Source organism: Calypte anna, chromosome 15 (genome assembly GCF_003957555.1).
Source record: "Calypte anna isolate BGI_N300 chromosome 15, bCalAnn1_v1.p, whole genome shotgun sequence".
In the NCBI taxonomy this organism is placed as follows: domain Eukaryota; kingdom Metazoa; phylum Chordata; class Aves; order Apodiformes; family Trochilidae; genus Calypte; species Calypte anna.
Window position 1 is genome coordinate 331,628 of NC_044261.1, and position 70,251 is coordinate 401,878.

General features: G+C 49.3%; 1 protein-coding gene across 1 annotated transcript; it reads left to right on the forward strand.

Annotated features, from left to right (window-relative positions):
• Positions 1 to 325: 325 nt before the first annotated feature.
• On the forward strand, positions 326 to 35,947 carry MN1 (MN1 proto-oncogene, transcriptional regulator). The gene is made up of 2 exons (XM_030460313.1): positions 326 to 3,807; positions 30,872 to 35,947. The coding sequence occupies exons 1-2, from the start codon at positions 384 to 386 to the stop codon at positions 31,048 to 31,050; spliced, it is 3,603 nt and encodes a 1,200-aa protein (XP_030316173.1). The 5' UTR covers positions 326 to 383; the 3' UTR covers positions 31,051 to 35,947.
• The last annotated feature ends 34,304 nt before the right edge of the window (positions 35,948 to 70,251 follow it).

A 70,251-nucleotide genomic window follows, 5' to 3' on the forward strand; every position in this document is an offset into this window, starting at 1 on the left:
TTGTTGCTGCTCCGCCAGCGCCGGGTGAGAGCGAGGGAGCGCGCAGGGGAGCGCGGCGCAGCCCTCCCAACGCCCGCAGGCAGCGCCGGCCCCGCCGCCCGCCCGGCCCCGGTCCTGGCCCGCCGCACCGGAGCCCTGCCAGCCGCTGGCAGCACACGGCGGGCCGGCGATGCGGCGCGCAGCTCCCGGGCATCGGAGCCTATGAGCGACGTCGCGCCGCCCCGTCGGCTGTCGGGCAGCGAGCGGCGAGCGGGCGGGTGAGCGCGGGCGGGCGGCCGGAGCCGCGGCGCGGCGGGATGTGAGCAGGGCGGCCGCGGGGGCCGGCGCGGCGGGAGCGGCACGGCGGAGCGGAGCGGCCATGCCCTTCTGAGGAGCCGCGCAGCATGTTCGGGCTGGAGCAGTTCGAGCCGCAGAGCAACAGCCGGAGCGGCGGGCAGGCGGAGCGGGGCTTCGGCCAGCCCGGACTGAGCATGAGCGCGCACTTCAAGGCGCCGGCCTTCCCCGGCGGCGGCCCGGCGGCGGCGGCCGTGGACCCGGCCCTGGGAGCGCTGGGCGAGCCGCCCCTCCTAGGCATGAACATGAGCCTGGCCGGGGACGCCTACGGCTTTCCGGGCCGCGGCCCCTCCGAGCTGCACGGCGGCGGCATGCAGCCACCGGTGCACGGCTTCTTCGGCGGGCAGCAGCCGCACGGCGGCCACGGCGGCGCCCACCACCCCCACCAGCACCCCCCGCACTTCGGCGGCAACTTCGGGCCCGACCCTGGCGCCTCCTGCGTGCACGGCGGCCGGCTCCTGGGCTACAGCGGGGCGCTGGGCGGGCAGACGGCGTTCGCCGACGGCTACGAGCACATGGCCGAGAGCCAGGGCGGCGAGGGCTTCGGGCAGCAGCGCCCCGGGAACCTGCCCGATTTCCAGCACCATAGCGCCGGCGGCTCTAGCCACGCCGTGCCGGCGCCCTGCCTGCCCCTCGACCAGTCCCCCAGCCGCGCCGCCTCCTTCCACGGACTGCCGGCGGCCGGCTCTTCCGAGCCCCACGGCCTGGAGCAGCGGCGGCTGCCCGCGCAGGGCGGCGTGGACTCGCTGGAATACAATTACCCCGGCGACGGCCCCGCCGGCCACTTCGAGCTGCCCGTCTTCTCCCCGTCGGAGCCCGAGGGGCAGCTGCCGCATTACGGCGGCGGAAGGCAGGTGCCGACGGGCGGCAGCTTCGCCGGGGCGCCCGCCCTGCCCCGGGCACCGGGCATGGCCGTAGCCAAGGCGCACCCGCCGCAGCAGCACGGCGTCTTCTTCGAGCGCTTCGGGGGAGCGCGGAAGATGTCAGCCAGCCTGGAGCCGGGGGCCAGCGCCAGGCACCCGCTGATCCAGCAGCAGCCGCCGCAGCCCCCGCAGCAGCCGCCGGGCTTGTTGGCCAGACAGAACTCCTGCCCGCCAGCCATCCCTAGGCAACAGCAAACAGAAGCCAACGCTCCCAACCCCAACCTGCAGGACAATGGGCCCATAATGCAGAACCAGCATGCACAGTTTGAATACCCTATTCACAGACTGGAGAACAGGAATATGCATCCCTACACCGACCCCGTGTTTAATATGCAGCACCCTCCTCCGCAACAGCCACCAAATCAAAGACTGCAGCACTTCGATGCCCCCTACGTGAGCGTCGCCAAGAGGCCGCGGTTCGACTACCCCGGCAACCCCGGCGTCGAGCGCTGCGCCTCCTGGGGCAGCGGCATGCACGGCCCCGCCATGGAGAGCCACCTCTCCCCGACGGCCTACCCCGGCCTGCCGGGCGAGTTCACCCCGCCGGCACCCGAGGCCTTCGGGGGGCCGCTGCCGCACGGTGGCCCCGAGCACCCGGCGCTGGCGCAACGCCAGAACGCGGCCCTGGTGATGAAGCAGATGGCCTCGCGCAGCCAGCAGCGCCTGCGGCCGCCCAGCCTGCAGCAGCTGGGGCACCACGGCGAGGTGGGCCCGCCCGGCGGCCTGCCCCCACCCGCCTTCGAGCGGGAGGCCGGCGGCGGCCGCGGCTTCGACCCCCCGGCACCGCACCTGGCCCCCGACAGCGCTTGGTTCGCGGGGCCACCGCCGCCGCCCGGGGAGCTGCTGCAGCGGCGCATGGCGGCACCGGGGCTGCCGGCCGAGGCGGCGCCCCACGAGCTGGGCCTGCAGCCCGGCGGTGCTGCCGTGCTGTTCCGGCCGGGAGCCGGCGGACTGGGGCTGCAGGAGCCGCTGCGGATGGCGGGCGAGGGGCCGGCACAGGCCCTGCCCTCGCCCGGTGTCCACCCGCCCTTCGCACCCGCCATGGGTGGCCTCTCGCAGCTGCAGTCTCCGGGCGGCGGCGTGGCCCTGCCCAGCGCACCCGCCGAGCGTCGAGGCCCCACCGACTTTGCCGCCCAGCCCGGCTTCCCCTTCGCGGCAGCAGCGCGGCAGCCCGCGTCCCACGGGCCCACGCCTGCCCTCAGCGCCTCGCCGGGTGCCTACCCGCCGCCCCCGCCCGAGTTCCCCCCGCCGCCGCCCCCGCGTCCTGCCGCCAGCAAGCTGGGTGCCCTCTCGCTGGGCTCCTTCAGCAAGCCGGCCAGCAAGGACAACGTCTTTGGGCAGAGCTGCCTGGCCGCTCTCTCCACTGCCTGCCAGAACATGATCGCCAGCCTGGGTGCCCCCAACCTCAACGTCACCTTCAACAAGAAGAGCCCGGCCGAGGCCAAGCGCAAGCTCAGCCAGGCCGAGCCCGACCCGCCGCCGCCCGCCGCCCCGGACTACTTCCCGGCGGGGCCACCGTCGGGCACAGCGGGCGCTGGCAAGGTGTCGGGCCCTGCCCCGCTGATACCAGCCGAGAGCAGCCTCTCGCCCGGCTACGCGCTGGAGCCGGCGGCCGGTGGTGAGGGGAAGGCGGGCGGCGGGCGGGGGCGGGGGCGGCGGAAACGGGACAGCGGGCATGTAAGCCCCGGCACCTTCTTTGAGAAGTTCTCGGCTGCAGAGGGCGGCGGGGCCGGTGTCAGCCCGGGGCAGCCGGCAGTCCCAGCTGCAGCCGGGGGGCCCCCGGGGCCTGCGGAACGTGGTGGGGGAACCCCCCATGACAAGCCTCTGACCTCGCCCACCTGGGGCAAGGGCGGCGAGCTGCTGCTGGGGGAGCAGCCTGACCTGATGTCCTCCCTGGACAGTGGCATCCAGAGCGTGACCAAGTCGGACGGCAGCTCCCCACACGTGGACTTTCCCGACGAGGTTAGCACCAGCTATGGCAATGAGGATGAGGTGTCCTCCAGCTCCGACAATGCCGCCTCCAAGCCCACCCGCAGCCCGCTGCTGGGCGGCTCGCCCAAGCTGCCCCGCGGGGAGCACACGCTTCTCAATGGACAGAAGCCCCTGGCCCTCGGCCTCCTCAGTACGTCTACCTCGACCCCCGACAGCTACGGGCTAAGCACCACAGCGGGTGCCCACCCTGGCACGCCGAGCATGGAGCAGGTGCGGACCCCGACAAGCACCTCGGCCCAGGATGAAATCCACCCCCTGGAGATCCTGCAGGCGCAGATCCAGCTCCAGCGGCAGCAGTTCAGCATCTCGGAAGACCAGCCCTTGGGGCTGAAGAGCAAGAAGGGGGAGTGTGCGGGGCAGAACGGGGACAGTGACCTGGGCAGCTGCTGCTCAGAAGGCGTCAAAGGTGCCATGAGCACCATCGACCTGGACTCCCTGATGGCGGAGCATAACTCCACCTGGTACCTGCCCGGTGAGAAGACCCTGATGGAGGGACAGGAGGAGGACAAGCCCATGGCACCCTGGGAGAAGCCCAAGCCCCCAAACCCCAGCAAAGAAGGTATTGGTTGTCTTGTGCGGGTGCTGGTCCATGGTGGGGGGCAATGGTGGGCTTACTGGGGAAGGGGATGTGAGGGGGCTGCAGCCCCGGGACACTGAGTATGCCCCAACCCCAGATCTGACCCATGCTTGGTGGGCATTTGTGGGGTTCTGGGGACCTTCCTGCCCCAGAATGGGGCTGTGGGATGCCAGGTGGCTGCTGGGGTGGGCAACAGCAGGGACAAAGTGCCTGCTTCTTGCCGGCCCTGCGGTGGTCGCTGCCGCCAGCCCAGGGACCAGGCAGAACTTCCTGGAGAAGGGGCACCACGCGGAACCCCAGCCCTGCTCCTGGGCTTGGGGTGTCATGGAGAGGGTTCCTGCAGAGCCCCCCTGGATGTGGGGTGCCATAAAGGGGGCTCCTGCAGAGCCCCCTGCCTCCTGGCCTTCCATACATTCCCCCTGAACAGTTACGGAGATTTTCCTAAATCCTGAGAACATGCATTTGTTTGTGGTACTGTCCCTCCGCTTCCAGGTATTTCCCTGCTTGCATTAGGAGCCTTTCAGCAGTACCATACTGAACTGAAAGGCTCTTCATGTGTTTGTGTTGTTTGGTGGTTTTTTTTAATTTTTGTCTTCAACAGAGAGGCAATTTAAAATAAGTCTCTGGGTCCGCTGGTATGAAACTTGCTTAGTTGACAGATGCTTAATTCCGACATTAGTTGTCATTTTTGATCCTTCCCTGTGTCCAGAGGGCATCGTAATTCCCCAAGCTCAGGAAAAAAAAATATTTTAATGGAAAGCCCTCTATTATAAAAGCTGTTTAAGATAAGGATGATTATAGATTAAATTTTTTTCTATTTTATCTTATCAAAGCCATATCTCCCAAATTGCCTGATTGTGTGTCTGAATATTACAATAGATGCACGTGCAGGTACCTGCTGTAGGAATGCACGCATGCAATTTTCTGATGTGCTGTAAGTACACGTGCATAACTTAGGCAATATAAACTCATTATTTGTGCTTAGGAAAGTTGATGTTTGGGAACTGCTACCATAGTTTGAAATTGTTTCCATTACATCTGGTGGTACTGACTGACTGACTTACCACAGTCCTCTGCGTTTACTAATTTCTCTAAGAAAGGTGTTGGGAAAATCAAAAAGGAGCTGGTTTGAAAACAGAGCAATTTCCTACCCCCAGTTCTGGTTGGCTTTCCAGCTTTGGCTTTCTGAAGCGTGAATCCTAGCCCCCACGGTTTCTCTCTTTGTTCATGTTTAATGCCCAGCACAGGGGACTCTCATTCCAAGCGGGAGTGTTTAGCATGCACAGCAGACTCTAGGAAGCCCATCAGCATTCTCCGTGCTTCACCCAGGCAAGGACATAAATTGGTTTGTTTGGGGCCCTTCTTTTCCATTTTTAAATGGAGTTGCACACAGCATCCTTCCTGGCCCCTTCTCTTTTATTGTTTCTTGTACACAACATCTAGATCTGACTGGATCAATAGCTAGTTAGCACAAATCACAGTTCCTGTCACTTCTACCTTGGCAGACTCGAACACATATATGTGTTCTCCCACAACACACGCACCCCGGTTTATGTGTGCACTCACACACACGCGTGTGCATATGGATAGGCAGATCTACACACCCTGCTGTATTTAGGAATAGATTTTAGAAGAGTAACTTACTCGGTCGATCTTAATTTCATGTATTAAAAAGAAAAAAACAAAAACAAAACAAACAAACAAAAAAAAGCCAAAAACGGGCAGTGATTTAATCTTGAACAGCACATTTATTAAAAATGTAGTTTGGCTTAAAACGATGTATATTTTGTGTATGTGTGTCATATGGAGCGATGCTGTCTTTAACATCTTTAACAGCACTCCTACTCTCACTTTGATCATCGCTATTCTTAGTAACATCTATGAAATAAGTAATTGCTTTCTGGTCGCGATAACCACAATGTTGCTGTTAAAACAGTTCATCACTTGGAAGGAAAACCATTTAATCAGTGTTCCTATATAAGGATATGTTTTGGTATTTCAGAGGCTTAACATGAAATAGCAAACCAGTTTTACAACAATACAGAGAGGCACTCATTTTGTTTCACACTGTAGTCACTTGAAGGATTTGAATGGGCTGGTTCTTCGGTTGAGGAAATTCATATAGACCAGCAGAGAATTTACTTTAACTGTTGTTGGAAGTGATAAAGATACAATAGGTGAGACAAAACAGGCTGTTCTCCTCGGTCAGTAGAAAGAATTTAACTTTACATTGCCATACCCCTGAGCCTTTGAAACTGTGTTTAGGAAAAAGCTTTATTTATCTGGTGACTGGGAATTTAAACCCTTTCAGTCAGCTGGGGTTTGCACCGTGGTGTCTGCTCCAGCAGTCCTGGTGTGTGTGTGCAGGGTGGATGGGGGCTGCAGGCAGCGCTCCTCCCAGCCCCAGCAGCTCCTCACTGTGCCCCGCACGGTGCTGGGAGTGCTCAGTGTTCCTTCCATGGTGCTGTGCAGTGTTATTGAAAACGAGATTAGACCCAGGTCCCCTCACCAGCACAGAGGCATTTCTGGTGGGCTCTTGATTACACCTGCGGTGATGGGAGGGAAGGCGATGGTTGATGTATTCCCATTGTGGTCTGGCTGGGATCCGCTCGGCAGGCACGGGGCAGGGAAGGTGCTGGTCTGGGGACAGGTTCCCCTGGGCAGAGCACTGGGCTCCAGCTTTACTGCCACTCTCAAGGGGCAGCTTGGGAATAGAGGGGCTCCCCAAAACACAGTGGGGTCAGGAACATCTCAAATCCTCTGTTAATGCCTGGATTACCATGGGATAAGTAAGTGATCCACAAGTGAGTGGATTACTCACTTGTTTGAGTTGGTCAGATTCCTTATAGCACGCCTGTCTCATTTTTAATCATTATAATGATTTGCTGATATCTTCAGATTGTGTGAGCTGTGAGTTTGAAGGCAGATGGGACTGAGGATGTTACTTCAGACACGTGTGCTGTGGGTTCCATGTGCACACCTACAACCTTCTGTGATAGCCTCAGTTCTCTGCGTGTGTTCACGTTTTGTCTCTGAATTTAACGTTATTAATGCTGGCTGGACTGTGCTTGTCACTAAAACACAGTTTTCCATAAGGAGTTTCTCTGATACGTTGTTTCTTGTACAAACCTGTTTTATGTAGTGTGTCTGGTAGTTGGGTTTGTTTGTTGGTATCATTTGTTTGTTTGTTTGTTTTTCCCCAAATGCTCTCTGGAATTTCATGTTTTTCTCTGCTGTGCAGCTAGAGCTGCGAGATATAATAATCCTGAGTCTAGAGAGGTTGTGTTGACTTCACCACCGCAGCTCCAGCTAACAAAGAATAACCAGAGCAAAATCACTTAAAAACCCAAGGCAGGTTTGACTGAACCAAAACAGTTTCCCCTTTAGTGAAATCTTGATTTGTATTATCTAGAGACCCAGTAGTAATGTGCTGGTGGGGTTTTTATTTTTAGCTTTCAATTGAAATTTTGAAGGTCCCATACTGCAGATGCCAGGTGAAGGTGTCAACATGTAACCTAGAGCCATGCAGGTGTTGCTTGAGAAAAATGAGAATTATTCAGTTGCTGGGTGGCTGCTGGGCTCGTCCGCCTGCGCTGCTGGGCACGTGCGGTGCACCACGGCCAGGTCTCCTCTGCAAGTTTTCCTTAGCATTTCATCCTAACATCAAACCTAGCATTTGAATGAGCCAGCAGGCCAGAACTCTTGATGAAGCATAATGCAATGTCTGTAAGTTACTACCAAATACATCATCAAAGGTCAGATTTTGTCCAGATGTGTCTGGGAGCCTTTGTTTTCTTTCTCTTTCCAGTATGTTCAGCTGCCTGCTTTTATTTTAGGTATTGCTAAATTCTTTTAGAGGCTTTACCAAGGGACTAGGTTTGTTTACTGAGGCTGTTTTTGTCAGACCCCTCGTGATGTATTTCACACACTTAAATATCATTGAGGGCAAGATGTGATTTGGAACGGGTTTGCAGTGTAGTGAGGGTTGTTGGAAATGAGTTCGCTGATGGGGCTCGGCGCGCTTCACAGCGATGGTCTGTGATTCCTGGTGCTGCTTTGTTTGCTTGAAAAGGTTGTTTAAACTTAAAGATGGAATTTTAACAGTTAGCAAAAAAATGCTGTTGCCTTTGCCAAGAAATTGTGATGTGCTCCATATATATGAAGTACACATCTTTAATCAACGATCTGGATTAGCATGCCGATTTCTGAGGAAAGAATACTCCCATTGCCTATCATAGGAGAGAGTTCCATGTGCATTATATTTAGGTTTAATATATGATCTTTTAAACTTTCTTGACCTGTAAAAAAAAAAAACAACAAAAAAACCAAAAATGAAGAGGTTGCCCCTGCTTGGCCTGGCTTCATGTGAGTGACAGTGACACTATTGTGTACTTTGACTGACTCTCATTTTTTTCTTTTCTACTAGAAAATGGTCCTGTTTAGAAATGGTTTCCTTTGTTTTATGAACATTCTGCAGCAGTGTATTTATAGACCTTTATGGCAAATATTAGAGAAGGCAAGGGGCAGGGTTTCAGTAGTATTTACTATTGCTGCTGTAACGCACTAAAATATTTAATGCGGAAACTGTACGAATTTATTGGCATTTCAGTATCTGACAGAGCTGCTCTGCTTGCCTTCACACCCGTCCATCTAGCTGTCTGTCAATTAATATTTAGTCTTTAGATTTACCTGCTCTGCTTGTTTTTGTGGATAGTCTAGCTGTATTTGAATTAATGCAGATCACAAATTTGCTTTATGTCACCGTGCTTTCTTTTACCAAAGCTGCTATTTTACAGTGGTGTGTCTAGTTGTGAGGTTAGTTTTAATTGGGTTGTTTTGTGCACATAGTGCGAGAGAGTGCGTGAGCCAGAGTTTGAGGGATGTATTTCTTGAAATTGATGTGTGAATGTGCTTCATATCTTTACATATGATGTAAAAAGATATGAATTAGACTTAATATTTACATATGAGCTTAGATGACAGTATAGATTTATTCTGTTCTATGATGTATTACACCATGTCTGCTATTAATTTTTAATGTGTGATACCTGTGGGTTTTTTTAACCAATGACCTCATGGTATTCTCTGCCATAAAACTGCAAATAATTTTTTACTTAAAAAATGTTATTAATCAGTAATACCTACAGGTGCAGTTTCTTGTTGCTTATATAGAGTGAAGTATACGGCATTAAATCAAAGTCTAACCTGTAAGTACATAGGCTGCTTTTATTTGTAACAGCTGACTCCCAGCTTCTGCAATGTTCTGCACCAGGGAGAGGTTCTGGTACAGCAAATTGTCTTTATGTGGCCATATAAAATTTTAGTACTAGACAAATTACTGTACATTTTTGGTCTGTGGTTTCTTGTGTATTTCTGTTAATTACAAGTGTGATTACAGTACCCACAGAAAGTGTAAAGCCAGCTCTAAAATTAATCTTCAGATGGCCTAACGTGCTTTTTCAATGCTTACTGAAATATCATAAACAGTTTAATCGCATAATTCTTACAACACACGGAGAATATCAAAAGGGAACAGTCAAACTGGGCAGTGGGATCTTCCCTGTTTTGCCCCAGCCATGACACTGTTGGTCCATCAGTGGTTGGGCTGGAGCTCATCGGGTGCCGGCGGCGCAGAGATCCCCGCCCGCTGCAGCTCTGGGGCTTCCACTGGGAAACCTCAGCCCTCCAAAAGAAATGTGTTTGCACCTGGCAACACTTGCGTACAGCTTCTGGGATGTTTTTAAGGTTGATGTGGTATTTATTTATTTGTTTGCTTATTTATTTTAAAATATGGAACTAATTTCACGGTTTTAGGGGCATTTTTAGAAGACAGAGCTTCCATTAAGAGGTACAGTTAGAGCACGGCTTGCTTGTGCCCTTCCTCAGCATCAGCTCTTGGGTAGGGCATGCAGGGCAGGAAACACTGTGCAGATCACATAGGTGAAGCTGCGGAGTCTTCCAAGAAATTCAAGGTCCACCCTGACTTTCCTGATCTTGGTTAGATTTTTCAGCTTTTAAAATTCTGTAGATAGAAAATCAGTTTGCACATACTTATTACATGACTGGTTTGTGTAAAAATGCTGGTATTCTTTGTAGTTAGCTGCTTTTCATTTGCAAAATATACTTGTAGGTGCAGTCAAAATCTTATGAATTATTAGTGACCTTTTCTGAAGCAAAGATTTTTTAAAAAAACAAATTTAAATATATTTTATGGATTATGTTCCAGTGTTCCGAAGTCAAATACCTTTTAAATTTAAACCTGAGAACTGAACAGCTGGAGGTCTAATCCATTAATTTTTACAAGCTGACTTTCTTAACACTTCAAAGAGAACATCTTGGATGATATTACTTTGCATCTCCCCTCCTCAGCACCATTTCTCTTCTCCTCCCTCAGCGCCTTCTCCTCTAAGTCTTCACGCCCTGCTCATCCCCTGGCAAATGACAAAGACATACGTGTGCTAGGAGTAATGCATTTTCTTTAGCTGTTTTAAGGAATTGTAAGACTTGACAATCTCGAAATGTACCCACTTAGAGCTGCAAATATACTGCTGAAAATATGCCGTGGTTACTGCTTTTCTGGCAGAGCTTTTGGCCAGTTTGGGGCTATGTTCTGTAGCAGTGCGAGTGTCACCGTGGGAGTGTTTGTGCTCAGCTGTCTCTGGCTCTGGGCTCGGTGGACACCCCTGCCACAAACCCAGAGTGCACCCATCCTGCAGGACTGGGACTGATCCACTCTGGGCAATTCCCAGTCAAGTGTTTCTGTCTTGCCCCGTCAGACAATGGCTGTGCCGGCACATCTTGTGCTGCCCTCCGGATTGCACGGTACCTGTCAGCCACGGGAAGCTCCTGGGAACAAACATTTCTGCTCTGCAACCCCATCTTCTGCTGGGAGCCTTTAGTTGTGCAATTTATGTCTGTTTGTTTTCAATTTTTGGAAATCTATTTGTGTCTGTTTAGTGTTTTAACATAAAAATGCAGTGCATGACATTGCCTGTCTATATTTTTATTAGCTTTTAAGATTTGTCTAAAGCAGCTTTTTTCTGTTTGGTAAGCAGAAATCTGGTTGCATTTAACTGCTGCTTTGATTATTTTTTTTTCTTTTTGTGTGAGTTTTTTTGCTGTTGTTGTTTTTTGGGTTTTTTACATTAAAATAAATACAACGCATCTGAGTTTAAAGATAGACAGCACATGTGAGTTGCAGCCTCTGGGGCTGCTGCTCCTGTGGCCAGTTTGGGTGAACTTTGGGATGTTTATCTTTTCTTTTCTCCTCCTTCTGTTAGGAGCGTTTACAAAGCGAGGTGAGGAAACTGTTGCTACCTTTTTTTGTTGTAACTCTCTCACCCTCAGTTCTGACCACGGGGCCTTTAAGACTTGATACTCCCGATTACAGGGAAGCCTGTAATCAGTCAGTAGCTGAGAGAAAGCTGTTTTTTGTGGTAACATATATGTTTTCAGAGTTAAGTCTGCATTTCATTAATTTTGTGAATTAGTATTCACAAAATATTAGAAAGCATTTGTATTGCTAATAGAAAGATCATCCTGAGGCTGAGGAAGCACAGTTAATTGAAAAAGCAGCCATTTGTAAAGTGAAGAAAATTTAAAAACATTTCATACCCTAATTAAGAATATACTTCTGATTTAAAATTGAGAATATTAATTCACTGTGTGAAGCAAGTACACTAAAAGACCCTGGAAACAGTCATATTCTTCTTCTTCTTAATCCTCTTGAAAATGCAGTTTAAGAAGAAAGGCATGACTTTTTTTTTCTTAAATGTAGCCTGAAACCGTTTTGCTAGAAAGATATAAATTGATGTATTACCATAAGAAATGAAAGCTAGGCTGGGATTATTATTGAGTCAGAATTTTAGGATCTCTTACCTGGATAAATGTACTGATTCTTTTTTTGGGAGGGACTGCGTAGACTTTTCCCATATAATGACATTTTAAAGTCTTTTAAATGGTGGTGGGTGAGAGGTGCCGCAGGGAGCAGGGGATGCTGGAGCTGCTGAGGGGTGTCTGGGAGGAATAGATGCAGATGCATCACAAGCAGGGCTGGGTCCCGGGGGTGGGCTCAGTGTTCCTGTGCTCCAGTGCAGGGGGTGATGCTCTGGTGGTCTGCGGGGTGAGGGCAGGCAGGGGGGGAGCATCTGCCCCTCACCTGGCCCCAGGTCACAGCTGGCTGGGTCATTGCCACTGCACTGATGGACACTTGGGTTGCTGGTTGACTGGTTGCAGGTCCCACTTTGTTATTGGTTTTATTATTTAAGATATTTATTGCACCATGAATTGATGTGATGCTCTAGAAACGTGGGAGATGTGCTCACTGCTCAAGGTTTGCAGTCCCAGTGAGGCAGAACGGGCGCTGTTTGGCTGCAGGTCCTGCCGGCCCCATCGAAGCGGCAGCTGAGTGAGCTCTGAGCATGTGGTTGCTGGTGGGACATGGTGCAGCCTGGTGCAGGCAGAGCTGGGGGGACCCTGATGTCAAGTCTGGACACTTGGGTGCCCAAAGAGGGCTGGCACGGCAGGACCAAAGGGTGCCAGGATGGATTGTGTGAGCGGGGGTCTGGCTGCAGTGTGCTGAGGTCTGCGTATGAGAGGGACTGAGGGGCAGAGGGGCAGAGTCCTGCTCAGAAATCTCATTTCTGTGTCCACTTCTTTCTCTGGTGTGTTTGGTGGGGATGGTGCAGTGGTACTGTCCTCCCCAGTGCAGCATTTCTCCTCTCCTGGAAAAACAAAAAAACCCCCAAGAGTCACGGCACTCTGATCCAGTGTGTGAGTGGATTTCTAAATTAATTTTTCAGTCTGAGCAGCAGGAAAAGAAATGGAAATTATGTGGAAGTAGTTTGATGTGAGGTGGGTTTTCACTTTACCACAGGTGGGCTTGTCTGCTGCTTGGGTGAAGGGACAAGGGTGTTGCCCCAGCAGAGCCTGGCCTAGGTCTGGTACCTCACAAGACCCTGGTGTAGCTCAAACCCGGGGTGGTGCTGGTGTAGGGTTGTATTCCTTAGGTGTGTAGGGCAGGCTGATAACTTTCTGTATCTAATATCACTGGCTATTTTGCTCTGACTCGCTTGCTGTGTTAATTTTTATTAGTGCCAAAATCTTGGGCTGAAAAGGTTTTATTGCTGAGTCCGAAGAATAGCCCAAATTTCATCCAAAATGCAGTTTTATAAAGAAGAAAATAATAAATTTGTCTATTGTTTGTATTTAAAAAAAAAAAAAAGGAATTCCCCAGTATTTGTAATAAAAATTACCACAATCTATGAGACAATAATTCTGAACACTTTACAAATAGTATTTAGTATTATAATTCAAAGTGCAAAGCAGCTGGTATTTTATGATGGAACAGATTTTATTGTTGCTGGATATAGGGTCAAACACTAGCAACACATTCTTGATTTAAACAAACCAAAAACACAAGTGCTTTTCTGAAGATAAAATTGGTATTTATTTTTTTTTCCTGGATGCTGAAGTTCCATTCTCTATCTCTAAATATAGGCACATGCTGTTCTTTTTGTGCTGGGGAAGCAGCGAGCATCCCAGCTCCCTCTGCTCTCTGCCATGCCGTCATTCTAGAGGCAGAGGCAAAAATAGGACTGCTGCAAGTGCAATCACAATTCCTGACTCGCTATTTCGAGATAGGCAGATCATCAACAAAATCCAGAATAGCAAAAGATTTCTTCATCCTGGTTCTTTTTTGCTGCTATTATTTGCTGTCAGTGGGGAGTTGGATGCCCTCACCTGTTTGTTGGTTGTACTGGCTGCAGAATGGGGCCAGGGGGCTGTACCCAGGGTGTTGGGGCCATCAGCGTGGGGAAAGGAGCTCGGCAGTCGCCTCAGTTATTTATTTATCTTCACTTTTAAACTTTGTGCATGCAAAGTAGTATTATATATATATATATATATATATATATTACATGCTGAAGTGATTCATCCTGCAGATGGATCAGGTTAGTACACTTCACCCTGCTCGTGCTTCCCGTAGCTGAGGTGCTCAGGGGGGCTGCAGGGATGAGTTTGCTGCGTGTGTCCATGGGGCTCCGGGGTCCCCCTGTCCCCACCACCTGCCCTGCCTGTAGTCTGAAAGCACTGCTGTGAGAATGAGGGTTTTGACACAGCAGTGAAGTTTTACTCCAGATAATTACCCAAATGCTCCTATATTTTGTGTATCTTTTTTGAGAGTGGTTTGTAGCAATGGTGCTGAAATATTTCGGTTGCAGATAAGAATAGAGTCAAAATCTCTTCCTTGCATCAGACAAGTGTGAGCTTCAGGAACTGGAGGAACATGCAGTTGGAGAGATTGTGATACAATTACGTTTTTATGTCTACCTATTAAGCATAATGAAGGGTTGGTTGCTGGCCTTAAATTTGGAAAGAGCTTAAAACAGAAGTAGATGCCTGTAATTACTGCTTTGCAGTAAGGAGTACAGCTAGGTAAAGGGAATAAAAACTATTCATTGTCCAATTGTGTTTCCATAACTGCTGCACTTTTAAACATCTGTTTTGAAAGATAAAACTTTTTGTAGTACCAATTTTCAGAAGTAAGCTAATAAAAGTCAAAACAGGGTGTGTGTGTGTGTGTGTGTAAATGGTGAAGAGTGTAAAATGAGCAATGATTAGAAAATACACAGCTTTATCTCCTTTTGTGAGCCCCAGTACTTTATTTAGAGGATCAGTTGATTTGTTGATAAAAACCCCAAAGCTATTACAGTATCTTTTTTTTGTGTTTCCTTGAGTTTGAGATATTTGATGACAAAATTTAGAATTTTAAAAACTTGACTTTATTTGTACTAGATTACGCAAACATGGTAAGACATGGTTGAGTTGCTTCTGAGTCTGCTTTTTCTTGACTTTATGCTTATTGACTGATGTTGATTTATCAGGCAAACTTGGATCACAGTGTCAAGTGTTTACAATTATTGTTTAGTTTATATTCCCTTTCAAATTGCATGAGACTATCTGCAGTGAGAAAAGAGCATTTTTTTATTCATGATAAAAATAGTTTTTCATACCCTACATTTTTTTCACTGTATGTAATGGTAACTGCTATAGCTCAGAATATCCCTGTGCAGATTTTGAGTGGCACCATTTTGCTCTTTGTATGCATTTGGGACTGTACTACAGTGAAGAGGAGCTGTTTGTGCTTCGTGCAAGGAAAAGAAGGGAGGAGACCAAACCTCTTCTTGTCCCTTAGGGGAAAAAAAAACCCTAAAATGCATTAATTTTCCTCCCTCTCTCCAAAATTTGGCATACATCTTTTAAGTTAGAGAGTTTCCTTCCTTTCGTCTTCCTACCATATTATAAGATGTGCTGTACTTGCCTTTCTCATCTTTTTTTGCAAAGCTTCTCTTGGAATCTGTTTTAAGGGGTTACATTTGAATGCTACTGAAGGCTGCTCCTGCCTTCCACAGTGGTCTGGCCCAAATAGAAATGTGAAAAGTTCCCATTACTGAGCTGTAAAAGAATACTGTAAATGGGTTATGCAGAAAAAACCATTTAGATAAAAATGCAATTTTCCCTTCCACATACACTGCTAAGAATTAATAGCACATTCTTCCTAAATGGGTACTTCTATATTATATTTTCACCTTAATGAAATTCCTTCCAAAACAGGAGTGTTTAATTTAAAATTTTAGAACAAAATTGATCTGTCTTTATCCAGAGTGCTCCCACCCCCCTTTAGTTAAATCTGGCTGGAACAAGGACTGGGTGTTCTCTGGGTGCTTTATGGACAATGGATGTTGGGTGCCAGGTCTGTGTCAGTCTGACCACCCCCGTCCTGGGACACTTCTCACCCTCTGATGTCACATCTGGAGTTGTTCTCCCTGCTGGGGGTTTGAGGTGGGCATACACTGCTCCTGCTACCCGGCTGGCATGGCCATGGAGACATTACTGCTTTAAGCAGTTATTCACTGCTGAGTTGCAGTGGGAAAAATGCTTTTATTAAATAAATTGTTTGGTGTTTTCATCACTATTAAAATGGTTCCTACGTATAAGGAATACTCATACTGATAGAGATGTGGATGGGAGTCAGTGCAACTCTAAGTCTCCATTCAAAATAAAATTCAAATTTATTCAAAATAAAAATTACTTTGGCAGTAATGCTGAGCAGTTTTCTGCATCATTTTCATGACAGATTACTCTTTAAGGGACTCTGTGCTTGGGATATCCCTCAAAACATGAGATACAGGAAAAACGTTTAAGGCCTTATTTCCTCAAAGCAGTTCTGATGCCTGTAAAAGCACTCTGTAGCTCGTCTAATACTGACTGAAAATGTATTTTTTTTGACTTCTGAGTTGAAAGCAAGACCTGGTTGGGCTATTGCTGGCATCCTGCATTTTTCTGATTACTTCTTTACCCAGATGTTGCTTCCCTGCCTTTGTTCAAGGGCCTCCTCCAGCACAGTGCTTGCAAGGGAAAAAGCAGCTTCAGTGGATTCCCCCTCCCACGGCTTGCAGATTACTGGGAAATGATCACAAAGTTCTGCAATTCATTGTTCAAAAGATGTTTTCATGCTCCCTCAGCAAATGGTGATCAGCTCATGCATATTTGTGATGCTCCATTCATGTTGATACCTTACCTAAGAGATCTGGCATCTGTTTGTTTTCTTTCTGACTCTTACTCCTAACTTACAGTGAGCTTAATCCAATTTCTGTTTTTGGAAGGAGTATTTATAGTCAGTGAGGCTTTGACTACTTACAGTCATCTTCTGATAGTCTTCCAATCAAAGAACATAAAAATACTACATTCCTCATTAGATGGGCTGCATAATAGCTATTTATTCAGTCACAAATTTTCCCTTTTGTGATTCACTTTTTGTGAATCACAGTAGTTCAGTGAAGATCACAAATCATGACTTTTACAGCCAAACACGCCATTCCCTAGCAGCAAATGTCGACAATTTAAATATTTCAGTGGAGTTCTTTTGTAACGTGCAAGTTCTGTGTTAACGGGATGCTGGGTCTTCAGTTTTTGTATAAAATGAAATTTAAAAACACCCACAAAAATGTTTGCTCAAAGTGAGTCTGGAGTGCAAACATTTCTGAATAGTTAGTATGCTTTGTGGTGCCTGGCAGCCTCTTCCCTGCTCCTCAGGTGAGAAGATGCTGCTAAACCTGGTCTCCAGGTTCTGGGCAGCCATCTTATTGCTAGGAAGTGTGCAACCTGCTGTCTGAGAAGAAAGGCACAGTCCAAGTAGCCCAAGCTGTGGTACAGGTAGCCAAACAGTGGCTGCTCTCAGACCTCTGCCTCAGCTGCTCCAAGCCCTAGGACAAGTGTGCCCAGAGGTGGTTCCTACCCCCTGTGAGTGGCTGAGCATCAAAGGGAGCTGCTGGATTCCATTCCAGGTGTGGGTTTCTTATGTGTCACTGTTTTAATTTTCCATTTGCTGCTGCTGCTGCTCAGTGTGCCTGGCAGGCACGCTGCGTGCTAAGTTGTGCATTTAAGCATTGGTTGTTACAGTAAAAAATCTTGATGGCCATTGTTTCTATAAAAAAACCCCAAGCTTCTCATCTTCAAAGTCAGTGCTATTACAATAATTTTCTCTTTGAACATGTCAGGATTCTCTCTTTGATTATATACTGGATTGTCTCTTGTCATTGCATAATGATTTTTTTTTGGGGTAGACAGAGACATTTTTCAGTTTGTCACAGTTCATTCCCTATCCCAATACTACTTAAAAAAAAAAAAAAAAAGACTATGTTGAAAACAGGTATTTAAGAGTATAGATCTTCAAGAAAATAACTGGTTTTGACTTTTTATTTTCCTGGGAATTTTATAAAGCCAATGTCAAATATAGCTTTCTTTTACAATCTGAACTTAGACTTTAAAAATTTCCATTTTTCTCCCTCTTCTTTTTGCTTTTGATTGCACTAGAAATCATTATTTCAGATATTTTTTTCTGCTTATTCATTTGCTGTTTTGGAGCTTACTCCAACACAAAAAGAATAAATCTTTGTAATTCTAGCACTGGTTTATTCAGCTTTAGACAAGTTTTGAGGAAAAAAAAAAAGAGAGATTGGAAAAGAGGTTTTAGAAAATTCAATTATGCTTACTCTTTTACCAAAAAAAGAATGTGAAAAACTGGATTTTCTCATTTTGTGTGCTTCTATATTCTGAAGCTGGGGAAGGCTCTAGAATAAAGACATGTTGAAAAGACTATGGGGGGAGATAAGTGATTAATATAAGCACTAACATTTGTTTTTATGGTTACTGAGGAAAAGGAAGAGAGGAAAGGATGAACTCTGGTCAACTTCTGAAAAAACGTACATGAAAATTAAAAAACATTTGGAACATTTAAGTAGGCTGGTGCTGAGCTAGTGATGCTGTTCTGTTGGCTGGGTGGGAACAGAGGAGGCACCACAGCTGCCAGCACCTGCTGGGGGTAGAGGCCATCAGCTGCTTGGTTGGCTGGTTGGTTGGCTGGTTGGCTGGTTGGTTGGCTGGTTGGCTGGTTGGTTGGTTGGCTGGCTGGTTGGCTGGCTGGCTGGCTGGCTGGTTGGTTGGCTGGTTGGTTGGTTGGCTGGTTGGTTGGTTGGCTGGTTGGCTGGCTGGTTGGTTGGCTGGTTGGTTGGCTGGTTGGCTGGTTGGTTGGTTGGCTGGTTGGTTGGTTGGCTGCTTGGTTGGTTGGCTGCTTGGCTGCTTGGCTGCTTGGCTGCTTGGCTGCTTGGCTGCTTGGCTGCTTGGCTGGCTGGCTGGCTGGTTGGCTGGTTGGTTGGTTGGCTGGCTGGTTGGCTGGCTGGTTGGCTGGCTGGTTGGCTGGTTGGTTGGCTGGCTGGCTGGTTGGTTGGCTGGCTGGTTGGTTGGCTGGTTGGCTGGCTGGTTGGTTGGTTGGTTGGCTGGTTGGTTGGCTGGTTGGTTGGCTGGTTGGTTGGCTGGCTGGTTGGCTGGCTGGTTGGCTGGCTGGTTGGTTGGCTGGCTGGTTGGCTGGTTGGTTGGCTGGTTGGTTGGTTGGCTAGTTGGTTGGCTGGTTGGTTGGCTGGTTGGTTGGCTGGTTGGTTGGTTGGCTGGTTGGTTGGTTGGCTGGTTGGTTGGTTGGCTGGCTGGTTGGTTGGCTGGCTGGTTGGCTGGCTGGCTGGTTGGCTGGCTGGTTGGCTGGCTGGTTGGTTGGCTGGCTGGTTGGTTGGCTGGTTGGTTGGTTGGCTGGTTGGTTGGTTGGCTGGCTCAGGGTTTGGTGTGGAGAGATGTGCCAGCTTTGTGGCTACTTATGGCTGATGGCTTCAGCTGTAGTTCTTTGCATTAGTACAAAGTTCACCTCAAATCAAAGGGCAGGGACTTTCTGGAATGGAAGGTGTCTTGTAAGGTCCTCCCAAGCCTTCATGAGCAAAGTGAGAGTGCAGGGACAGGATCCTTTGCTATCATTTTGCTCTGTGTGTATGTGCAGTCTCTTCCATCACTGTCAATCTGTCAATCACCAGGGAAATGGGAAAACTGGATGAAAATGGGAGATGGTAGAGCTGCATCAAGCACCAGTAGGTTTATCCCTTGGAAAATGAGTATTGTGTAAAAATGGGAGGAGACTGCGTCCAAGTGAAACTTGCAGAGCTGGGTCTGGTTGTGAGTACAGGTGTGCATGCTTCCAGCATGTAAAAATGCATTACTTGATGGGTATATTGCTGCAGAGGGTTAAGTAGGACTAACTCCAGAGCCCTCCCACAGTGGGGTTTGCCTGTCTGGTCGTGTGTCTTTGCCAAGGAGTTTGTACATCCTGACTGTGGTTTCAAACGGGCGCTTTCTGCCCTGGTGTTTTGTAAGGAAAAAATTAAAAAAGGACTCGCTGTATCTTTAAACTTGTGGATCCTCAAAACCTCCCTGGGAAGTAGAGGGGGAAGGGACCCTTTCAGGATTAATTAAACAGAGATGTCTTGCTGTAGACTTCAGGGTTTACTGATAAACGCCAGCCCCTCACCCATGTCTGGCAGTAGCTGCTGGTATTTAATCAGAGCTATTACAAGGAATCTGAGAAATCTTCCCTTTCTCCTCCTCTGTCTTCCATTTATCTGCCCTCCCAACCTGTTTGTTTGTGTACAGTTAAGTTTTCCATGCCAGGGAGAAGCAGAGTGGAAATGTCAGGGGTCAGGCAGCAGGCAGGGCAGGCAGGGAGCAGGCAGCCCAGCTCCTGCAGCCTTTGACTTTCTGAGAAACCGGAGATGTGTTTGTTCCAGGAGGGATTAACTCTTTCAGCCCAGCTGCCTTCTGCTTGAGAAGACCTAGAGGACTGGAGGAAAGGTGGGTAAGCTGAGGCATTGGGTTCAGTCTCTGTTCATGCATGTGTCCCTGTGGTCCTGCCAGTGATGGGTGCTCTCATTTCACTCACCCTTATCTAAGCCCCGCAGGCCCAACGTTTCATCTGCCTTGGCAGCTGTGCAGCAGAGGATGAGGCTGCGTGGATCCAAACCTCTGGGAAGGACAGAGGATCACATAATTTGTTGCAGTGCTATTATGGATACCTGTATTGTGGATACCAGTGCTATTATGGATACCTCTTTCTCAGATCGTCTTCCAGCAAACAGAGCATTCATCCGCGAAGGGCGGGATGCTGCTGTTTGGAGACACACATCTGAGCAGAGGTGTGATTGGGGTTTGCCATTCAGAAGGTACCTGAAGACCAGACCCAGTGCCCTTGCCTTCAGAATTACCAGTTTTGACATTGGGCCAATTGGCTTGGTGTCTGACAGGTTTTAAGGTGTGTGCAGCAGCCCTGGCCGATGCCGAAGGGAGAGCTGGTGCTTGGTGACAGCTCTGGTTGTGTGACTCAAGCTGTACAATCTGCATCTTGCCTTGCCTCTGCAAATGGAAGGTGCGGTCCAGTGGTGCTGTGGAGGATTGGGTCGGTTTGGTGCCTCCTGTGTGTTTGTGTTACAATGGGGAGTGCTGAAATCGTGTGAGCATATGGCTAGAAAGGAAACAGAGTCCCATGTGTTGGTGTTGGGTTGGAAGTTGAGACTGTCCATCCTGTGTTGCACTGGCCCATCTTGTTGATTTACTGGCCTGTGAAACTTCAGAGTTAATTTTTTGGTGAAGCAGTGAAGGTTTTTCTAACTGTGGCTTTCTTGCTTGAACAACTGTTTGCTCCTGATTCGTTGCTATTCTGAGAATTTTGTGAAGATTCTCCACAGTGATGTGACAATTGGAAGAAAAAAATGAGCTTATATTTTTCTTATCCTAATAGTGGCACTTACAGATATACCCAAGAAAGCCATGTTTCTTTGTGAGGGTTTTTTTGGGTTTTATTTTTAAGGTTAATTTCTCTTGCTGCCATTTCTCCTTCACATGGTTGCATATTTCTTCTATCTGATGATTTTTTTGCTTTCTCTTTGGGTAAATTTAATTCTAAAATATGCCATTCAAACAAACCCTGATCTTGCATCAGATTTATGATTCCAGCTGAATCACCACACCTTTCCACTGCTTTATGGAATGTTTCTGAAAGTGCCAAATCCATTATATGGCAAGAAATCTCCATCTGTTTCTGTGCCAAAGTAAAGTGTGGGGTATGCCAGAATTGGGGATTTTTCTATAGCAGATGAGATCTAGTGAGAATTTACCCAGAAACTGCATTTTATGTTTATAGCATCAGAAATCAATCTGATTTGAAAGCACTTCAGTGTTTTCTGGCAGAGATTTTGACCCTTCTAAAACCAACTCAGGCTTCCTCACAATTGTGCTTTTTTAAGCTACTTTTCGTGTCCTCTTTGGAAATTGTCCATGAATGACTTGCAGACCATGACCCAAGAGCAGTTGTTGCTGGAGCATCCTGCTGAGTTCCTGGGCAGAATGGGCTGGGGGTCTTTGCTCTGCCTCTGCTTTGCCCTGGGCACTCTGCTCCTGCCTGAGATGTTCAGGGAGCTTTGTTCCTAGGATTTCCTCAGATAAACTCCTGCTTCTGAGACACCAAACTGCAGTTGTGGGTATCCTAAGTAGGAATGAAATGTTTTTCAAGGTAATGCTATGAGTAAAAGGGATAAAAGAGCTAAAAATCCGAATGCTGGTTCTTCTTGCTCACTGTTAGCCTTTGGTAAACTCTGGTTGCATCTTCACAAATATCCCTGAACTCCTGTGGTTTAACCCAGAGCATTAATGCTCTTGGTGTGCAAGAGCCTCAGATGTGTGAGGCCCCTGGGAGAGATTGACTTTGCCTGTGGCAGTTTTGCATTATGGCCTCGTAACTGTGAGTTATGGATGGGGCAGAGGCACCTCCAGGAGCTGCAGCAGAGCTGGGGAGGAGGTGGAGGGGCTGAGGGCAGCAGAGGACCCCCCAGCCCTGGCCATCAGGATGGGTGCAGGTCTGGCTTTGAGAGGAGAGGACATGGCTCCTCTGGGTTTCTTTCTTTGGATGCAAGGTGAGTAAACACATGCAAGTCTTTGGGCTTTGTGTCCAAGCCTTTGCCTCACAGGAGGCTGATAATATTTCAAGAGGCAAATTCCCCTTTTTACACTTGACTAGCAAGTTCTCATTTAATTTGCATCCAGAAACTAAGCAACCACAAACAAAGTTCTTTGAAGGGAATCTTCCTCTTTCATTCTGTTTTCACTTCATTTAAGGAAAATAGAGATTTCCATGTGTAATATGCAGGGCTTAAATATGCTATTTATTGTTGTCATTTCTATTTTCCCCCAGCAATTATGTAGAAGCTCTTGCACAAATCTGACGAGAGAAAGCTGGAATTTACATATTTCCTCCTTGGTTGCGCTCTGTGCATAATCACCATCTATTCATTGCCTTTACAAACTCCATTAGTACACCCACGTCCCTTGCCAGCGTGAGTGGGTACTTCCATGCTATTTTTGGAGGCCTCCTCTGTGCACTGAAACTCGCATGAGGCTGAAGGTGATGCTGGTAATTTTGACTTGTGTGTCCTCAGGAATAAATGAGCTGCAGCCAAACCTCCTAAAATGATACAGTGGACTACAGAGAGAATTGTTGGGTGAAGTAAATACTGCTCTTGTGGGCACTACCCCAAAATGGTTGATGGGGCAGTGGCAGAGTGGGGCTCAGGCTGGCTCGAGCCATTTTCCAGTATTTAATACATTTCAGTATTAAAAGCTTCTGTCATAATCAGGAAAAGCAGCTTGGAGATTGATGAACCTGGTAGCCCAGGACACTGTCTGAAGGCAGTGTGGGAGGCTGACAGTGAGCTCCTGGCAGTATGGGCCAGTGGTGGCCACTTCTGCAGTGCCCACAGGAGAGGGCAGGCAGTGGGCAATTCCTCACCCTGAACCTGCTCAGCTCCTTGTTAAACGTCAAGGTAGCAGTTGAATGCAGAACATCTAAATAGTGTCTTTTTTCAATTTTGGCTTGTCCTGAAATAATACTAGGCAGTGTCCAGGAGCTGGTTTTAGTTAAATGAGGGCATATTAAACAATTTCATGTGACTTCTTTGCAGGCAGAAAAATTCCACTTTGGATTTTGATGAAAAAGGGTTTATTTGCTTTTGCACTCTGGCTGTTGGGAGATGGATTTCACTTGGGCTGGAGCTGTGCACAAAGCTGCCACATGATAATTTGCGTGCATATGAAATAAATTTGAAAGTGCAAAACCCAGCATTTCCTTACTCACCACGGATGTGTGGGTTGTTACCCTTGGTGAAAATAGGCTGAGAGCATTTAGTTAGTGCAAGTGAGTGATGTATGCCAACAGCAGAGAAAACACAGGATCAGTCAGCCAATATTGTCTCCTACTGCGGAGCCCTCCTTTTGGTGTGATGTGCTGGATGCAGAGGTGAGGATGTGGCTGAGGCAGCTGCTGTCCACTGGAGGGAGGGAGGGTGAGGAGATGCTGTTTGTCCCAGTGCTAGGTCTGAGTGTGAATCTGATGGAGTTGGTGGGCAGGATAGGCAGTTGTCTTTTTCCAAGATGAGCAGAAATGCTCTTTTCTTTGTGGAGCAAGGGCTTGCCTTGAAAAATAATTGGGAGCTCCTGGAGGGTTCCCTGGTCCCAGACAGCAGCATGTGAACATTGGGAATATTGAGTCAGCTGGGCTGGGTTGCAGGTGCTGGCCTCTTGTCTGTTTTCTCTGGGAAGCATACCAAAACGGTTTGGCTGTTGGTGGCAGCTGGTTTGTTTTGGTTTTTAAAGCCTTGGGCAGGGTGATAGCTTCTCATACCCTACAGAGCTTTGGAGAGCATGGTGTTGGTGATTGCACAGGGGGGGTCTGACCAGCAGTTCAGAGCTGTGTTGTTGGGTTGGGTTAGACCATGGCTGAATGTTTGGCCATAAGTAGCTCAGCTTTCAGAGGCTGTTAAAGAAGAGCTGAGGTTTTTCTGCATGGGGAAGGCAGGACCCAGCTGGCAGAAAGCAGCCCTTACAGTGGTGATGGGACCTGGTTTAGAAGAGTGGCCTTTTCTTACGTGAGAACCAAAACCCTGACCTCAGCCTCTTCTTGGGGGAGGCAGAGCTTCCCTCTGCCCTTTGTGCATTTTGCAGTAAGACCAGCCTGAGCGTTACTGTGTTGAACCAAAAAGAGGAACTGGAGGTAGCCAAAAGAGAGGAAGGATACAAGTTAGGAACAGTCCGTTATCCTGTGGCCGTCTGACAGGCCACAGGAGCTGATCCCGTCCCAGGGCACGGAGCTTCTTGCTTGCCTCTCAGACCAAAGACTTGTGCTTCTTTTCAGAGTCATAGAGCTGGAAAGCATTAATTTTACAGTAGCTTCCCGAGAAACAGGTATGGGCTGTTCCACACTGTCCTGTAAGGCCCTGGAGGTGTGGTGCTCTGCTGGGCAGTGAGCAGCCAGGCGAGGAGCCGTGTGTTCCCCCTTCCTCATCTCCTCCCAGCAGGGTGTAGGGAACACGGCTTTCGAAGCAGCAGTGTCTTTCTCCTCATCCACACAGTGTTCATTCTGCATCTTCAAGGTCATGCTGTGTGTGAGATGACTGCCACCTTTTCCGCTGATAGGGTTAGCATTTTCCTACTTAAGTGTTTTCACCAGTTTCTTCAGATGCCAGTACGTGGCTACAAGTCTGAGTTTGTCCCCAGGTAATACTGGCCTGGCTCAGTGCCGGAGCTGTGGGGTAGGTCACTGCAGTCTGACTGTAACCCTACAGCCCTAACAACAACCCTTAACGTTGCCGTGGGTTTGGGCAGCCTGCCGTGGTATGTGCATCCTTCCATTGCTCCTGAGGAAAATGGGAGCATGAAAAGAGGTCAGGGGAGAAAAGAGAAAAATATATGTTTGCAGCAAGCACTGTCTGTCTCCTGTTACCTAAATTCTGTGCAAGCAGCGAGCACCAATGGAGCTCCGAGCCAGCTCTGAGATGACTGAAAGCAAAATAAACATCTTTGCAGCATGGGCTGATACATGCTCCCTTCAGAGTCACAGGCACCTCCAATTAATTTTGCTCTCTGTGGAGGAAGAGGCTTTGAGGACCAGAGAATGTTGCCAGGGCTGGGCATCGGAGGGGCCATGTTCCCAGCCTGGGGACAGGGACAGCCATGCTCTGCCTTGCCTTTGGGTGAGCACTGCCTTGTCAGTGTGCAGCAGTCAGATGCTTTAATCCTGGTTTGCAGGATGGGACAGTGCTCAGGCTGTGCAGACTGGGGCAGCCTCCCCTCCTTTGTGACAAAGGCTGTCACAGTGCAGTGCAGCTGGCTGGGTTTTGGCAATAAATCTATGGGCTGACCAAGGCTAATGACTTCTTGAAATGTTAATGAGTGAGTGAGTGAGTGAGTGAATGAGAGAGATGTGGCTGACACCTTGGAGTTGGAGTGTCTCTGCACAGTGCTCCTGGTCAGCAAGGAGGGGGTCACCTGCTCCCCGTTGCAATTTGCACAGGATGAGTCCCTAGCATCAGCTGCTCATCTTCACCACAAACCCTTCTGATGTTCTTTAGTATTGTTCATCTTGTGGAGGGTGTTATTGTTAGGCATCTTATGGGCTTTAGGGATTGGTTACACACAAGAAAATGAAGAAAAAAATCAGTAAGAGGAAGGTTTCAGTAATGGAGCAGATGGGGCCAGAGTGCTGGGTGCTGCACAGGATCCAAGAGCAGAGACAGCCTTTGGCCCAGACATTGAAAGAATGTCCAAAGCAGGGCACAGAGGTAAAGAAAGGTGGCAGTGGTGCAAATTTATGAAGTAAGCAGGTGATGGGTGCTATGTTTGTGTTTCTGATCCAATGCAAAATGTCCTTACTTGTGCTTCCAGGTCAAGAAAATGCCTTTGTCCAGGATTCTGTCAGTGCTGCAGAGGAGATGGCTCATTTGCTTATCAACAGGAATGGATTTGTTTTATTTAAAAATACAATTTTAAGAGTAAATTAATCTATGGAGAGTAGGTCCAGTGTGCAGGGAAATATGAAATGTTTTCAGACCTTATTTTTCTTGAAAACTGAAAAAGATGATTCTGTACTGTGTACAGATGCAGAGCTATGTGCCTGAACCAATATGTCAAACTGTCATGTGGGAGATTTGGTGAAAAACATCTTGTCCTAAGGGAATAATTTTAAACACTATATGTAGGTTTGCTGCCTCATAAGAGATCATTACTCAAATCTATTCCCTCTTATGGTAGCTTGGCCTCTGCTTAACAGGCACAGAGTGAACAGCAGCCTATTAACACATTCTTTAAGAGTAGTTATCAAATAGTAGGGGAGAATCTGATCTCTGATCAGGGAATACTGTGGTTTTTGGCCAGATCTTTTGATTTTAGCCTTAACAAGATCAGTGGCAATCCGGGGGCTTCACGCTCGGCTGGGCATCGAGGGCGGTGGGGCCGTGCGGTGCTGGACCCTGGGCTGTGTGGAGGCTGAGGCTTTGTCAGAGCTGGTGAAGAAGTGTAAGGGACAAGCCCTGGGGCAAGGAGCCATTCCAGGGATCTTCACCTCCTGTTTGTCACTTCAATCTCACAGGGACACTGAAATGTGGAGTGGAACCCATTCCCAACCAGACCCCTACCAGACGGTGGCTGTGCTCTCGCCCTGCTTGTCACTGCCTCCCCATCCTTTTGTTGGTGGCTTGGCAAAATTGAGAGGAATGGCACGAGCAGTACCTGAAGAGCAGCACAAACTCCTGGTGCCTCTGTGTAGCATCCCTGTTACCTTGACTACACCATCCCTCCCTCAATTAATCACTCCTCTCATGAGAGTATGCATGTAATACCTTCTGGTCTTACAGGTCAACTTCATTTTAGTGAGATTAGTTTTCCTAAAAATCAGGATGTATCTGGGTTTGCACAGTGCTTGGTGCTTGGTGGTGTTGTCACAGTTAAAAGAACATGTTTATTTTTAAAAAATACATAAGAAGATGCTACAGGAGGGAGAAGGCTTTACATGGCAGCTTAATGTGGGCTAAGGAAGAAGAGGGAGTGAGAAGGAAGCTGTAGGGATTGCAAGTGGTATAAGTGATGTCTGCAGGAGCGAGGAGAGTGTCAGGATCTAATCTCACCAGAGAAATGTTTTTTCCTGAGCTGATATGAAAAAGCAGGCTCTGGTGGGGATTGTTTGGAGCAGAACTCCTCATCTTCTCCCTGCGTCCCAGCTGCAGGCTGCCAGCGGGCAGGCTCCCGTGTGAGTGACCACGCTGCCACCAACGCTGTGTAAACAAACAAACAAACAGAAACCTTTTCTTTTCTAAAGCTGTGCATGCCTTTGCAAAGTAGAGCAGAACGAAAGAGCAGCTTCCTAAGCATGCGAGGTCAGAGTGGAGGATGTGGGGCACGGGAGAAGGACTGGGCTGGTTGTACAAGACTGGGCTTTTCTGCCAGTTAGCTTGTTTGCTTGGAACTTAGAGGCTGAAATGTGTTCTTGAGGGTTCAAAACCTTAATGTATAGCATTTACATAAAAGCAAACCTAAAGATTATTTTAAAAAAAGAAACAAAAAAAAATCTTTTTTAGTCTTTTGGAATTGTGAGGCTGTCTGTGTATGATGCATCTGCCTCTGGTGAGCTGGTCCCAGCTGCTTGGCTCAAATCAAGCCCTGCCTTTTGTATGTTCGTGTAACTGATGGATGCTAGCAAACCATTCAGAATACTTTGAAACATTTACCTACATACATACAAACATGCAGTTCAAACTTCAGTAAACAAACTGAACACAGGCATGTAAGGGTTGTGAAAAGGGAAGGACTTTAGTCACTTGCATCTTCCCATGAATGTTTGCAAACTTTTCTTTGCCATAGCCACCCAGCTCTGCCAGATGTTGTGGCTGGCTCTTGGAAGTGCCTGTATGCAAGCTGAGCTAATAATATTAATCAAACCTCATGTTAACTTCGAGGGCATTCAGCAATTATTGCAAGGATTTTCTCTGCTGTGAGCAATTTTGCACAGTTGGCTGAGATGCGTGTGCTGGGCTTTCCTTGTCTTTATCTTCCTCTGAAACACAGAGTATGGGTTTGCTGCTCTGGACAGAACTGTGGGACTTTGGGCCAGTTTAATTGAAGTAGAAGGGGGAAATATGCTTGATCTGTTCAGTAATTGTCTTTTAGGACTATCATGACTTTACCTGGTGGGTGCTGCTGTGGAGGGGCAGGAGCTGGCTGTGCTGGAGGAGCCCCTGCAATGGGCACAGGGGAGCTCGGTGGCTTTTGCTCTGCAGGTGACTGTCCTGCCTGCCTGAGCAGCCACCATCCTGTCCAGCAGCCCTGGAGTCGGCCAGGCCAGGACCTGTGCTGATCCCAGCCTTTGGGGTGAGGGTACCACCACTGCTGAGCTGTTTTCAGACTCCTTGTCTTTGGTCATTTTGTTGCTCTGCATGTCACGCCTTCCATGTGAACACGTTGTGTACTGACATGTGAGGTTTTATCTCTTATCTGTACTGCAATGTTTGCTGTTTTCAAGCAGCACAGGCTATCCTGTGAACTGGGCTTGCATCTGTCCCAGGTTCTGTTGTGTTACATCCTTTGGTCTGGGGAGGAAGTCTCCACCCAGACCATCTCCAGCGCTTGGCTATGGAGGATGGCTCATATGACAAAGGTATTGCTTTTATTAATAGCACTTCCAACTTTCTTGCAGTAGTTGCTAATAGAGTCCATTGTGCAGTTTGCAAACATAACTTGTTTGCAAGTTCCTTGCTTTCAGCTACCCATACCTCATGATTGACAGAGCTTTATCTGCAACTGGAACTGTGAGGGTACTGATGTGATGACACCATCCTGCATTACCTGACTAATCTCAACCTGCTGAGTCCCATCAGTCTCTGGTAATGATCCCCTGGGGACTGAGGGCTGTGAGGGGCTGGTGCTGGGGCCCTGGGGGACATCCCACTGCTGATACCCACCGATGCTGGCTCCTGGGAACACGTGGGCACTGCCCCTTCTGACAGTGTCTCCTGCAGTAAATACTCCTTGCAGAAGCACCCCTCAGGCCCTGGGGCCCCTCATGACAGCAGTTCAGCAGTGGGACTCTTTCCTCTTTCTCTGCAGCAGAGGAAGAAAGCTGCTGTCACAAAGACTAATCTCCAGGCACTGGCTTTTCCTGTGCAGAGCCCAGCGTGTCCTGTGTGCTCAGAGACCCCAGAATAAAAAATATCAGGCACTGTGTGCATTGTAAGGGATGTGAGCAAATACGAGTAAGAAAAGCATTTCCCTTTCTTAATTGTCTGCACAACCCCATTTGAGTTTTAAACATTCAATAAATAAAAAGCCATACAGCATATGTACACTCAGGATAGTAAGTTTAAAGAGCACAGGTAGGCTGTGCTCATGCTGACTGCCTGCCGAAACTGTGCCTTGGGTCTTACATGGTGAGCTCTGCTCTGAGCTTCAGCTCTGCTCTTCCATGCTGTTTATTTATCAAAACTGACTAAAAAAACCCAAAAAACCCCAAACAAAAAAAACCCCAGTGCCAGCTCTAGGGGACTGTAATTGGAGTTTGAGGAACGTGTCTTTGACCTGCTGATGTTGGGTTTGTTGATGGAGCAGTGGGTGAGGGTCTGCTACAGAAGTGCCAGCACAGCATGGCAGTGCCAGGCTGAGGGATGGGACTGAGCTGTGTGTAGATTTTCACCTGGTTGCACTGGTGCTGCACATGGCTGGGCAGGCAGCTGCATTTCCCTGCACCCACCATCCTTCTCCCCTGAAAAGGATGACTACAGCATCATGTCTCAGGTTCTAATTAGTTTCTCTGTGTGGTGCTATGATCCTGTTTTGAATATGAGCATCTCTGACATCCCATAATCAAGCGTTAAAAGCATTTTGCAGTTTAAACCAGGGACCCCCCAACTAGTTTAAGATTATTTTTTGTATCAAAACAGTTCCCATTTTGTATCTGGTGTAGCAGCTGGTGAAGTGAAACAAATCCAACAAGGTACTCCATGAAGTGTGGTGAACCCACACTGCTGGGCTGTGTGGAACATGAGAAAGATGACGTGAAGAAAGGTCTTAAGGAGCTGAAACATTCACAGCCGTATTCTGGCATATTTGGCATGCTCCAGCATCACCTTCAGCCCTGTGTGAAGGGAATCTTGGGGTCTGTCACAGAAATTACCGTCCCTGCATTTGCCAGTGCTGCAGCAGGTCTGATCTTACCTCTTGTGGTTTGGGTGAATAGGAATGAAATGGTGGAGGAGAGGAAATGAAAGCTGCTTCTCATAATATTGTTGTTGTTTTTGTTTCTCTATTTATTCACCATTTTTATCCCATAAAAAGCCCTCCTTCCAGGGCTGGGGCTTCTCAGTAGCAGCCAAGGCATCCCCTCATAAGCGATGGACGATGGGAATCACCTGGATGGAGGACATGGATGGTTTGGGGCTGATTTTCTTCTTGGGGAAAGTTTCAGTATCAATTTCAGATGCTGGAGGATGCACAGGGAGTGAAAACTCCCAGTTGTGCTGCAGTGGGGGTCACACATTCTCAGTCCTGTGATGTCCAAATGCAGTGCTGCTTTACTTTACAAATGCATGTGAAAGAATACTTTTGGTGTTTTTCTGGCATGGTGAAACATCATCTGGAGAAGATCCCTGTGGGGCAGGAGGAGGGAGCTGCAGCAGTGGTGGGGACACTGGGGTGCGGGTGTGGGCCGGGGGGGTGCCATGCTGGGACCATCAGCTGTCGGGTCAGGGGATGGGGTTGTGCTGCATATGTTCTCCTAATGCTCTCTCTGAATCCTTTGCAGCCCATGACCTTCCCCCGAGCAAGACCCCGGCGCAGAGCGGCAGTCACCTGCAGTGCCTCTCGGTGCACTGCACGGACGAGGTGGGCGAGGCCAAGGGCCGGACTGCGGTGCCGACGTGGAGGTCCCTGCACTCGGACATCTCCAACAGATTTGGGACTTTTGTGGCCGCCCTGACTTGAACAAAAGAAATTATTTTTTTTCTCTTTTTAATTTCAAAGGGCCGCTACTGCTAGGTGGACTATTTTTCTAGGTTGGTACCTGCTTAGTGGCATATGGACTGGAAAGGGTTAATTTAAAGTAAACCTCAACTTTTTTTTAATCTGCCACAGTATGTTACCAGTGTTAACCCTTCTGCAGTTAGCACACTTTTGCTTAAGATTTTCCTGCTAGACCACTTTTTCCCATTATTCTGCAACCTTGGCATACATTTATAGATGAGGCCTTTTCCTTTTTCATCTCAGCGTATGTCCAAGTCACGTATGTCATCATAAGACAAAGATCCTCCTCCTGCTTTTCCTCCTCATTTTCTTTGTTTTCCTTTTTTCCTTTCTTGCTTTTTTTTCTTTCTTTTTTTTTTTTTTTAATTGGCTTTGTTCAGTGCTTATTACAACGGTGATCCTGAAGAGCAGCAGTTCAGGAATAAATGCCGGTTAAAGTGAAATGGTCATCATTACAGTATGTATTATATTGACACCCAGCTTTTGCCAGTCACATACAAACCAAACAGTTAATGCTCTGTTGACTATTCAGGCAACAAGCCTGCCCTTTCCTGAGAAAATGATGTTCTGTTATTGGTACTGTTCAGCCTGGCTTGCTCTCTGCCTCCCCCGGCGAGGCGAGGACGTTCCTTCCTGTATTTACCTTGCTCCAGTCCAGAGATGGAACGTGGTCATGAACGGGCTGGTTCAGGCACAGCCGGGGGAGGTATAGAGAAGTTTCTCTAAATAAGTCTAACAGGAAGTTTGCTTAATAATTCAGAGTCATTCTCTCCCCCACTGAGTGCCCAGGCTCCCTCTCTGCTTGCGGGGGCTGCTCGCAGCCTCCCGCTCCCAGTGATGCTCCCACAGTTCCCACTTTATCACCGCTGGAGAAAAAAACTGTCCTTGAGCCCCCACGTGCCCTCTGGGTCCTCAGAGCCCTGCCAGCCAGCACTGCCACACCCTGCACATTTTTTACCCATTTTTAGCTGAAGGAAGATGCTGTTGAATGGAAGCTTGCCTGTGTGGCTGTCCCAGTGTGGTGCCAGCAGTCAGGGGGTGGCCCAGGCAGGGGGATGTGGGGGACTGGATCCCCAGGGTCAGTGTTTCCTAATCTGCCAGGGCAGGGAGACCCCACGTTAGACTCCCCCAAACTCATTTAAGGCCCCGTTTTTGCTACACACTGAAGAACAGTGTTGCTGGATGCAGACAATAAAAGGAAAACCATACTTTCCTGCTTGTGATAGATAATACTTGTTTGAGAAGAAAGTTGGAAGCAAACCAGATAAAACCCTGGCTGAAGCAGTGGTCTGACACTCCTATGGTTTTATGTAACACTGCCTGTTACTCGTGCCTCCCCTGAGCCCAAGGGCTGCCATCCCACCCCATGCAGACCTTCTCACTGTCCTCTGCTCCCTGGCACTGGGTAACATCACTGGGGGTGTTGGTTTTGGCTGTGATTGGCCTCTGGGTTTATTTTTTGCATTTGCTGAGAACTCACAGAGTGTGTCCCTCCTCATGAAGTGGAGATTGAGGACTGCTTTGTATTTGATCTTCCATAGTTGTGCTGGGCCTTTGATTGTTTTGAAGCAATGTTCTCACTAGACACCAGTGGAGAGGAAATTCTGCTTAAACTACCAACAGCACAGGGTGGTCCCAACCCCTCACTTGCCATGATGTAGCTTCAGAGAGACTCAGTATTTGAAATGTTATTTGAGTGTGCTCTTAGTGACCATGCATGGATTGATTACCTCGTATGGGCCTGGTCAGTGACATTGGATAAATTTGGATGGTTTTGAACCTCAATTTTCAATCTTATGTTACTTTTTATTGAAGCTGGAGCTGCCAGCTGCTGCTGGAGCTACGTTCTGTAGGTGTGTGCATGCTGCCTAGAGCTCCTCCCTGGCCCTGCAGCAGAACATCCCCACCCCAGTATCTGACCTCCTGGTACAACAGTCATGGTCCCCCAACAGGAGGAAGCCTCTTTCTCCTGGTTCACCCAGATGTGTTTAACTGTAAATCCTTTCTAGCAAAGGCCCTGGGGGCTGCTGAGCTGAGGGGGGTTCAGTGGCCACTGGGGGGCTTCTCTCTGCAGCTCCCACTCTGTCCTGGTGCTCCTGCCCATCCCAGCTGAAGGGGTCTTGGAGTAACCCCAGTGAAGCACATGCCAGAGGCACAGATACCACTTTTTAGCACTTACAGCTGGAAGTTTAGGAAGTGTTCATGGTCTGGCAGCATTCCTGTACCAGCACAGCCCCATGGCTCATGTCTTTGTTTTTAGTTTTTCTGCTGCATTCAAGAGAACAGGTTTTTCAGGCTTCCTGAGGTCAGGGATGCACACCCTGTGCTACCGGGAAGAGACCTTGGGAAGAGACCTCTGGGTGAAGGCTGCATCAGACACTTCGGGTTGCTTTTAAAGAGGAATCCTCATCCCAGTACAAGTGCTGAGCTCTGTGAGTCTCACCCACCCTTTCCTTTGGGTTTGATCTCTGCAGCTTGTGCTTCTCTCCTGGAGCTGCTGTTTTCAGCCACTTGGGACTTTTTCGCTTGTTCATAGAAGTAAAAAGTGGAAGCAATTCCTTAAAACCAACACGATCCCAACAACAGTTTGAAACCCCATGAGAGGGAGAGGACAGGCTGCCAGGCAGTGGGGCAGGGGGAGGATGGGAGTTCCAGACAGTGAGGAAGTTTCTGTTCTGCTGAATAATATGGCCACATGCAGTCCTTTTGCTAACCTCCTACACCCTTAGTCTTGTTTCATTGAATTAGCATCATCAACTGAGCAAAAGGAGAGGTTGGGGGCACTGCTCAGGGCAGCTGTCAGCACTGCCAGCACCAGATTGTGCTTTGTGGTTTCCTTGCATTTTGCCAAAGATCAGACCAGAAATGGTACATATGACAGACCAGGGCAAGCATCACTTCTGCTGGAGACCTGGTGTGTTTGGTACTGACAGCACCTGCAGAAAGCTGGAGCTTTGTCACAAAGCTTCTGTTCCCTGCAGGAATTTTGTTGTACTCATTTTCTCCATTAAACTGACATGGAACACACTGATTTTCTTTTAGAGTATATAAAATATCAGCATAACCCTGCATTGTAAGAATTGAAATTATTTAATTTCCTGAAGAACAAGGCTTCCAACAGAAGGGCGTTTGAGAGCTGTAGGTAAAAGCCTGTTGTGCAAGCAGTAAGTTGCACTCTTCTGGAGAGGGAAACTGAGTCACAAACAACATCAGCCCATGCTGGTTCAAAGACAGGTCAGTGGCAGAGCTGCCCTGTCCCTGAGGGCTGAGCTGCATAGCTCAAGACTTGCTTCCTTCAGAGGATGAGCTGGTGCAAGAGAGGGTGAAATTCCATGAGCTACATGATCCCCAAAGGACAGGGTAAAGCAAAGTAATCTCAGCTCAATCTTGTGTGTCCTGCAGGGCTTCCATGTATGGGGACGTGGCACCAAAATGTCAAAGACCTGTGGGAAATGCACTATTGGGGTATGCACCATCTTTGCTTTGTGTTGTGAACACCAGAAATGGGGCTGCTTTGTCCTGGGGACTTCTCTGCCCTGCCTGGTGAGAGGTGCTCCCACCCAACCCCTGCCCAGCAGCTGGGGGTGTGGAACCTGTGTGCCACTGACCTGACCCAGCTCCCTAACTCCTTTGGCATTTCATAAAAGAAACACATCATCTATCATTCAAGTTTAATGTAGTGGCAAACTGAGCAAATCTTTCTTGTATTTACATTGGGAGGAGTGAGAAAGTATGTCTGCCCCAAAATAGGAAAGGATAGACCTTATTCATGACAGACCCTTGTGACTTTTCTCCAGGCCACTCTTTCCTAGGGTTACTCATTCTATGCTGTTCTATCTTGGTTGGTAGAGCATCAGTGAGAGAGGGTTTAGACTTACTTTTGTCTGGTTATGGTGACTTTCATCACACAGATGAGGATTTGGCTGTGTGGTTCGTGTGGCAGGGGGTCAGCACCAGCCTTGTCACCTGGGTCATTTCAGGACTCAGTTTGGATCCTGTGTGGCTGCGTGGTCCCTGCCTGCCCCAGGAGTGGGGCTGAGCCCTCCAGGCACCCCCAGAATGCTCCCCCCTGGGGCTGGGGGCATGGGGTGAGGTGAGCACGGGGCAGTGGAACACATCAGTTGCTGGGGGGTGGCGTGGGGGCACAGACAGAAACAAAATTGGTAAATTTTGGTTATTTTTGTTAAGCTGCAGTGTAAGGTTTTCTCAAGTACTAGATTCACAGCTGTTCAATGGATGGTGTGTAAGAGCATAACCCATTTTTATAGAATTGTTTCTCCTTTATTGCTTAAGGCTAATGGAGGAAATAGTCTAATTTTGTCTTAGAAATTCTCTATTAAAATTGTTGGTTTGAGTCCATCCGCTCATAGATTCTGACTGATGAAACTGTAGGCTGTGATATCAGCAGTTATAACTTTATCACTATTCAGTACCCAAGAATATTACAGCTTTAAAACAGCCTTAAGCAAAAGGATGTTATTTCTTTGTACTAAATTTGGTTCATGGAAAACAAACAAACAAAAAAACCTCAAAACACTGGTAATCCGTACTGCATAGCAAACTCTTCTGAAAAATGTTATTGCACATGTAAAATATGAAAACTTGACTCTGCTGTGTGTTAGGCAATCCTGTAATTTTTTTTTCTTTTTTATTTTTTTTCTTAATTCCTGTTAAATTCATTTCTTAAATGCTTGGTTGGAAGACTGTGACAATAGCTCATGAAACTGAGTGTTATTTTTTTCCTTTTTTTAAATATGTAAAGTGCAGTCTTCTGTATTCATGCATATTGTACATATCTGTATATGTTTTACTGAGCAACTAAATAACAATAAATATGATGTTAATGGTGGCTATTGTATATTTCATACTGTGTTTGTTCATTTTTGCAGTCAGTCCTTTTTCTCCCCTGTCACCCCACAGCCACATCCAGCCCCTTGCCCTGGTGCAGACGGTGATGGACACAGAGATGGAAAAGCTTGGAGCCAACTGGAGCAGTGGGAAAGGTCTTTTTAGGGACAGCCATTTCTCCTCTGCACCCACGAGGTTTGCAGAGCTGCCCCATCTGGGGTGGTTGGGGCTTGATGAGAGAAGACAAAGCTGGGGCAGCTGGGATGGCTCAGGGATCCCTGGTTCAAGAGGAGGATCCTCCCAGCCTCACTGTAAGCTGGACTTCTGGATCTTACTTCAGGCAAGATTTTAGAGCTGAATTCTGTGAAAAAAAGAATAAATAGGCTAGAGCTGGTACCAAGATTCTTAAAAATCCTGTCATCTCTGTTACTCAAATTTCAAACTCTTAATCCTTTCACATTCCTGTGACTTTCCAAGGAGTCCTTCAGGAGAAAGGTCATATGAAAAAAAAAGAAAAGAAAAGAAAAAGGGAGCACAGCGCGGGGCTGGGACTGCAGGGTTCTGCAGGTCCTGGTGTGCAGTCCGGAGCTGGGCCCAGCCCAGCAGCTTCTGACTCTGCTGCTCACAGTTGAAGCACAATATATAATACCAAGGCATTTTATCGTTCCTTGCAACGCATACGATTTGATTTTGAAACCTTGTATCTTATTAAACATGGTAATTAGATGTTAGATAATTTGTGACTAGCTTTATAAATAAACATGCTTAGTTTTTTCAGGAATGCAAGACCTCTGAGAAGTACAACTCCCGTTGCCACAGCTTTTTTGTGTAAGCAGTGTGCATGTTTTACCCCAACTTTCAGCTCAAAGCCATTGAAATGACTGACATTACCTTTCCAGTCCTGCTGAAAATCATCAGCCCCTGTGCACCACTGAGCAGGCTGCAGTGAACTCTCTGCTCTTTGCTTTCCTACTCTTTGTGCTGGCTGTCTGGTGACGTTGGTGACGGTGATGTTGGTGATGGTGATGTTGGTGATGTTGGTGATGTTGGCACCGTGCTTGCTCACCCTGAGCTCTGGTCTCCATGCCTGCTGCTCCATGCTCAGGGGCTCGTTTCTGGTCTGTGTCACTGTTAAGCAGGGATTATAGTTTATTAAATGAAGGAAAGCGAGTAGCTGGTCAGAGAGCTTTTATAGTTCTTGCTCTCCTCATTGTTGTTCCCTGTGCCCTGAGAGGTGGGAGCAGGCTTTGGCTGTGTCTCATGTCTCTTGTCCCAAACCATTTAACTGATTTAATTACATCCTTTGAATTATTTTCTGCACGAGGCTTTGGCACTGCTGTCACAGAAGAGACCCTATAAATATGTATCGTATGCTCAGCAGTCAGGGACCCAGAGCAGCAGGGCTGATCCCGTGTCCTGAGATCCAGGAGCTGCCCTGGGTCAGCCACGGCACGGCCAGCGGGGCAGAGCCCCCAGCACGGCCCTCGGGTGGGCTTGGTGTGAGGTGTCAGAAGCTGCTTGGCTGCTCGGGGGCTTCCAGGGCTGTTTAAAGCCCCTTCCCAGGCTGTGGCTGTGCCAGCTGCTGTCAGACTGCTGCTGGGGTCAGGGGAGTAGGGCTGAAGGCATCACTTGCCCTGCAAACCGAAGTAAATAGACATGAGAATGAAAATTTGTGTCAGCAGCATCCTTTTGGCTGAGAAATCTGTTAGAAGCTGAAATTATGATGGTTTTCTTTTAATATGAATCAAGTATTTCCAAAAGTCTTGAAGCTACGTGCCTGAAGCATTCACTTCCCTGGTTGGTGAGCAGAGTTTGTGTCCTCCACAGCAGTTTGGCTTTTTTAGCTTTATGGCCAATGACATTGCATATATTTGGATTGCAAAATGCCTGAAAAACTCTTTTCTGAGGTGAACTCTGTAACATTTTGCCTGCTAGGCAGAGGTGGAGAGAGAGGTGATGTCTATCCTAAGCTCTCCTTTCTGAGGACTTGCCAGAGCTTATTAATGATAGGGCAGAAAGCAGAGGTGACAAGACCAGAAGAAAATAATTTAGGTCACCTTTAGTTAATTAGTACAGGGTTGCTCAATGGTCTCTGATTCCCAGAGCTCTGACCAGCACAACTAAAACTGACAGAGCAGGGAGGGGATCTTAACCTTCTACTTCAAAAATATAAAACCAACCAACCAACCCTTTATGCCCAGCTGCCAAGAGCAGACACTGTGATGGAAGGGAATCAGAGCCCATCAGCTGCTCAGGCTCCAGCCCTTGCAGCTCCTGCTGGGTCTGTGTCAGCAGGGCCTGGGCAGGTGGTCCCACAGCAAAGCTCCCACAGGACCCCCTGGCCTCTGGTCCTGGGATGGTGTGTGCACACGGATGGGATGCTGGAGGTGGGAACAGAGGCTCTTTGGTGTTCCCACTTGCCTTGGATGTGTGGGCACCACAGGGATCGTAAGACACTGCTTGGCCTCATTATTTCCTGTTAAAACTTGCTGTATCACCACCTGTAAAACTGGCACGTGGGAAAACCTGTGTGCCCTCATTAATGTTTGCTTTGTCCTTTTAGGGGCTGATGTTATTAATCCACAGATAAAGAAGCTGTTGAAACGTCACCCTAAATTTGTTGTTAAACCATTGATTTCATCCTCCTTCTCCATGAGACTGAAGTTTGGTGCTATGAGGGCTCATGTCCTGCTGAAACCTCCTCAAGGGTGTGTAATGCATTGGGGTTAACGGGCAGGGAATATTCAGTGCTGAGCTTCAGGAGGTGGGAACTTTTCTCAATTTCCTTTTATCCTCTGCAAAATGCCCCTCTCTCCCTTCCCCCTTTCTCCCCCCACTCCCTTTTCTCTTTATAAAGCTGGAATTCTTCCAGACTCTGCTCTGGGCTTGCAAGAAAACTTTACTGTGTAAATTTGCTCTTTGTGTTGGGAGTCCTTTGTTTAAACAGCATTGTGAGCTTGCTGGGGAGGGATGGAAAGAGGGGGAGCTGGGAGGAAGAATTTGAAAAGCCCTGACCCCTGATGAATAAAATCCAGCACATTAACACATTCTTCAATAAATTCATGATTGCAGATAAGGTGGGAGTCCCCAGGGCTGGGCTTTTCATTAACCCCCTGCTGACTAACCCAAACAGAGGCAGTGTTTTGTGAGAGCTCCAGGACAAGCAGACCCCTTTGGTGGCCAAGGGGCTGAGCACACATGGGGAGATCTCCTAAAGGAAGCCAGGTTACAAAATGGGACTCTATTTCAGAACAAACTCCTTTTGGTTAGTTTGATGAGATTACAGAAGGGAAAAGGCTTCAACAAGGGGCTTATTGAAGCTAAGTAACTGTTCTGAATACAGTGAGGTCCGGGGCAGAAAACATATGATTCCCAAGTAAATAGGAGTCTCTGCAGTATGGCCCAACACCAGAACTGGACAGGCTCAGCCCAGCTGCTGCCCGGGGGTTCTGGGATGTGTGGGGCTCCTGCCCAAACCTGCACCTCGCACCCACCCGGGCTGCAGAGCCAGCAAACCCCTTCCCTCCTTCCTTTGTTCATTCCTTTGTCCTTTCATTCCTCCCTCCACTCCTTCCCCAAGTTCTGCTCTGCCTCTGTGGGCTGGGGGTGCTGGCCCAAGGCTCACAGGGCACAGCGGGCTGGCTGGGCTGGTGGTTCCGAATGCTCTGAGTTCTGTGGCTTGTGCTCCTGAGCCTTGGCCTGTCCAGCAACTCAGAATATCTCTCAGCCCTGAGAAATGTGTTTTGGGATGAAACCCAGAGAATTCATGAGTATGTCTCAGGTTCCTGCTGCCTGCCAGGAACAAGGCTGTGTCCCTCGGGCTGCCCGGCTCCTGGGCGGTACCGTGCCTGCTGCTGGGCTCCAAGCCTCTCCTGGAGCAGCTCTAGCCCCAGTCAAGTGAATCCTGTCCTTAGGGAATAAACACAGGTATTCTGCATGGGATTAGTGTGCCCCTGTGTGTGCCTCAGGCTCAGTGCTCTGCTCCTCACCTCCTCTGTGGAGATACTGGGGAGCTGGTTGGTGATTCCAGTCTCAAATCCCTTACAAGCAAACACCATGTTTGCTGTGGCCTTCCTTCCCTGCAGCATGGTGAGCAAACGGACCAGGGCCTGCTTTCCAATCTGCTTTAAACTATCTGAATTTCCAAAGTTAATACAGATAAAAAAGATGTGTGTTATTTGTGATTAAATCAGAGGATATCGATTCATGGATCCTCAAGGTTCCATATTCTTGAAGAGGTGAGGTTAGGAATTGCCGGTTTCTCTAATTAATGTCTGATACTCTCAGCTCTGAGGTCTCCCTGCACCTAGCACAGTGCCTGGCACGGGTTTTGTTCTGAGATGGTCCAAGTAACCACCTGAATGTGTGTTCCTGAGATACACCTTATTGAAACTCTTGCTCCAAGCCCTTGGACAGCAGCCCTTGTGCTGGGGCATTACTGCTGCTTCAACACAACCTCATATTTCACCATTGCTCCATCTTGTTGACAAGAAGAGGACAAAGCTTCTTGTTTGGGTAGGTATAAATGATAAGCAAGGGTTCCTTCTAGCTGTGAGCCCCTGTGAATTCCTGCCCCATGCCAGGCAGAGGGGCATTTCCTTCTGAATGTTCCCAAAGCCCCTCTCCTGGTGCTGCGGTCCCAGCAAAGGCAGCAGCTTAATGCTTTGCACACATGGCTCAGCAGGGCTGACATGTCTGACTGGAGGAGCAGGCACAGCTCCTTCCCATGGAAAATCCATCAGTTCCCCTGCATTCCCTGGTGCGTGGGGTCTCGGTGCGGGTGTTATGTGCTGAGCTCCCTGCTTGGCTGAGCAACACTATGCTCAGGAGGGGCTGCTCAGGCATGTGCCCCCCTTCCCTTTCCTTCACTTATTACTTGAAACTTTGCTTTGTAAGGAAAGCCTGGTTTTCACATGTTGGGGCTCTGTTACTTGTTGCCCTTGGCGGTGTTCATGCTCAGCAGTGGCTGTGGAGCCCCTCGGAGAAGCTGGAGCCGGGGGCCAGGCTGGGGCAGGGCTCAGCAGTGGGGGGCTGCCAAAAGGGTCTTTTCAGGGTGGAGCTCTGGGGATCCATCTGACCGCAAAGGTTCTTTTTTTTTCCTGGAATAATTTAAATTCAGCTTTTTTTCAGGCTCTGGTAACCCCCCAAGCACACCCTAAGAGGGTGAGAGCCCAGGGCTACAGAAGCTGCTGAGCTCTGGCTGCAGGACTGGTGCTGGTGCTGGTTCTGGTGCTGGTGGGTTGGATAGCCAGGAGAATCACTGGTGCTGGTGGGATGGGTGTCAGCATGTGATGATGCCTGCAGCCCATGGTGTGGACTGGGGTGTTGTTGCTTTTGACCCTTTGCTGGCTGTAGTTGAGCAGTCATTAACTGGTGGTCACTGGCCTTGTTGCTGCCCTGGCTGTGGGGCACCAGCCTGGGTGCTGCTTCCCATCTCACTGGTCCAGCCCAGTGTCAGCACATCCCCGGGCAGCGCATCCCACACCCTCTGCCAGGGGATGGCACAGGTGGCTGCTGGCCTGACAATAAGGTGTTTTATCTTAATTCGAGCTGTTAAGAAGTATCCCTTTTCCTATGATTTATGGCCCAAAGATCAGGCCAGGAGACCCACGCGGGTCCGGCCCACGGGGAGCGTTTCCGCTCAGAGCCCATGACGGGGCTGGCTCAGCCTTTCAGCACTTTAAAGGCTGTTGGTGTTTGATGGGCTGATGCGTATCAAATGCAATCCAGCTTCCCATTGTCTGCTCTGTCAGCCCCCTGAGGTTGGCCTTTGACAGATAAAGCACCCCCTCCCTGAATTTCTGATTTCACACTGATGCACAAACATTCTTTGGCAATTTGAGCCCATTGTATTAAAGTAGTTAAATTCCTTAAGCATGTGCCTCTGAGAACACAGTGGTGATATTCATTACAGAAATATCAGTGTGGTGGCAGTGCTGGCTCTCCGGCCGTGTCACAGACCCATAGCAGGGATGGTTCCCTCAGATGCTGAGCCAGCAGCAAAGCTCCTGCAGCTGCAGAGATGCCCAGGACAGGAGAGCACAGAGCTGAGGACACTGCTGCCTGTCCTGGGACATGCTGATGTCCTTTGCCATCAGCAGCACTGCTGCAGTGTGCACATCTGTGCCTTCTACTGGGGTCCTCATCCTCTGCACGTCTGAAGAAGCAGTATTTGCACAGCCCAAGGGGTTCAGGGTGTGGACACAGGGAGGGTCCTTTGCCCTGATGTTGAAGCTCAGACAAAGGACTCTGCCCATCCTAATCTTGGCACGTTGTGGGACTTGGCCATTGGACTTGGTCTGGAAACCTCTATCCTCACCCAAGAGTGCCTGCTGGGTCCAGGAGTAGCCTGGGAATCAGGAAAAAAGTCCCAGGAAGGGAAGCAGCTTTGGTCAATGCAGGAATTTAATTTGTTCTTTGTTAATTTTTCTTTGTTAAGTGGGAGAGCTGGAGAGGTGCAGCACTGCTGGGGTCTGTTGCAGATCTGCATCTGATCTGCTAGCCTGTGCCTCAGAAACTGCTCCGTGTGCTGTAGTCACTCGTGAGTTAAGATTTAGTTTCAAATGTCTTAAGTTATTATCAATGCTTGAAAAGGTTACATCTGCAACTCATTTTCTATGTCATTGACGTTCTTTTCTGACAAATAATTTGAGAAATATGCAGCAAAATGTTTTGGCCCACAAATGCTGCAGCTCACCAAGTGTGCAGACCACATCTTTGCACATTCTGTAAGGAAAAGCTTAACTCCTCATGTGCTCTCACAGCTCTGCCTGCCTCAGCAAGGCGTGGGGGTGGTACAGAACCCACTCTGCTGCCCAGACCTTGGTGCAGAGGCAGTGCCCGTGGTGGAGCAGCAGCTGTGGGGGGAGCACTGCTCCTCTACTGCCCTCCCTCTGGGATGGGTCTCTGTGCCTCTCTCCAGTGCTCCGTGCATGATGGAAACCCCAGGGAAGAAAAGAGGTAGGTGACCTGGTTCTAGTGACAGCCACATCTCTGCTCCTAGAGCAACATGGCTTGGGAAGGCAGCACTTCCAGGTGCCAGTTTATAGGTTTGGTGACACCCAGGCCTTAAAGTCCAGGTGTTATGTGGTGTCAAAACCTGGAAGAGTTTCTGGGATCAAGCAAGCAACAAACCTGGGAGAGAAAAATTGATCATCTTGCTGTGACAGGCAGACACTGTTTACCACTGGTGCTCACGGCCGTGTCTGGCTGCTCTGTTCCTGGGATCACCAGTGTGCTCCTGCCAGCTGCTCTGCAACAGAGGGAAGTGCTTGCACTGGGCTTCCCAGCTGCTGTCACAACGTGGTAGTGATTTCAGGGAGACATAATCCAGATTGTTTGAATGAGAAAGCAGTAAGTGACCTTGGCTTTCTGGTTAATGCCCAGGTGTATGAAGGGGAAATAATAGAGAGTTGCCTCCTAGGAATCATCATCAAAGCCAAGCATCATTCATGTAATTTGCTTTGGAGGATGGAAATTGTCTCTTTATTTACCAAGCACTGCTGATGTCCAAGATAACATTTATATCAGATAGGAGCTTTTAAAGTGCTGCTCAGACAGGGCTGCTCACCTTCTTCTGGTCTCATTAAATGTTATGCATTTGACACACTCTCTTCCGTTATCTAAATTAGCAGCCTGGCTGAGAAAGGTGGCTGCTGCAGTGAGCTGGGTGAGGTTAGATGTCACTCGAGTGTCTCTGCTTGATGTGCCTTTGCAGGCAGAGCTCAGCAGGAACTTTGCTATTGGGATGAAAGCAGGAGCTTAACCTATGGGCAGTTTGAAATAACTTCATTGTAGAGTGGTATCCAGAGTGAAGATGGGACTCCACAGGAACGTTTCCCTTTCCCCAGCTTGCCTTTGTTGTTGCTGCTTTGCTGAATATTAAGAGGGGTTGCTGACCCTTGCAAGCCCACGACCCCTGTATCTGAAAGGCTGGTGGAGAAAGAGCCTTCCTCCCATCCCTGCCCAGCCAGCCTCTCCCCAGTGCTCCCCTTTCTTTGCCAGCATGACACTATGGAAATGCAGGCTATGGAAATTCACCCTTGGATCTGGTGCTCTCCCACCACATCTGGTCGCCTGCTCTGCTTTCCATTCATCGGCAGGGTCCTGCCTCCTCCGGGAAGGGAATCAGCAGGCAGCCTGGCTCACATCCTGCAAGTAAGACCTGGTGGATCATGTGGCTGAGAAGAAGGCCCAAAGTGTGCAGAGAAAACTTATCTGGGAAGAGTGTGGGAGGCACAGAGGTAGAGGCTGCACGTTCATCAGAGGACATTGCATCCACAGTGAGCAGGGACTGTCCTGCACAGGCTGCTGCCTGCCCCTGGCTCTGCATGCACAGGCTGCTGCCCATCACCTGCCCCCATAGTGCCTGGTTCTTCCAGCCTAAAGCATAATAGGTAGAGTACAGTTTGTTAGTTTTGGTGGAGGCAAAGCAGAGGACCAGATTTTGATTTTACAGTGTTTTCCTTCTTTTAAATCATATCCTTTGGCTCCCCTCTTCCCATCCACTGCAGTGGGAGCTGCAGTTCCCTTATGAACCTAAACCCACAGGTTAAACCTAACTTGATCTTATAGATAAACCTCTTAGAAAGACCAGAAGAACAAATTTCACTGCCACAGCATTGCCTTTGCCAGCACTGCCTTTAATTATTTCATTTCATGTTTTAAAAGAAGGTGCCCAGTGAGGCTCTTGGGTATCTTCTGGTCAGCACAGCTGATTTGAGCCCCCAGAGTCCTCCTCATGGCTCTGAGAAAGCATAACATAAAGGTGGATTGTACCTTAATGACAGCAGTCTGTCTTTCACCTGTGTTGTGAACGCTTTTCTAAATGTTAGTAAATATTTGTCCTTCAGCTAACAGAGCTTTCTTTTCTTAAAATTTTTGAGCATACTGGATTACTGTAATTTAGTTCTTGTATTTGTATTTTACAGTTGTATTTTTTCTGACTTACTTTTGTTCTCGCTCTGCAGAGCTGGGAGTTTGACACTACCATCTTCTTTTCATGTGGGATCATGTCTGTAGAGTGGAAATGCACCTCCTGTTCCTGCAGCTCAAACTGTGAGATCTTTTTGCAGAGAGGAAAGTGTGCCATGAACAGTCTCTCACAAGGTCCCTGCCCCATCAGGTCTTGAGATTCTTTCAACTTCTCTCCCTTTGGAGATCTGTGCTTTGCTGCCTTAGAACTGTCAGAGGATGTTACTGTTTCCCTCTGTTTGGTGAGGATGTTCCCTAAGATGTTTTTCCCCATTAATCCAGATGCATTAGGAAGCACAGTGCAAGGCTCACACTGCTTAAGTGAATCTGGTCTTGGTGTTGGAGCCCTCGTGATGGACAGTAATGAGATGCTGAATGGATTTGTAATGAAACCCCAGCTGGCTGAGTGTGCAGGGCAGCACTGTAGTGGCTGCCCTAATCTTTTTGCTTTGCAAATATGTAAGAAACCATGAAGATTTTCTAATGTTTCACAATATCTAGGAAAGTTTTGTTTCTAAAACCTGGCAAAACATTTCCCAGGCTCCCTCCTCTACAGAATTTGTCAGCCTTTTGGGATCAGTTGGTATTCATTTGAGACACTTGGAAATTTGTTTGAATATTGTGGTGCTGAGCACAGTCTGTATGCTCAGAGAGATTTACTGTGTAAATCCTGGTTTGTGGAACTGCTCTGCCTGTCTGCTCTGTCACCCTAGAGAGTGGTGTTCAGAAGATGTCTGTGAGGCAGAGGTGCTAACGAAGGGGGATGATTTTCCAAGGAGAAGGTGGTGGGGTTGAAGTCCTCTCCCAGACTGTTCTGTCACCAGCCCTCACAGAGATGTCTGCTCTTGTCTGAGGTGGATTTAGCTCTCCAGTACCCCTGCCCCTGAAGCCCCCTCCTCATCCTTCCCTTTCCAGAGTCCTCGGTGGGTTCAGTGTTGGATGTTCTGGTCAGACACTGAAGATGTCAGGAGGGTCCCCGTGCCCATGGCTGTCCCCATCCCCAGGGGTGTCCCCGTCCCCAGGGGTGTCCCTGCTCCTGGTGGGGTCTCCCTGTCCCTGGTGGGGTGTCCTTGTCCCCAGAGCTGTCCCTGTCCCCAGAGCTGTCCCTGTCCCTGGTGGGGTGTCCCTGTCCCCTGGGTCTCCCTGTCCCTGGTGGGGTGTCCCTGTCCCTGGTGGGGTCTCCCTGTCCCCTGGGTCTCCCTGTCCCTGGTGGGGTCTCCCTGTCCCCAGGGCTCTCCCCATCCCCAGGCTGTCCCCGTCCCCAGCGAAGCCCCCGGTGCCTGTCTCGAGGTCGCTGCTTGGTCCCTGCGCTGCCATTGGCTGCTCGCCCGCCAATCCCGGCTGGCCCCGCCCCCACAGGTATATAACGAGCACCGCCGCCCTCATGACGTTCTCTCAGCGGCTGCGTCGGGGCCAGAGCGACCCGGGCTCCCCTGGGACCCCCCCGGGACCCCTTCGGGCCGCCCGGACCCCTTCGGACCCCTTGAGACCCCTTCGGGCCGCCCGGACCCCTTCACCTCGTCCCGCAGCACAGATGCCCGCACAGGTCAGTGTCAGCGCCGCTCCATGGCGAGGCGTTAACGAGGCACAAGGCCGGGCCCTGGGGTGGCTCCTGGCTGTGTGCCGGAGCCTGCTGTCCGCTGTCCCTGTCCCCTGTGCCCGGGGCAGCAGCTGCAGCGTGGGGTCCCCAGTCCGGGCTAGGCAGAGTCTGTGTGGGAAGGGGTCAGAGCTGACCCCCTGCTCTGAAGCGTTCTGCTTCAGTTGCTGGAACCTTCCTGCTGGTCCCTCGCCTGGGCTTATCCCTGGCCGGCTCCTCCCTCTGTGTTCTATGGTGGTTTCACATCCCTTCACTTTCCATAAGGCTTCTTTCTCCCGAGGTTTTCTCTCTCTGTACTGTCAGTGAAGCATCCAAACACACTTATTTTTGAGGCTTGGTGATCCTGGCATCTCTCGTGGGGTTGGTTCTGCAGTGCTTTGTCAATCTGAGTTGCTTTGCCCCTGTTCTGCTTGGGCTCATCCTGCCCGGGTCTGGGTAAGTACTCCTCTGGTGTTTTGTAAGATTTGCTAGCTGCAGCTGTAAGTAGATGAGAAAATATTAAAACAAAAAGCAGCAAAAGAAAACCCCAAACAAAAAAGATTTTGTGAAAGAAGTGCAGACAAATTTGTGTAGATTCTAGTAAAAGGAGGGTGTGACTAGTAAAAGGAGAGTGTGACCTTTCCAATCCACACATGTGCCTTTTGGAGGAGGGGAATTAGAGTGATTTGTTAGATTACTTGCATGGATGTAATATGAGGTGTATCCTCAGAGAAAGAGGATTCTTGATCTGCTGGAGGGGTGTGCTCAGAACCACTGTTCACTGCTCATTTTGACTTGTTTGTTGAATCTCTAAATGATCTTCCAGGCTGTAATGAGATGGATGTGCACAAGGCTTTGGTAGAGCTAATTGCAGACAATGCCTTCTCCTACCAGAGCAAACAACACGAAAACGAGTGTTAGCTTTTAGGGCAGACCTCAGCCCCTGGCAAGTGCTGGTGAGAGCTGGGTGGTCCTCAGCCCTGGTGCCACATGGAGCTGTGTCTGGCACAAAGCAGAGCAAGCACAGTGCTGCCCTTGGCCATGGGGCTGGTCTGACTGCCACAGGGGTTCAGCTGTGCCCCAACAGGGGTGTGGGAAGATTGTGGTGGGGATTTACCTGTTTGAGGAATGAAGAAACTTCGAGCTTCAAATTAAACTTTCACACTTTTCTGAACAACTAAGTGTAATTTTCCTGCCTGCCCTGTGTACTTAGAGGTGTTTTCTGTGGTATTTTTCTCAATAAGATAATGGAAAATGCTGCTTCTACCTCAGGTTAGATTCGTGCTTGTGGGAAGATCATTAATTCCAAGCTATAGCTACAGCTTTAAAATATATTGCTCCTTAGATCTCCACTTCATTGCCTAAATAAAAAATGGCAAAGTGCAAACTTTCTTCCAGGGATACTTATGATGGTGTGTGTGGTGCTGGGTGAGACAGACCTGCAGCCCATCTGGGCTTCAGCAGCAGTGAGGGGCTGTGGGAATGTGGCTCCTGCCTGGATGGAGTGGGCACAGTTGCTGTGTTTTTTCTAATTAGTTGTCTTATTTGAAAAAGTTTCCTCAGCTGGCCCTGACTGGGTTTTGTAGCCTCCTTGGCTCTGTGCTGCAGTTCCCCAGGGTGCCTGCAGACAGACTTGTGTTTGGTGCTTGCTGGGAAGGAGGGAGAAGCCTCCTTCCTGGATATTTGGTTTTTTATTTCTGGTCATTTCTTCGTAATTTGCAGAGTAGGGGTGAGATCAATAGAGCTGCTTTGTAAATTGGTGATAGGAAACATAATTAACAGTTTTATGGATTTAGCTAATAGTATTGGTTGGGAATTCTAAATAACCTAATTTGTGACGTGGGGATTTGGGTGACTTGATTGCGTGGAGATGGCACGTGAGGCTCTTGTCACTTGTTCATAGGGGGGAATATGGATTAAACTGAAAAAAAGCAAGTGTGTGTGTGTGAAGTGAGATGCTGCTGGTACAGGAGGCTTTGAGACATGAGTCACCTTCAGAGCCTGTGGGCAATGAGTTTAAAACCTGCATGGAAGCTGCAGAATTCATGGTTATTTGTACTGGGCAAGTTGTGGAATTTCTTCAGCTGGTGACATAGCAGCAAGTCATCATTTCCAGGGGGGCTCTGAGTTCTCAGGATGCTGATGGCACCCAGGTTTACAGGAGGGTGAAAGAGGAAGGTCCAAAGTGCCCTGTGTGAAGGGGTGGTGTGAGGAGATGCTGGGGGATGCTCACTTTCCCTGTCCTTCATGTGCCAGGCTGCAGGGAGGAGCAGGGATGGGCAGCCCTGCCCTGGTGTGTGCTGTGTGGGAGGAGGGAAGGCCAGAGCTGATCTAAGTGGGCTTTGGGCCTGGGGGAGACCTCTCCCCACGCCTGGCCCTTGCCAGTGGCCAGCAGAACAGGCACTGGCCCTGCTTGGCTCCTGCTGGCCCCTGGGGCAGGGAGGGACGGGGCCAGGGCTACACCTCGGCAGCTTGCCAGCTTGCCCTCCTGCTCAGGAGGGACTCAGCCCGGCCCCGGGGCCTTCTCTGTCATCCCCACGGTTTTATTGGAGCTGCAGCTCGGCTCCAGCTCTCCATGGAGGGTGGGCAGGGCAGCGGTGGGGCTGTGCCCAGCTCACCCATTCTTTGGAGGCACGGCAGGGAATGGCCCTGGCTGCTTCCCTGCTGCTGCCTGCTGGGCTGGGATGTGACATTTGGCTGGTGCTGCAGGGCCACCAGGACTGTGGAACTCTTCTTCTGCAGCTTGTTCTCCTGGGGCACAAATTCCAACTTTTAAAAGCACTTAATACACTAACAATGGCTTGAAAGGAGGCAGTGAAGAGTGTGACATCCCAGGGAGACAGTGAAGAGCTGGAGGAGGAGAACCTGTGAGGAGAGCAGGCACAGAGCTGCTTGCAGAAGGTGCTGGCTTCACCTTCTGGCCCAGTCCTCCTGTCACCTCGGCTTGTCCTGATTTGGTGGCAGCAAGCAGGGTGCTTGGTGCCAGCAGTTTGTAATCCTGTTGTGGATTGGGGAGCAGAACCTGAGCCTCTGATTTATTTGCACACTGCAGAGTGAAGGGAGGGAATGCACTCGAGTGCTTCGTCTGACTCAAATGGGATGGGGACTTGGGGGAATAAATAATGTGATGACACCAGGACTTATACGCTTGTTCAGCTGCATTGATTTCATTCAAAGGGTCTTGCAGTTGTATTGATCTGGGTCCTTCTGCTACCTGCAGAGCCTGGCTGGTCCCAAGCACACGTGTATGATATTTTACCAAGGCCTCCTGGTGCTTTGCACACAGCTGCTCAGCAGCTCTGAGGTGTTTGCTCAGGTGCCTGTAGAGGGGAAGAGTCTCCCGAAAAGGTTTAGTTAACTGCTACTGGCTGCCTGTCATGGATGGGAGAGCAAGAACCCTGTATCAGTTTATGTACTTTAATTACTCTGCTGTAAAAGAGCCAATGCACAGGCTAACCTAACAAAATCATAAAGGGTAAAAAAAACCCAAACCACCCCCGTCCCAGACTAGACTGTTTTTCCTCATGCTCGCCCCATGCCAGCTCTTCTTGCCCCTGTAACAAGGGAAGCAGCAGTCTTCGGGGTCACTTACCCTCCCTGACTGTGCCAGGCCCTGTTTGCCCCTGACCCTCCCAGCTAACCTTCTCATTCTTAACCAGGGGCTCTGCTCTTGTCTCTCAAGGGCTAAACTTGTTAAAATGAATCACATTTGGCATATCTCCCTGTGGTGCCTCTCCAGATAAAAGTGGTCCCAGCTCGCATGCTCTATTTTTGTTTTGTTTCTGTATGTGACAATTTTCTCTATACAAAACCCTCTTTTGTCAGTTTGTAGAAGAGATTATGGGGAGACAAGAGCTCTCCTTTTTTATAACCATCTTGTGCTTTCTCATGGCTCCACGAATGGCATTGTTCGTGGCCAAGGAACAATGACATTTTTCTGTTCCCATATCTGATGTGATTAAAGGAGCTGCAGAGCAGAAGTTACACTGAAGATTATAATGAATAGAGGAGACCTTGCAACTGGACATGAGGTGCAAGGGAAGATTTTGGCCCCAGACTTGCTTCCTGTAAAATAAATTCCCTTTTTTTCTAATCTGCAGAAATGTCTGAAATTATGTGCTGGATAAAGACTAAGTGGACAAAGTGCATCTTTCATGTGCACTCCTGGCCCCAGAGTGCCTTCACTTTGGGAGCAGCCACCCCTTACTCCCCAGGGTGCTGCAAGGCTGCAGATGGGAAGAGTGCATTTAGATCAAAAAGCACAAGGAAAAAGCATACCAGCAGGGTGTTAGGTGAGGGGCTATAGCCCTTTTAGGAAGACCAAGGAAGAACTAACATTTAATGATTTTTAGCTGAAAAGGACCCGAGACATCTGTAAAAAAGCGAGAGGTGAGGCAGCTGGTTCTCTGTCCTGGCTTCCTTTCCTTGAAGTCCTTAACAGCAAGGAGGGTCCTGCTGGGGGTCTCTTGAAGAGGCTTGGGAAATGCAGAGGAGTTTTTAGCCTCCTTTCCTGCAGAAAGAACAGTAGAGAATGCTGTCTGTCCTTCATTCTGGAGCCCTGCTGCCAGGCTGCAGCCTGACCTGTGGAGGAAGCGGAGCTGGACGGCTCCGGAGGCTCAGGCTGGTGGGCATGGCAGCCTGGGGAGCACAGGGATGGGAGAGGGGTCAGGTATGCTACAGCAAGGTATGAGGGGTTCCTGGGGGCCTGGGTGCAGCCAGGAGGGCAAGAAAGAGACAGTTCCGTACTTTTATTTCAGCTTCCAGAGTTGCAGCAGAAGGGCATCTAAGGTCTTTGAATGACTGGCATCCTTGCACAGAATCACTCATCCTGCAGCTGGCGTCAGAAGGAGAAGAACATGCTTTGTGTTGCAGTTGTGTTCTCCAGAGCACTTTCTGTTTGCCGTACACATTTGCTTCTCCTCTTGATAACTTCTCTGTGGACTCTTGCACCAAAAGCAGTGTTTACCCATGCATATTCTGTCTGTGTGGTGCTGAGCTGCACACCTGGAGTACTGAGTTTTCATCACAAGACATGGCTGAAGAAGTGCTAAATCCTGTTCCCAAATGCTTTCAGGTGGGACTGTGTGTTGTCCCCCTGTCTTGTGCTGGTGGGAGATCTGGGGGGCATCACCTCTGCTGTCCATCATCTCCCCAGGAGACAGGGCTGGTGAAAGCACAGAAATGGGGTGTCCAGCATTGACCTGCTTGGCATGCCACCGTGGTCCATGCCTGTGCTACTGCTTGTGCTCTGCCTGACAGCACTGTGGGTCTTAGGAATTGCTTGTGAAGTTCCCAGAATGAGGATTTAGGTGCTGAGGTTGCTCCGATTGGTTCTTGGTTTTCCATGTGACTGCCTCAAATTTGCTTTTTCTTGGTGTTTTTGTTTGGGTTCATGGAGGCAACTTCAATGACCACATATGTGTAACCCAGAGAAGGTTTATAAAAACATCAAGTTTCTGGTGACAGCTGCTGCTATCATGCTCAGTGCTGCACATCCAGAACAGAAGGGATTTGGGTTCTGAGGTCCAACACCCTGGTGCTGGGACACCCCCCAGCTGCACCTGGGGCTGCAATTATCTCACATGCATAATGATTCTGTTGGTTGTGGGGAAACGTGTTTGTGCTCTCCCTAGAAGGAGAAAAATAAGCCCTGTTTAAAAGAAATTATTGGCAAGCTCTTTCCACAATACATGAGGTCTTATAGTAGCAGAGGATGGGTTAATCCTGGCTTGAAGGGCAGAGGGCTGATGTCAGCCAGGCAACACAAGCGTGTTAAACTGGAAGTTGTACAAGAAAGGAGAAAAGCTTTTCTACCCACAAGGTGAGGCAGGAATATAATGAATCAAAGACATAGGTATTTCATAAAGCATGTGGCAGGAGGCAGCCCTGGGATTACTAGAAATAATGTGATATATTAGCCCTTGCTTTGGCAGAGTCTGCCTTATACTAAAGAGGAGAAGAGTGTAAATTGTGATGATTTGTGCAGAGTTTCTGACGTTATCTTGGCAAAAAAGGGCTATCCATACAGATAAATGTGCTTGATCAAAATCATGAGTGTGAATTTTTATATGCATTTTTTTTCCATGATTAGAGAGGTCTCGAATGGACATTCAACTTGAATCTCAAATAGGAGGTTTGTATGAAATGAAGCTTTGAAACAAACATTGTTTGCCATCTCAGTGGGAAGGTTCCTGTTGGATTTTACTTAAGGGAGTTATTTTGCCAGGACCCTCAGGATTGCAGCCAAGTGTCCAGTGCTCAGGCCCATGCCTGCAGGTGGAAGAAAAGGTCCTGTGTGCAGGTCAGGGAGCTCCAGCTGCACTGAGCCTCAGAAGCTGCTCACCTTTTGCTCCAGAAGGACAGAGATTTGAGATCCCACACCTCTCCTGGGGGACCTCAGGGCAGAGGCTGAGCATGCAGAACAGTTCCTGTGCCTCAGCACAGGGTCAGGAAGATGGAATGCCAAGCCCTTGGATACTAGGAGCTCTAATGGTGCAGCACTTGGCTCAGGTGCTCTCCTCTGCAGTGCTACCCACTGTAAATTGTAAATTAAGCTTGCCTGTAAATAAGAGAGAAAACATATCCTCATTCTCCATCGTTCTGAGTTAGAGCTTCAGATGCCTGTGAGGGGATAAGTGAGAACATTTACTCTCCTTTTTTTGTTGATAGACCATTTTCTGCAGCAGTTGCTTAATACTCACTTCATATACAAACACACATTGTTCTTTTTGTCTGTGCATTAGAGATCCTGCCTACCCATAAACTGCACTGCTGTTAAACTCATCACTCCAAAATCAGCTTGCTTTATACTTCAGCTTTCAAATCAAAGGCTTTTAGTTAACGCCTGATGCTAAATTCCAGTTTGTGACATTTCAGGGCTGCAGGTTGTTGGCCTCCTCTGTGGAAGTCAAGCTGCACAGTCAGAGTGGGCTGCTGGGATGAGAGGTGTTGGACTGAGTGCGTTTTTGCTGGCTGGAATTCAAGTGAATTGATCTGATTTTGTGTGTGTAAGGGCACGAAAGCCTTGTCACAATGTGGTGGTGGCTGTGGGCAGAGGACCCTGGGCTGGGGCTGGGCAGGTGGCTCTGCACAGGGTGCTTTGAACAGCTAATGGTACTTCCCTGACCATAATTCTTTCTTCTCCATTATTTCATTGGCTCTAAGTGTTCCCGCTTCATATAACCCTGCAAAATCAACAGTTGAATTTAATACAACTGAGTAATTCATATGGCATAGGTACTGACAGTGGTAATTCAGCCTCTAAATTATGATCATAAATTTCCACGGCATGGCACTGCTGAGGGGGGTGATGATTTTATTGGGCAGAGCAGAGTCACTCAACTAATTAAACAGGGAAAGAAACCTTGTGCTGCCTGGGGTGTGTGCATGGCCAGCTTGCCACGTCGGCACGTGCCAGGGCGAGCTGGGCCTTCTCTAGAACTGCTGCTCAGGCTCTGGACCTCTGCAGAGGTGGTAGTGGCTCTGCCAGCCCTGCAGCTCCCTGCTGGGGGAAAGGCAGCTGGAGGGAGGCGTGGATGTGCCTCGAGCTGTGGTGCTGCCCAAGAGCTCTGGAGCCAGGATCCAATGCTCGGTTACAAAACTGACTTGGAGAGACAAGAGATCTGAATTCTGTGTCAAGAGGTGAACTGGGTCTCTTAGTGCTCTGAGTCATAATTAACAAGTGTGTAAGCAGTTTATGATTCAGAATTATTAGACTCAAACACACCTAATGCTTCCAGTTTCTGTATGAGGGAAGGACAGCTTTGGATGTCCCCTGCAGGGCTCATGTCTGGCTTTATGTAAATAGAGGAATACAGTGAGCACCCCAAGCTCTGAGCATCAGACACCTCTTGGTGCCTGCTCTGAGAAATGGAAGGAAAGAAGCAGCCTGGGTGCTGCACACACTTGGGAGCCAGGTCCTCAGTGTCCCTTGGAGGTGGTGATGGCACTTGGGGCTTCTGTAGACCCTGACTCTTTAACTTGGAGCTGGTGCTGCTATGGGTGCAGCTGTCCAGCCCTTCCATGGGCTCTGCTGGGCTTTGAGCTGAGGGGTGCTCTGGGCCCAGGGGGTAAGCAGGGCTCTCATCTGAGGTGGAAGTGAAGCATGGGAAGCATTTCCACCGCTCAGCCTGGCTGGTGGAGGCCCTGATCACAGGACCTGCTCTTGCCTGATTTGCAGGAGGAGCCCTGCTGACCCATCATGGTGTTGGTACCATTGTGCTGGCTGGCAGGCAAGTGGGGGTCACACTGAGACCGCTCCTTGTATGAAAAGTACAGGTTTGGTGTAAGCTACTGTACCATGGGAGGGGGTTATGAGCCAGACATGCAAGAATGGTCCAAAGTTAGGGAAAGTGTATTTATTACAACACTTTTCATGGGCAAGTTATCATTTTGTCAAACTTTATTAGAGAAAGTAATTAATGGGCTGTAAAAGGTGCTAGTGCGTAGCCAGTAAAAGAGCTGGTCCTGTGCAAATTGGCAGTCCATAGATTTATGGTTCCTTCTTTCCCCATTTATTAATATGGAGAATGCACATGAAGTGTGTTATGTGTATGGGTTGGTAAGCCCTTGTGCTCATCCACGGGTGCTGTGCTCCTGGTGGCAGGGGCTGATGATCTGTTCCTCTCTCTTTGTTGTCCCCACGGTCCTGGTGTCTGCAGGGTGTGCAGGGCTGGAGATGAGCAGAATGCAATGCATGGGCAGGCTGCAGCCCCAGCCCTGCAGTGAGGGCCAGGGGTCTGTGCCCCTGCATGCTGCCAGCCTGCTGTAGGGGCTACTGCTCCCCAGGACACAGCCCCCCGACCCACTCCCTGCTGCCTGGGGGCTGGTGGGACCTTGGCTGTGAACTGAGTGTGTGCCCTGCTCTGCACACAGAGCTGCATGTGCTGATTATACAGCACTATACATCTGTGCTCCTCCTCTTGCTATTGTAGGGTTACTTCTGAGCCGATTTAGTTTAATTGTGCCAGAGAAAAAGGAATCAATTGTTCAAATCAAGTTCTGCCAGAGCCACTTCAGAGACTTCACAACCTGTTATCAACATCAGGAGAAGAAATGGACACCCAGCCCCTTGTCCTGCTGTGTCCCTCTGAACCAGCTTTGTGCCAGGATGAATCAGGTCAGTGGTCTGGGACTTCCCTCCCCTCTTCCCAGTGCTGGTGCTGTCCCTGGTGGGATGGCTGTCATTTCATCTGGCTTGATGCTGTTGGCAAATCCTTCAGGATGTTCTTGCATTCATGAGCTGGGTGTATTCCAGAGGGCTGCAGCAGCAAAACTAAACCCTTCTGCTTCAGATTGCTGGTAAAGATGCTCATTATAGATAAGCAGCAAGCAGACTTTGTGCCCAACTGTCCCTCTTGCTGAGCAGCTAGGACAAAAGAAGCTTTAAGGCTTTAAGAACTGAAGAAAACGGTGCAAACTAATGTGGTTTCCCCAATTATTTCGCCTTTTGAATTGTAGGTCAGGATCCTTGAATATCAATTCTAGATACCTTCTTCTCAGTGTTTACAAGCAAGCTCCTTGCCTTATTTCCAGGCAGCACAATCCCTGCCTGCACAGCAGTGATGCCCATGCCCTCCACACAGCTCTGTGTCCCTGGATGGGATGTGCTCTCAGGACAGAGTATGGTGTTGGAGGGAGGGATCCTGACTACTGCTCTTACCTCTGGGGATTTCTCTTTCAGATGTTTAAAGGAATCAAGGAATCCCCTGTGGTGCTTACCTGTGGATCAGATAAGGTGGAAGGTCTGGGTCAGTTAATGAAAAGATGAAACAACTAACAGCCAATATCTTATGTGTGCAGTGAATGAGGAAAACTTGATTTTTAGTGTTTTAATGCCACTAAACATCAGGGATGCTTGTACAGATCTGAGTGAATGGTAATTCTTTTCCTGCCTTGTGGTGCCTTGAGGGCTGTTTGGGAGGTCCTGGATCTGCTGTTTCCAGCTTGGCTGCCTTTGTCACCCCGCCGCCTTTGTCACCCTGCCATGCTGCCTCTCAGCCCTGGGTGGTGCCAGGAGGGTGGGCAGTGTTGGCTGAGGCCAAGCCTCAGCCCCTGTCTGTGTTGGGCTGGGGACTCTGGAGGTGAGCAGGAGCTGTCCCTGTGCTGGGTTGTGGGAGCTGTGGGTGTTCTCTCCCTCTCTTGGGACCCTCCATTGTGCCTGTGGTGTCTGAGCCCCCTGTGCAGGGCTGTCCTGGGTGTGCAGCACAGTGTTCATGGCAGTGCTGAGCCATGCCCAGCCAGCCCCTGCGGGGTCCTGGGGGTGCTCTCTGTCCCTCAGCCCCCAGTTGACATGTGTCAGTGCATGGGCCAGTGCCTGCAGGACATGGGCTGCTGTTTATCAGTTTCTCTGCATGCAGATGAGCACCAAAGATACCACTTGTCTGTTCTGGGAGAATGGAAATGGGGTGGGGAGAGCAGGGCACAGCCTCAGGGTGTCTGTGGGAAGGAACCAAGCCTTGGTGGCTGATGTCCCAGGACTCTTGGGACCTGAAGTGCTCGAGCCCCTGGGGCAGCAGCTGATGCTGTGCACTGTGTTCACCTCCCTGCTCGGGGAGGGCCTGGCCTGGGAGGTCAAATGGGGCCACAGCAGCTGCCACCTGATGAGCCAAGCTGCTGTTCTCAGTGCCAGGGCTGGGGTGCCTGGGAAGTGGTTTCTATTCTGTGCTCTTGGCCCAGCCTTCCAGCACAGGGACCTCTCCTTCCACTGTAGCTGACTGCTCTGCCAGCCAAAGGTCCCTTTCTCCTTGGCCTGATCTGCTCCTCTCCCTGCTCCTGTGCCTGGTGTCTTGTTTTCTCCTGGGGACTACGTTAATACCATTGATTGGTTTGTTTTAAATAGCTCTGGCTGCTAGGTCATTATTACTAGATGCTGATGCATAATTTATTGATAGAAATATTGGCTGCCTGGTGGAGGGGCATTGACTTCCACCTGTTAACCCTTCACCTGCCTGCCTGACCTCCTGTCCAGTCTGTGGTCTCATAGCACCCAGCTTTTTCCAGGCTGTAGAGGGTGATTTCATCTTCCTCAAGATTGCTTCTTTCTTCCTCCTCTGGTCGTGGAGGCAGTCTGCTCTGCACCAGTGACTGCCTTAACAGCCAGGCTGAAACTCTGTGGCTGAGTGGCTGGGTTGAAAGCAGAGCACGTGTCAGTGCCCGTGGCTGGCACTGGTTTGGACTGGTCTTGCCTCTCTCCATTGCTGGTTTGGGATACTTGTGGGTTTGCTTGCAGAGGCAGGCTGGGAAAAGCAGCTTTGTCTGTTGTGAGCCCTGGCTGAAGAGGAGGGAATGGTTCTTTCTTCCAGGAGCTGAGCCCTGCTGCCCTGGTGCTGCGGGATGCTGCCCATCCCGGAGCAGGGCTGGAGCTGGGTCTCCAGCTGGAGCTGGCAGTTTGCTGGGAACTCCTGGCACAGGTCAGGCTGCTGGCAGGGAGCAGAGTGCTGCATTAGGAGCTGTTGGCCAGGCTTGGGGAGTGCCTGATGTTTAAAAGATCAGAAACATGAAACCAGAACTAGCCAGTGAAAACAAGGGATTTTGCTCAGGCTCCACAATTGCTGCCTGCTGCTCTGCTTCTGCTATTATCGCACTTCCTACAGTGCCAGGAGCTAATCCAGGCATCCCCCTGTGCTGGACTCTCAGTTGCAGGGAGCTGCTGAACCCACAGCCAGCGTGTCCTATTGGGGGCGTTGCCTGGGCACTGCTTCCATCACTGCTTCCCCACGATGGAGGCTGAGGGGTGGGGGTCTGGGAATACCTCATGGACAGGCTTTGGTTTTCACATGCCAGCCCCAGTCACAGCAGCTCTGCAGATGTGCTGTGCAAAACCCAGCATGGTAGAGGAAACACCCCATTTCCCCAGCAGAAACTTCGGGCAGGCATGCATGTGAAATCTGGTTTGCACTGGCAGTTTTTTTCTGAAACATGGAAAAAACCTCCTGAACCCTTCTGAGATCAGGTTTAGACTGTGGGGTGCCAGGTTGCTGACTCCTCGTTTGTGGTCCTGCCTTCCCATGGCACTCAGCTGTGAGCCCAAGTGCCTTTCTGCAGCTGAGCCCCTGATGTGGGTGGGTGAAGCCCTCTGAGTGGGTGCCCGTGTCCTGGAAGGGACTTCACCACAGTGAAGTGCTGTGGTTCCTGCTTCAGTCTGTGGAGACCAGGCAACTGCTGGCTACTTTCTCTGCAGGCCACGGTCAGATGTCTTTTATCTCACATTATCCTGGTTTTCTTTCCAGTGCTGGCATTCATACAGATCCTAATTTTTGTGTCCCTTGCTTCTGCTGCCAGCATGGCAAAAGTCTTGCAGGCACCTCTCCAAGCACGTCCTCCTTCTTGCCTCATCTTGTGTTGATCAATAGGCTGCTCAGGGTGTGCTGTAGCTGTAGCCTTGCTGCTGTCAGTGCAGACCCACCCATGCCCACCCTCAGCAGTGGAAGGAAGGCAACCAGATGTTCCTCATGGGCTCAGGAAACAGGAACATGGAAACAAAGCTTGGCCAGTGTTCATGTCTCATACTGCTGGTGTGCTCTTCTGGGCCAAGGAATGCTGCTAAAGCACAGCGTGATTAAGAGCCTTACAACACTATTGTGCTAGGACTTCATTAAACAGGCCTGGAGTAATTCTCTTGTGGCTTCAGTGGGAAATGTGTGTACGTCTTCTGCACCAGACTTTGGCTTTTGCCTGGGACATGCATGTTGATGAGATGCAAGGGTATCACAGTCTAGGTCTGAGTGTTTTCAGAGCTTCCTCTGAAACACCCTTGGTACCCTGGTGTGCCAAGAAAATATTCCAGGAAAGGCTGGCTGCATGGTGTCTGGTGCTTCCAGCCAGAAGAACGGAAGGAGGATATGAAAATGAGTAATTATCTTTAAAAGTGATCCAGATGTACGTGCTGGCCTTTCCTTTGCGAACCTCGAGCTGATTTTCATGTTCCTTGCTGTAGGTTCTCAATGTCTTGGAGAATATGGATTTTTGGAGGGTGAGGGAGGGGAGAAATCAATGAAGTCAGATGCTAATTTCACAACTGGAAACATGTTAAATGTCTCATTTAAATGGCAGCACAGCAGCCAGTTCGTTTCTCTTGGTGTGTTTCTGCCTGTGGTGATAAAGCTTTGCAGTGCAGTGGTGGGGAGCACGGGGGGCAGGAGGAGGGCAGGGCACCAGCCCCTTCCCCAGACTGCTTTTCCTGGCTGCAACATGCTGATATCCTGGCTCTGCTCCCTGCCTATAAAAAGAGAAAAAAGATTCAGTTTTGTTTTCTTTTTCAAATTGTTCCCAATCCCCAGGAAAGTTAATTTTAAGCCCTTCCAAGGTTTTTAATTAGTAGGTTTGTTAGAGGTGGTTCAGACTCCCCTCCCTCCCTGCAGAGAGGGGACTGTGCTGTCCTCAAGCTGTGCCCAGGTGGGATGATGCTCTGCTGCCCGGAGGCTGGGGGGGTTATTGGTGGCGCAGGCTGCTGGTGGAGTGGGATCATCCACCTCTTAGGGGGACAGAGTCAGCACTGCCCAGCTGGGGCAGGGGTCTGCAGACTTTAATGCATGCCTCTGTATGGCTGGGCCGAGAGGCTGCTTCAGGGACAGCAGAAATACGTAGTGCAACCTGCAGATGAATCCTCTAGGCTGGGGTTTTCTGCAAACTGCTGCACCTGTTCTTTGTGTCTATGCGATGGCACAGGACAGAGTGAGCTTCAGCTTTTCATTTGTCCCCACTTAAACCTCCAAACCAACTTTCCAGCTCCATGTCAGGCGAGGAACTCCTTTAGCACACAGCGTTCATCTGCTGGGAAGCCTCTGGCAGCTGTTTTCCTTGGATGTGTTCCCTAGATCAAGAGTCAGCACATGCTCACCACCAGACCTGTTTGGTAAACGAGCTGAGAACAGAGGTAATCTTGGACTAGTTTGGTGTGCCTGTGAGGGCTGGCATGGGCTCACTTCACAGGAGTGCTACTTGGGAGCTGAAGTCTGCTGTGGGGTTGAGTGTAGCTCCTGCTCAGCTGCCACATGAGCAGGGATGTGCACAGCTCTGTTTGCCTGCTGTCTGTGTGCAGATGACCCTTGTACCATGAGGGGGAAGGAGAAATGGAAGAAATCTAGTAATTCATGGAAATGGATAAATTCAAGTTTTAATGTGTAGTCTGAGATCCCTATACCTATGCTTTGCCTGTGTATCCTAGAGAAACAAATCTCTGTGCCCAGCTCCTCTGAAAACTCTTTCCTTCTTCCCCAAGCCTCTTGTAGTGAAGATCTTTGGATCTTCTGAGTGAAGTCAGGGTGTACAAGGTGCTGGGGAGCCAGTTTGTCCACTCTCCAGCACAGATGTCCCCTTCTCATCCAGTGGGGACATCTGTATTGGAATAGTGCAGCTGTGTTTCTTTGGAGGATTTTACCAGCGACTGTTAAGTTGCTATCAGCCTGGAACTCAAAGGATCCCATTAGGTGATCTAACCTAATATTCTGGGTTTAGTGGGAAGTTTAGCAGCTGTTAAATGCAGAGTCATATCCCATGGGTAAGCTATCACCAGCGGTGATTCCTGGGTAACTGTCACTTGGTCACGGTGACACATCAGGTGCAGGACATGTGGTGTCACAGGTGTCTGCATGGTGTGGGAACACGTGTAGGGTTGCTGTTCCTAAAGCCCTTCTCTTCCTCAAGTCACTCAGATGTAGATTAATTTTTGCTGGAGCTGTCTGAGCACTGTGACTGCCAGTAAAATCAATTGAGACAAATCCCTTTTATCTTTAGGAAGAGCTGAGCCTGGGTTGGTTGCACAGTGGAGGCAAAAGGAGGTTCTGATGTGTAAATTCTTGCACCCCAAGCCCAGGCAGTGTGCTAGATGGAGGTGCTGCCTTCTGGCTCTGCACCGCTGAGCACCCCTGGTGCCTTTGGTGGCTGCGCTGAGGCTGCATAGCTCAGAAAATTCAGCTCCAGGAGGTGGGTTACCAAAAAGAAAGATTTGTGCTGAAATGCCCACGCAGTGCTTTGTGCATTCGCCCACTTGACAGTGGGGGATTGGACACCCCCTCTGAGCAGCTCTGCAGCTCAGCCCTGGGCTGATCCACGGGTGTTATCCACAGAGGATGGAGCACACGGTGTCCTCACCCTGTGCTATTCCTATGGAAGAATAATCCATAAATCAAGATGTTACAAGGTTATTTAGTGATTCTTCAACTGTTATACATGTGTCAACAACAAATAAAAGAAGCATTTGATAGCATTAGTCCACGTGCCAGGAAATCCTCCTGGTTCCTCTCCTTACCTAGAGAAGGGCAGACCTAAGGCTATTTGGATTAGCACGCTGTGCTGCGATGCTCCTGCACAGGCAGTGTGTTCTTCCTGAGCACTGCCAAGAATTTGCTTGTCGCAGAGATGTGTAATGTGATTGTGTGATTGCAGTGGAAAATACATGCAAATGTTTAGCAGCCTCTTTTTTTTTTTTTCCAATTTTTTTTTTTTCTAGAGGGGAAGAGATCTTGATTAAACAGTAATTAAGAGTGTTTTGGACAACACGAGGCAGTCTCTCTCCCAGGTGCTTAATAAATGCCAAGACAGAGTGAAGTGTTCATTTAGCATAGCAATAGGAGGCAGTTATTGCCAGGCTCACCAGAACCTCTGCTGTCTGTGTAACCTGGGGCAGCCTGTGCTGCACACTTTGCCCCACTGAGGGCTGGCCATGGGCCCAACTCCCCTGCCTGCCTGCTGCCTGTCCTGCTGCTTCCCTGCAGTGAGGTGGTGACAAAGCTTTCCCTCCCCAGAGAGGGAGACCCCTGCTCACAGGAGGAGCAGCCCCAGGGACAGGCTGGGCCCTGGCATATCCATTGCCTGCAACTCCAGGACATCCTCCCCCTGGGACTGTCCCACCAAGCAGGAGATGTGAGCCAGAGGCTGACCTGCACTTTGGGGCTCTGCTGCTGCTGCCATGCCCAGATAGATGCTGCTAGGAGGGGTACTGGGGCAAGGATTTTTCTACAACACTGGGGCTAAAAGGTGGAGAAAGCAGCTTGTCTTGGATTGCTGGTATTTTTTTTTTTTTAAGATGCCTTTTGCATTGATAGATTTCAGATGATGCTCTAGGAAAAAAAAAAAAAAAAAAAAAAAAGAAAATCAATGTCTCAGTGATTGTACCAGGAAGGGCAGTCGATTGGTGAAAAAGCTGCAGCAGGCGTATTGGGAAATGGATTTTTTCTGCCCTCCAGACATTAACTTGAAATTCTTTGAAATGAGGAGAAAACAATCTGTGTCAGAAATGAAAAATTAAGGAAGTTAATGTGGTGCCTTTTCCACTTTTAATTTCTTTGAATTCCAGGATGTCCTTGGAGGCTGGGAGGTGGGAGGGCTGCTGTGCCTGCTGCCCCTCTGGCTGGGGTCTCCAGGCACTCACCATGGCCGGGGTGCTGGTGGCAGGGCTGGGTGCTGTGACCCCAAAGGCTGTCACCCCAGCTGCTGTGCAAGACCCTCGTTGCTGGTTGGTAGGAGCTGGGGGGGCACAGGCTGTGGGTAAGTTTGTCCCAGCACTGCAGTAGCTGGATGTCTTCAGAGGTCAGCTGCTTGGCTGGGGCCGTTTGCTCAGCAGTGTTAATGAGCAATAACCTGGGGTCTGCAAGAGGGGAGGTGGTATGAAGTGCTTGGGCAGGGAGGTGTTTCCTGTGCACAGGACACCAGCTGTTTTTGTGTAAGGAGCCGTGCCACAGGTGCACACTCACACTCACCCCCACACTCACCCCTGTCCAGGGCTCTGCTCGGGGCTCTCAGAGGGGAAGGCTGAGCAGCAGGTTTCATGCTGTTGTTTTTCTGCTTTGGGTAATTGTCTGTGCTTCAGCCTTTCTAAACAAAATGCCTCTTTCTTTCCTGTGGGGACCACTTTTCCCAGTCCCTTGGGTGGTCTTTTTATGCAGGTTTTTATCCACTCTGTGGTAGGCTATAGGCAGCTCTCCAGAGAGCTGGAAAAACCTCTGCTTGCTTTACCCTGTTGCAGAGGGGGCGTAAAGAACTCCCAGAGTCTTGGTTTTCAGAAATTAAAACGCAAGATAAGCATCAAAAAGGAATGTAAATAACAAGAGGCTCTTCATCCCCACTGAGCTGTGGAGGGGTTAATTTCTCCATGGCCCTGCCTGTGTGAGCCCCCTGAACCACAGCAGTGTGGTGGGGCCAGGTGGATGCAGACATGGATGCAAACATTCTCTCCTTGCAGAACGAGCTCCCTGCCCTGGGCTCCCCAGCAGCTCCTGCTGCCTTCACTGAGGCTCTTTCCACTTCCCAGAGCCATTTGCAGGTGCTCCACTACCAGACATGGGCGGAAAATCTTGTTGGTCCTTCCTCAGCAAGGGGCCAGGCAGAGCAGGCAGCCTGCTTGGGCAATGAATGCTGCCTCTTTTGATGGCCATGCACTATCTGCCAGCAAAAGATGATGGCTCCAGGTGCATTTATCATCTGACATTACTGCACAGGGTGCAGCTCAGCAGCACATTCCAGACTGTTCACTTCCAGCCCTTCTATAATCTTCTGGATCATTGCATGGGGACCCTGCTTCTGCTGTGAAAGGCCAGGGTTTGGCAAGGACATGCTTAAGAAAAGGGTCTTTCCTCTCTTCACTTGGGTTGGCTTAGCAATGTGCATATAAACTAGGGCAGGATTTGGCACATTAAGTTTATAACATGAATCTAATTAAGAGAAGATGTGTGTTTCCTCAACGTCACTGTCACTATTTATTGTGTTAACTAGAAGGCAGAGACAGTGGCCACTTCACTTGTTCCCATCTGCATCAAAGTTTATCACTCGATTCATTTCTCTTTATTTCAGGTTTGCAGAAGTGAAAAGGAAAATCACTGAAGTTAACAATGAGGTAGCAGAGAACAGCGAAGGACATATGGGTATGTAAGGGAGGCAGATGGCCTATCTGACTAAACCACATCATATAAGTTTATGAGTCAGGCAGGTGCTCTTTCCTGCTGTTTTATAGTGATGTCTTAAGGATTTCCCTTTTGATATACGAGGGCAAATCGTCAGCCAAGCCCTTCTCTATCAGAGGCTAATCCAAAAGTAAATCACTCTAAAGCAGCAGGAGAGAAGTCTTGCAAGGCACCCACTATAGAGATATTCTTTTGTTATAAATCATCAGAGTCATGTTCTTAAGAGATTATGCTGGAAAAAGCAAACAATATAAAAAGGTCAAATACAAATAGTAAAAATGAAATAGTTTGTTGCCTTCTGTCTACTCACAGAGAAGATACCACTCAGCCAGGGAGAAGAGATGACTCTTCAGTCTCACCAGAGGGTGGCTGGGGCTGGGGCTGCCTGGTTCAGGCTGGGTGGCAGGGATCTGTGCTGAGTGTGCAGGTGAGAACGGTGAGATGAACGAGCTGTTGGTGGGTGTCTGTCCAGGAAAAGGACTGCCCCTTCCCACCCTCTGCACCCCATGCCCTGGGTCTGCCCCTCTGCACACTGGGATCTGTTGCTGAGTGTTGGCAGAACCATCCCTGCCTGCACAGCCCATGCTCTGGTGGGGCTGAGGTGGGAGCAGCTCTTGGCACAGGCCAACACCTCACTCATGGCTGTGCTCATGGACTTGTGCTTGTTTCTGCTGGGAGCTTCTGAGGTGTGTGTGGGTCAGGGGCGTGTGGGGTGCCCCTCAGCGCATGGTCATGGTGAGAGGTTTTGCTCAAACATCAGCCTCTGGGCTGAGCCTGGCAGGGCCTGGTTAATGGCTAGTGCTGCCTCTCATCACGGATTGTGCTGCTGCTGGGGGAAACCCTCTCACCATGATCCTGCTGCATGATCAGCCCAGGCATTTAATTGTTTTGCTGCAGCTCCTGGTCTAATATCAAAACTTTAGGGGGATGTAAGTGAAAGAACATGCAGGCTGCTGGCCAGCCATATGGGCGTGCTGGCTGGGAGCTGGTGCTGATGTGTCAGCTCAGTGGCACATCCTGCTGAGCAACCAGCAGAGCTCCGTTTTGCAGGAAAGATTTATTCCTCATGCTTTAGTGCAACCTGAGCCTCTGCCTCACCAGGTAGGAAGTGCAAATCCAGGCCCCAAGGTCTCCTGCAGGAAGGTGGATGGCATCAGTGTCCTTCAGGAGTGTGGTCTGTCTGCTCAGCTTTGTGTTCACCCCTCAGCTCACTGTGGTTGGAGCCTGGTGATGTGAGGCTGGGAGTGGGGTGAGTGCCCTGTTCCCTGTGCTTCCCATCACAGTCACTGCCTGCACTTAATGCCTCTTCCAGAAAGCTGGGATTCTTGTTTGAAGCTAAGATGGCAAACTGTGTTCCTATTTGTGGGTGTTGGGAATCTCACCCTGGGTCACTGCTCTCTTGCCTCTCCCTCCTGTCGCAGCTGCCCCTGGGCAGTGTTTCCCACAGGCTGTCTTGATGGAGGCTGCATTTCAGTGAGAGTGGAAGTGATCCTGGTCTTGTACATTTTACACTCGCAAAGTGTAATTATAAATAAAGTGAGTGAAACCACCATAGCTGTTGAGGTTTCTGACACTCTTTGGCTCTTTAACTTGACATCTCTGCACAGGCAGCCTGGCACTCTGTCTGGCACAGCAGTGTGTCCTGCACACCCCACTGTTGCTTTAAAATAAGTATAAATACTGCTTGGCTGCCCACAGGCTGAGGCAATCCCTTTTCTGTGGCATCCTTTGGTTTCCCTGCCCTTTGAAAGAGAGAGAGTTTAATTATATCAAGGGCCTGGGCTCTGCCATGCCCCAGCTGCCTGTGATGGGGGGCTGCAGGCTGCCGTGGGGCTGGGGGTCAGAGGGGCAGCTCCCCAGCCCAGGGGCTCCTCTCTGCAGCAGGTTGGAGGCCCTGGTGCTGGTGGCTGCTGCTGCTGCCTTCCACTGTGGCAGATCAGTAGCAGCATCTCTGCTGCCAGATCACAAGCATGTGCCTCCCTGCAATTATATTTAGGCCGTTGGCTGTCCCTGACACAGACTGGGATGAGGAGTCCCTGTGCTGACATGCTGACAGGTCAGCCTTGTTCTGTGTCCAGTTAAGTGTGTGACTTGTCAGGGTGTGAGTGCAGCCATCCTGCTGCCCCTGGGCAGGCTGGGCTGTGCCCACAGACCCGTGTCCTCCTGTGCATCTGGAGTGGGTCAGGGGATGTCCTGGGCAGGGGTTGAGAGCTTCTGGGTCTGCGGGGCTGCTGTGCTCTGCCTCCTGGTGAAGCCCTGTGTGCTGTGAGCTGCTTCCCTGGCTGCTGCCAGCCTGCCAGCCCCTGCTCTTCCTTTGGGTGCTCCCCACCCTCCAGCCCATGGGGCTCTCAAACCTGGCAGCAGCACCATGCACAAAATCCACCAGTGGTGAGCTCAGCAAGTGGTGCCTTGCAAGACACGTGGTCTTCCCTTAAGCACACAACCATTTTTTCCTCCCACACATCTACCTTCCAGCTCCAGCTGGATTGTGATGGCAGCAGCATCCACCACTTGCATCTCCAGTTCCTTACAGAGCAGCTGCAGCACCCAGTGCCCTGGCTGCACCCAGTTTCTCAGAGGAAAACCAGTGTAACCCAAGTCTGTTGCAATCCAAAAAAAGAAGAAGGTTAAATTCAGGTTGCAGAGGCAATCCTCAGTCTGTCATTTCTTAACTTGTGAATGCTGGACTTGAAATGTAGAAATAATGTCCTTCTAATGTAGTACTTAATGTGTTTTATGAGTCTACAGGAGCACAAATGGTCCCCTTGCTGAGTTTAGCATTTATAGCTTTAGAACTGATGAAATGATTTTCTTTGAATTCTGCTTCACTTTAAAGCACTGACTGTTTTCTTCCATCTTGGCCAGCTCTGTGGGTTTCATGGACATCAGGAGCTTTGAGCCTTTGCAGCTGCAGAGCTGGAGGACTGCAAGGATGCAGCAGCTGGAGGTGGGTGTGGGGTGGAGGTGGCTGTAGTGATGCTACTCTGATTTGAGCTGCATTTCCCTGCATGCTGTGTAGGGCAGTGACTGTCTAACAACAATATCTTTGTAAATTGAAATTCTGTTTTCAAAATGGTTGAAGACCAAAGCTCTTTGGTTTTTTTTGTTTTTTTTTCCCCACTTACATTGCAACAATCTTTACCTGTGGCTCTGCTTGTCCTTTGCTTTGGGAGCCTCAGAGTGGTCGTGGCAGCAAGGGACTTCTGCTGCTAAAATCTTTGAGCTGGCAAGGGAGGGAAAAGTTTTTAGAAGACTAAGTGGTCAAGTTTGTGTCGTTCTTCTAGGATGGCAGAAAAAATCCAATGCTCATATTAAACTTTCCAGGGTTCCTCAGCCCTCTCGGATCTTGAACCTTTTCTCAAAACACAGTAATATACCTTTGCCCTGTAAAGTGAAGAGAGTGGGAGAGATAGAGAGTTTATCTTAGAAATATTTCTGAGAAATAACCCAGTAGTTTTCAGTTAAAGCTTCAAATAAATATGTTCAGCCTGGGTGATGTATTTGCCATGAAAAATTTGGGTCTGATCAGTTAACCCTCGGCAAATGTATAAGCAACTGAAAATGCAGCTTTCTAGTTAGACATTTCAGACTTTCTAAGGACCAGGGACTGTTGCCTCTGGTGGAGCAGGTGCTGGGAGGACCCTTGGGTGGCTTGGTCAGACCTGGCTGCAGTCAGGTGAGGGCTCTGGGGGGGGACCTGGGGGGCTGTGTCCTGATAGAAACAAAGGAAAATCTCTTGTAAGCTTTCTTTCTCCTTTCAAGAGAAACAAAACCAACAAGCCTCCTAGGAAATAAGATGCAGAAGGTCGAGGTAATGAAGCAAGGCTGCACTGCTAAGTGTTGAAAAGTTAAAATATGCAAAACTTAACCTCAGGTGCACAACTCTGACTCTGCCCCCTTGTGCATATTCATTAAAATACAGTCTCTAATTACACATCCTAAGTTGTCTGAGCTGCATGTGCTGAAGCAGAGTGGTGGCAGTTCTGCTGTCCCTGGGCTGTGGTGACAGACCCTGGTGCTGTCCCTGGGCTGTGGTGACAGACCCTGGTGCTGTCCCTGGGCTGTGGTGACAGGCTCCAGCCCACCGTGCCCCAGCAGCACAGGAGCAGGGACCTGGCTCAGCCATGGGCCCTTGCTGGGGGTGCCTTGCAGGCTCACCCAGCCAAGAAGTGCAATTGGGATGTGGCAAGGTCTTCTCAGCTGGAACTTCTTGGGCTCTGAAAGGGGATTTAGAGGATTTTAGAAAGATTTTTCTGCTGCTGTTCAAAATATCCCCTTCTGTTTAGAAATAGTGTGCAAGACAAAAAATGGGAGGCACTAGCTTTGATCTCACTGAAACATCAGAACTATGTTGGCTTTCATTCCTGATTTCCTGCCTGATCCGTGCAGTCCACAGATCATTTTGTAGGAGCCTCAGTGTCTTTGCTGAAGAGCACCCTTGGAGCTTGGGTTTTAGGTCACGTTAGGTAAAACATGCTTTTTCTTCCAAGGTGATAGTGCAAACAAAACACTCCTAGGAAAGAGTTAATATTGGTCTGTCTGAAGACGTCCTGATGGAGTGAAGGCAAGCAATGATATTTTATGTCATTTTTGATATCTGGTCTAAATTAGGCCTGAGGGAAAGACTGTGGCCTATTTAACCCAGCATCTGTCAGTTATCATTATTTTCAGCCAACTTTAGTAGTTTCAAGTATAAAATTTGTATCTGGGGGGAGGAAAGGAAAAGAGGCTAGTAGGAGCTGGATTTGGCTACCTCAGCTTTTGTTGAAAGTGTGCAGTGGTCTTTTAGGAGCTGCTACATGAGATAAGAAATCAGCAGGGACAGCACTGTGGGTGACACTGACTGTGTGGCCACCAAGCCAGGGCTGTGTGGAGGGTGGTACAGGGGAGACAAAGTAAGGATGACTGTGAGATTTCCAAGGATTAGTCTTGAGTCTGGGTAGCATTTGATTAATTGTGGTGCAAGAAAAGTGGAATTTGATTATGAAATTTGATGATAATGTAACCTTGACATGTGGATGGTGATCCTGGTGAGCAGGCAATAGGGTAGCAGAGGAGCCCTCAAGGACACAGGGCTGGTGGCACTGCTTGGTGAGAGGGTGATGGTTTGGGAGCTGCTGGGGGATGCAGCTCTGAAAGAGGCAAACCTCATCTCAGCAGGAGTTTTCAGCAGAGCTGTAGCTGTGCCCATGCCAGCCCACAGGGTGGGTAGGACCTTGCTCGCAGCCTCCAGGCATTGCCTTTTTCTCCATCCTCCCTGCACAGACGGTCATAGGAGCAGGGCAGAGCCCAGGGTGAGGCACTGGTATGTGCCAGGACCTGTCCTGCCTTGCTGGGGCAGGGAGAGCCCTGTACTAATTACCTGAGCTTGGTCATGGTGGGTACCAGAAAACAGGCCGGTTTTTGTGGTGCTGCTGTGTGGCCCCTTGGCTGTTACAGGGTGCACAGTGTGTGGCACAGGGTCTCTGTCCTGGTCCTGCCTCTTGTAGACACCACTGGCTGCACCTGGGCAGCTGAGCAATTTTTTTACCTGCTGTCATCCGAAACCAGGCAGAAAGACTGAACTTCTGGTGGCTGACTAATGCAATTGCCCTTTATTTCCTGATACTTCCTTGAGAAGCAGAGGGACTCAGAAACCTGCTCTGTCGTAAAGCCTTGCTCAGGCTGCAGGCATCAGGTGCAGAAAATGGAAACAAGTGGCTGGAAATAAAGTCAATCCTCACCCTCCCACCCTTCTCCATGTGCTGTGTGGTGTGGTAGGTGCTTGGTTTTTTTATGGTATGTTGAGATGTACTGGATGGATTTTGTTGACACAGAGACCAGAACTTCGCACCTGCAGCACAGCAGCACCTTGCAGTGCTGCTT

What these genes read in the sequence shown, in the direction of transcription:
- MN1 (XM_030460313.1), top strand. Translation starts at nt 384, where the DNA reads ATGTTCGGGCTGGAGCAGTTCGAGCCGCAGAGCAACAGCCGGAGCGGC. An exon ending in CCCAAACCCCAGCAAAGAAG is followed by an intron (nt 3,808 to 30,871) that starts GTATTGGTTGTC and finishes AATCCTTTGCAG; the next exon opens with CCCATGACCTTCCCCCGAGC.